General features: G+C 35.6%; 1 protein-coding gene across 1 annotated transcript; it reads left to right on the top strand.

Annotated features, from left to right (window-relative positions):
- Positions 1–39,711: 39,711 nt before the first annotated feature.
- LOC131049960 (uncharacterized) lies at positions 39,712–41,500 on the top strand. Its single transcript, XM_057984077.2, has 2 exons — positions 39,712–40,408; positions 40,937–41,500. The coding sequence occupies exons 1-2, from the start codon at positions 40,077–40,079 to the stop codon at positions 41,184–41,186; spliced, it is 582 nt and encodes a 193-aa protein (XP_057840060.1). The 5' UTR covers positions 39,712–40,076; the 3' UTR covers positions 41,187–41,500.
- Positions 41,501–72,089: the final 30,589 nt, after the last annotated feature.

Here is a 72,089-nt window from a genome sequence, read left to right as displayed (position 1 = left end):
ATATGCAATTGGGTTGCTTATTAGCTAACCCAGGTCACGTACTATTTATAAAACCTGTAATATTCCCTGTTGCTTTTGGACTTCCATCAATGTATACAGCTACTCATTTACTTTGATCATTATCTTTTTGTTATATATAATTTCATGACAGTTCATACCTATGCATACTTTTTTTATATCGAACAATTTGCATCCAATCTTTGTAATTGTAACAAGGTCTGACATACTCCATCAATTTAGAAACTTTGTTGTAACAAACCTTTATGTTGTCCATGGAAAATAAGCCCAAACCATGTAATGACAAAGGTGCTATGAGATATATCCTCTCGTTAACACAAAAATCAGTGTTTATTGGAGGAAGTTCCTTGAGTACCCATTATTTATGTAGATGTTTATACCTCAAGGGCACCTTGGTGTCACCTTTGGTCTCATCATCATAAGAACATGACCCCCCTTGAGCAAGGAAAAATTCCATGCGTTTATTGAGTTTTATTCTAATCTTTTGACCTCTAGTTGATCTCCCTATTTTAGATCTACTACATGTCTCACTTTCCTCTTCTATTCCTACATTTCCCTCACTTGAGGAAGACATGTTTGACAGATACCTATTTGGTGATACTTGTGCTCCATCAAATGAGAGAGTTAGTTGGTAATGAGAGATATTTTACAAATGAGGGTAATGTTGATGAAGAAGTTGGCCATAAAGTTGATGTTGAGATTAAAATTTGAATAAGTCCAACTGGGCCCTCAAGTGTTGATAACTGTATTAGATTTGTTGCTAATGTCGAGGTTTGAAAAACTGAGGATGTTTATTTTCCTAGTAATTTTTAAAAAATAAATTGTTTCTAAGAGTGTATTGACTTATACTTGTTGATCCAAGAGACTGTGTAGGATCCTCATCAAGGGTGTTTAGGTTCCTACATATGTAATTCAATTATCTTATGTTAGCTAAACATCACATGATACGTATACTAAAAATTACATAGTACACAACATGAACAATATGCAGTCATCATAATCATTGTATATTTTTTTATTCCTTACCTTTACTTTATGTAGATTGTGTAGGATCCTCAACTAAAGGGTTGACGATGTCTGTAGCCAATTACATGTTTCCACCAAGGGTGGCAACATCACACAAAATATATACATGAAATCAACACCAACAATTGAGCATCATAAACATTACATTTGTAATTTGATAAACAATAAATACATATGTATCATAAGCATCATACATGTATCATCATATATGTAATTGAGCATCATAAGCATCACATATGTATCACCATAAACATGTAATCCATCACATATGTATCATAAATCACCATCCATCACATAGATAATAAACATTCCACATTCCATTAATAAACACAAAGTTCAAAAATTGTCACATGTATCATCACAAACATGTAATCCATCACATATGTACTTTAAATCACCATCTATCACATAGCTAGAGGTGCATCATGAATTAATTATGTAATGGCATTAGAATTCAAAACATAATGAATTAATTATGTAACCATATAAGTCAAATAAATTTCTATCAAGAAATCAATATTAAATAGATAATATACTAATCGCGTATCTCATACATTTCATTCATGTCATTGATCTTCTTCTTCATCTAGCTCATCATCATGACCATCATGATCATCATCACCGCCATCATCATCGCCGCTATCATCATCATCATCATCATCATCATCATCATCATCATCATCATCATCATCATCATCATCATCATCATCATCGTTGTCGTTGTCATCATCACCATTATCACCATCACCATCACCATCACCATCACCATCACCATCACCATCACCATCACCATCACCATCACCATCACCATCACTTCCACCATCACCATCACCATCACCATCATCATCATCATCATCAACTTCTTCTTCTTCGTGAACATTTCTGTCAAGAACATCATCGACTAACTGTCGATCATGATCAGCATCTACATCATCTTCTACTTCTTTAGTATCTTCTTCTTCCATCACATTATACTTTATCAACCTTCCTCTTGGATCATGTCTAACAACAAATGACCAACCCAGTTTATGTGGAACCTCTGAGTAAAATACCTGCTCACATTGGCTTGGAAGAACATAGGGTTCATCCCCAACTAGCTCAAATGACCTTGTATTAACCATTGTAAATCCATTATCATGTTCAATAATAGTTCAATCAAGATCATTTTTATTCAGTCGTAGCCTGTACCATTTGATGACGAACAAAATTAATTTGAAGGAATTAAAGTCACACTCAAGTATATCATCCAAAATGCCATAGTATCAATTTTGAGACTCTTGAGGATGTATGTCGTTTCTAGATGAAATATTGACAACCTCAAAGACTGTAGTTATCCCATAATCACAAGTTTTCTTCGTGTCATCCAAATTTTTGATGCAAAATTTCTGACCATTAAAGCACATAGCATTGTGGTGTTTGACCTGCAATATGTCAAACATGTAAAAAATATTGCATCATGAGTTGATAAACATGTGGGTGATTAATAAATTTATATGTACCTGTTTATCTCTTAAACCATATGCTAAATCAATATCCCTTTGTGTAACATTGGAATCTCCATTATGATGAGCTTCTTTAACCAATGAAGCCACACCTTCCTATGTTAATGTGCGACCAGAATGTTGACATCATTCAATCCATACCCTCATCCAATCAAGATTGTTTGCAATATACAAATGTAGTGCATCCCACTCTCGACCAATTGTACAAAAAATAAATAGAGGGCTTACAACCGATTTATTTTGAAGATTAAGAATTAGTTAACTACAATAACATCTTATAATTACCTCTCACTTTCCTCGATCTACCTTCCCCATCAATTACTCCCCTTTGAATTTGTTAATGGGGTTGGGATCCCAAATATGATCTACGTGGATCTTTGTTGCAAAATTAGGAAGATATTCAGTAATGTACACCATAGTATGGTATACCATATATCCCTCCACCATAGAACCCTCAGGATGTGTTCTTTGTCGAACCAAAGCCTTCAAAAATTTCAAGTGCCTCTCAACCATCCACATTGACCTAGTGTGTACAGGTCCACACAATTCAATCTCCTCAACTTGGTGTATGAGGTAGTGTTCTTGTGCATTGAAAAAAGTTGAAGGTAGACACTTTTGCATTTCACACATTAGATGAGGAATTTTTCTCTTCCAATATTTTATATCTTCTTTATGGATTTCTTTAGATGACAACCACCTACAAGAAATCCAAGACGGAAAAATATATAAACGAAACTTTACAAAATAATATATAATATATTACATAACAAGTAAAATAAATCGCAAATATAATATCTATACAACAAATTGAACAAACATCACTACTTACCTCATGTATTTTCCAAGATTATATATCACTTGCTTGACATTATTGTCGAAGTGGTATGGGAGAGATAGAGGTAGAATGTACTGCAACAATTATAAAATGATCTTTTCATTGTTTTCTAACATAATACAATGAAAAGTACATGCGCAGTATACAAATATATAGTAAATACACAAGAACATGAATTACCTTAATTAAGGTATACCAATCATGCGTTTTCATCCCTGGACCAAATTCACTTTTCTTTGATATGAGATTGTTTATGTTCAGAGCAAATCCTATGGAAAATCAAATTTTTCGTATGACTTCTTTTATAGCATTGCTTTGTTGCTTCATTAATAACCAAGGGCACTTATATTAATCTGGTCTCCATTGCTATTTGATTGAATGACATTTTTCATTGCATGATTGGTTTCCTAAATGACATTTTGACATTTTTTTCTTTGTCACGCCTTCCATCCAATATTTTCCATAATGTCTCTGTTATATTCTTTCCAGTACGCATAGTATCAAACAAATGCAGAATTTGTAGCTGCTCATAGTAGGATAGCCTACTAAATTGTCTGGGATAACTTTTTAGTCCCTTTGGAAGGTGGTCATCCATGCCTTGGCAACCTTCATGATCACCAATTACATCATCAGTAAACAAAACACGATAGAAAAATACAAATTCCAAACATAAACCATTAGATGGAATGACATTACCTTGACGATTAATTATATCATATTCCAACTTCCATAGGTGAGGTGTCATTCTTCATGGCTTTGATTTTGTCTCTTCATTCCCATTGAAAAGATGATTTTCAGTATTCCAATACTTATGATTTTTGTGGAGGAAGTGCATATACTCATCAAACACCTGCTTTCCTAAAAATTTTGAATGACAAGATTTCATTGTTGGACCACAAACTGGACATGCAAATTTTCCCTTTGTTTGAAGACCTACAAGATAATGTATAATTTGATTAAATATGTAAATTTTTATAATTATAATTATCATGTGCAACTTGAACACTATAACGTACCACAAAAATGTGTTAGCCTAGGGCATCATGTATTGCCCATACAAGCATTGCATGGAATTGAAATTGTCTTTGTCCTATTGGTCTAGAGACGTCATACATGGTGACAACATTCCATAACTCCAACAACTTGTCGATAAGAGGCTCAATATATACATTCATATCTTTAACTTGGTACTTGCCTAGTTGAATGAACAAAAACATTACATAATTATTATGACCATTTTACTGCAATTTATAATTAAATGTATATGACTATTAAATGATAAAATACCTAGAACAATCATTGCCAACATTATGTGCTCCCTCTTTATTGACATTCATGGAGGAATGTTATTGTTGATAACAAAAACAGGCCACACCGAGTAAACAGATCTCAACTCTCCAAATGGATTGACACCGTTCGTTGCCAATGAAAACCTGAGATTACAAGGCTCTTCTTTAAAGTGTGGCCACTTTTCCTCTATGTCCATAAATGTTGAACCATCCGCAAGCATTCAAATAATGTCATCTTGACTTCTATTGTATGCATGGTAATCCATAAATTGTGCCAAGCTAGTGCACCCGAATAATCATTGCATGCGTGGAATAATGGGAATATAATGAAGAACCTTGCGAGGCACCTTTTTTGTTATTTGATCTGTTCGATATCTACTGATATGACATTCAGGGCATTATGTTCCAAATTCATGTTGTTTATCATATATAATATGATCATTGGGACAAACATCTATTGCTTGATACTCCATTCCAATATCTTTCATAATAGTAGATAATTCTCGGTATGAGCGAGGTACAATATTTGATGGTGGTAACAAAAACTCACCTATCAATCTACAACAAAAAATATAATTTGTTAATATAAAGAATATTAATGGTACATGATTCACCATTTATTAACTATAATGACATATATGACATACCTTAACATACGTGAGATTGTTATGTTGGACAAACCATTCATAACCTTCAAGTTCACCAACAACAATACAATGGAGAAAAGAGTTATTTGGGAGCCTTCATAAAGGGCCTCATATGCCTTCTCCAGTAGAGGTAAATCATGAACAACATCAAGGTCATCTTGATCATCATGACCAGTTGTGCCAGTACTAAATGTGTCATGGATCAATGTATTTGTACCATCATCTTCAATTGTGTTTTTTGGCGCATGATCGTCATCTTCCATGGGATCATTATCTTCAGCTTCGATATTCACACCTCCATGTTCCTCCACTTTGAAAACCATATTCTCCAGGTTGTGTTGGTCCATATCATGTGCCATGGGGTGCTTGACCTATATAAAAAATGATCAACATAAATAAACCATGATCATGATCTCATCATCAAGTGATTTCTTACGTATATAAATTGTTAAAATGATATAATGAACAACTTACCAATGTATGATAATCATGTCCCCCTTCAATGTGACCATGTTGCCTACAATGTTTCTTAGTTGTTTTGATTAGAAGTCTTCTAGTCTTTAAGCCCTTACAAATTTTGCAGGGACAATAACATTTTCCATCACCTTTTCTTTTCAAGTTAGACCACAATCTAGCAATTGTCTCCTTATTTTGTTCTTTGTTGATATTATCTGACATGGTCTTTCTTCATAGGCAAAAAAAATAGGTTGTGGAAACTTTGGTGCATAACCTTCACAAACAACGCAAAAGAATATCGCAAGAATGGAAGCCTTCTTATAACTAGTTATATAGAAGTTGAAATGTTAGTTATGAAATGATGTTTCAGTATAATATACCAAACTAAAATACTTAAACATAGAAAAATTGTAAATCAAAACAAAACCATTTAACTCTTCTTTTTCACCTTAAAACATTGAACTTAATAGAGAACGTATTTAATGTAGCTAGTGGTCACAAATTATTTTGAGATAGATGTTCAATCATTAGATATTCAACATAAATTCTTTTTCCTCTCCCACTGACTCTTCCTTCCCTCTTTCTCTCCCTCCCAACAAAAGATGTTGAGTGCAGATGCTAAATAGCATCAACATAACTGCCCTCATCATGGTGTCTAAAAAAATACTTAAGGAGGCAAATAGTTGGAGTGAGATGATACACTTCAATTGTATGAATAGATCATAATGAGCAGTTGAGAAATATGTTGAGGACTAAGAACTGTACAATAGACCACATACTCTTGTTGAAGAAGGAAATTGTCATAGGTATCCCTCTACCTTCTTTAATTCTTCATTCTACTCACTCTCTTCTACAATTTCATGTTCGTTGGATCCATTGTTTTCTATATGCTTCCCTTTCCATGTAGTAGTCTAGGTTATCCTTTGCTACACCTACAACACAAATGGTCATATTTGACCTTATTTACATTTTTGAAACTGCAAAAAACAAAACTTTCATATTTTGCCTCATAGAGGCTTGAAGGCCAACTAGGTGTTCCTGCACCAATTGACTATGAGAATGCTATGAAATGCTCCAACCATTGGTCCACTCTCATGTCTTTTGGTCATCTAAGACTCTTTTTTACTGTTAGGACAATCATTTATTCCCTTTTGGACTGTGGCATGTTTTTACAACTGACTTGTGAACTCCTTGACTATTAGGATAATCATTTTTATTTGTCCTTTACTATAGCTTTATGTTCTTTTCCATGATAGTGGTCATGCAATATTAATATGACTATCCTATGTGATTCCTAAGTGACTGCAACCTTACTATATTTGCACCTTTGACTCTTTTCATTTTCCATCTTGTGATTGATATGGCATTTTGAATGTCCAAAATAGAGGTATTTGCACATTTTGAATGTCTTGGAGGTATCAAAATACCCAAGCAAAGAACAAGCATTTAATTGGAGGTATGACAGTCAAATGGAGGTATTTGACTCTTTTCACATACCCGGCTCCTACCTCCATTTGCCTATTGGTGTGTGTGTGTGTGTGTGTGTGTGTGTGTGTGTGAAGAGTTTCCCTTTGGTCATGGCATCTTAAGCCCAATACTATTCCCATAAGGAAAAATTTATAGATCATTTAAATTTACAAGCAAAGAACATAGTTAAATATCACATGCATATGCAAATAAGCATGCTAGAGAAAGAAAATAATTGAAAGAAATGCATCTTGTGGAGCTACTTGATAGAAACTAGTTGAAGGAAATTCTATGTATAAGACAACACACCACACAACTAATATAGTATGTTCAGACAATTACTGTCCAAGTTAATGCCTCTCTACCCTTTCTATTTCTACTTGAGAGATTGACATAACAACATGCCCTAGAGTCCATCATGGCAGTTAAAAATGCAATATTCCCACTGTAATAGTGTAAATATACATTTACTGGATTATACACAAACAAACTAAATGATTCTGACATGGAAACCTACTCTCAACCACTTGAGTGCACTCTTCTTCAAGACAAATAGGAGATTATTAATGTGATAATTTCAAAACCTGATTGTTATTAAAAACACAAATTTGGCATATTAGCTTGTTGATGTTGTCATTTGTCTATGGATTTGACAACTTATTATAGGTTCTATTTTCTAGTAATATATTAGAAAATGTTGACGTGGAGTTATGGCTCGAGGAAAAGCCTATAGTTCAAGGAATTAAAGGCAAAGGCTCTTCCTTCATGGCTATACTGGGAGTAGATCAAATAAATGATGTTATTGAGTTATGAAGGGAAATTGGTGTTTAGCAAGCTTATTATGGAGACAGTGAGAAAGTGCTAGCCAGATTACATGGCCATAATCATCATGGGTTGTTGGAGGTTTGAAGTGACTTCACCATTCCAATTTTATGTGGTCCCTCTGTTCACATGTTACATCACCATTGGGAGTCATGTTATGGTGTTTGAATTCTTTCACTGGCAAGCCACCATATAGGTCATCCTATGCATGGAGATGATCAATATATGGAGGAGTTAGTTAAAAATGTGCCAACTTCTCCTACCCCAAGGAAATGTTGTGGGATGGTTTAATTTATCATTGATGATCAATTTTGCTAGCTACTGCATATTATTTGTTTTCAGGCAAATCTTCTTTTTTTTCGATCTTGGATGGTTATGCACAAATTTTTATGTTCATTTTTTTTGCATCAAAATTATGTATGTTATGATAATATAGCAAATAAACAGTGTATTCTAAGGAAACAATCTCATTTAATAGGCAAGCAATAGGAAGAGAAAGTAAATCCATATAGAATTTAAGGAAATTGACCTAAAGCCTCTTACAATTTCTTGTGTGTTGCTAGTATAATAACGATATTATTATGGGTCTCTTAAAGACACTGTCATAGAAGATCCATTTTTTTTGGTAATTAATTTTAATGGATGGTCTTTCCTTGAGAAGGGAATGCCAAAAAGTCATGCGTGAGTTGTTGGAGGTAGTAAGATGTTCACATCACCTAATCAATACAAATGCACATTTATTTCATTATAGGAGGAGGTCATAGATATTGTGTAGGAAGTAAATGGAAGAACAATCACTAAGTATAAAGCAAGAAAGTCCACTATGCAAGGTTTTTATAATCATCATCATGGCACCAATTCATAGGCTTAAAAAAATGGGGATGAGTAGATTTGGAGTACTGGATGTGAGGAACGGTGCCAAGAACAATAGTATCCCAGTGGACATGCAATAAGAAATCACCTTTTTTTTATAATATAAAAAAATAATAGTTGGGCAACATATATGCTAATAGTCCAAGTGCTAAAGTGAATTGTTGCATGTGATTGTTGAATGACCATATTCAACGAAGTGGGTAGGACATTGAAGAAATAATAAGTCAATGCCAAAATGACATGTGGGTAAGAGGTGGCCAATGGGAGATGTGAAAGCCCCACATGTGAGAATGCAATGATACATTAGAAAGGATATAATCAATGAAACATGCATCCTTATCATGATTGAAGCTTCAATCCTTCCCAACAACAAACATAATGTTTACACACACACACCACATAGCACAACTAATATTTTCAAGAAACTTTTTCTTCCTCCTTTAAGCAGTAAATAACTTACCAAAAATAAGCAATACTTAATAGTGGGTAGTTTTGAATATCTATAATATTAACCCTCAAGCAAAAAACACTAATCTATCTACATCCAAGAATTGTTTTAATCATATCATCTCCCTTCAAATGTGTGTGATTTATCATTGTTACCAAAAATTTGTATAGAAAATTTTGTATTCAAGTGGATTGTCCCAAACTTACACAAGTATGTTGGAACAAAAATAGATTCATAATGAAGTGGTATAGCATCCTTGCATGCCAGGTATAGCCATGGGAAGGTCCAAATTTTGAGTCATTTGTGGTCCATGGGAAATTACAAGGTATGCATACCTTACATCCCTGCATCAGGAGGATGGAGAACAACAAGCTTGAAATTTGTACATGTACCAAAATTGCAAGCATTGGGACGAAAATGTCTTGCAAAAACCTTGAATCCCTACATCTTGGAGGCAAGGGAAAAAATGCCAAAAAACTTCTACCACCTCTTACCCAAAATATAAGCAATGCCCCAAAGATGTCTTGGCATAAATTTAGAGTCATTGAGGTGATACTTCACTGGTAGACCGTCAAATACCATTAATCATATTATTGTCTCTATTAGTAGAAGAAAACAATCTCCTGGAAACTGTGACTACTATCACTTCATGCAAATACTTGAATTCCTCCTAAATAAAAGCCTCTTTTGCAGATTAAAGGGGTAAAATAGCACTATTAATGTTATGTTGGCTCATAACTAGAATAAGCATACCTTTGAAAGCAATTATCTATATGCCTTGATTAGATTATTTGACTAGGTTAATTAAATGACATGCTAATAGTTGTTGTAGGTTGCATATAACAACCCAAAACCCAACTGCTTTTTTTCTCAGCACGAATCCATTTACAACAAAACACATCACAATTTATCAAAGGGCTCTTTAGTGATTAACAGATCTATGACTGGTTCCATTCACCATGACCTTAACATTACATGTAGTTAGCGAGAACCATAGGAAATGGCAAATGTAAGAAAAATTGAAATAGGTTACCTACAAGTGTACATGAATATACAAGGAGGCTTTATTGCACTTAACTTATAATAGGGTCACAGAGTTCCTTCAAAGCATTTGTATACAATCAACACAGACCAAAATCAATTATTTCTTTCTGAAGCTTCAGCGGACCTTCAGATTCGTTAATTTTCAAGGAAAACTCTACATCAACTATGGATTCGATTTTGTATAAGGCATATTTTAGCAACATCAATTTAGTCTAAATGTATCAAAACAAATTTCTTTTTGAAACCCTAGAACAACAAACCGTCTTTTAATCTACTATGCATGGAATCAATCTTACCTGAGGAGCGCGCAGTTGTGGAGAGATTGCTCCGAGGGGGGAGGGAGGCAAGAGCAGCTTCATTGTCTTTGGCAGATGATGCTCCTGACCTATGCAGCTTCAACGTCTTTTAAAATGAAATCGCTTTTTTTTTTTTAATAATAAAGCAGGTTCGTCGGAATTCCGATGAACGCAAGCACTTTTTTTCAAAAAAATCAAATTGCATTAGTAATGCCTTCTCCGTCGAAACCAAATGTGAAATTATCGTCAAAATTTCGACGAATTCGGGCATTTTTTCAAAAAAAATCAAATTTGGTCACAATATACCTTCTCCGTCGGAATTTTAGGCCAAATGTATTAGTGACTTATTCTATTAATTAAATAAATTATTTATTTATTTACTTTATTATCCTTTTCTACCCATGACACATGTCATTCATCTCTTAATTCTTCTCTTACCTACCTCCTTTATCATTTAATTATTTCCTCTACCTACCCTTTAATCTTAGCCGACCATTTATCTTTACACCTTGTAATCTTATCCCTCCATTTCTTAGAGTGTTCTCTATATAAGAGGATACTCTTCTTCATTATCAACCCTAATGGTCTAATCATCAAATCTCTTATGCAATCAAGCCTTCTTGTAATCACACTATCAACCACATTTTTGTTCTATGTTGAGCTCTTGTGCACACATAAAATATGAGAGAAAATATATCAAACAAGATCAATGGAGATAGGAATAAATGGAGATTGAAACCCTACTAGACATGTGAATGGTATATCTTGGTTTATTTTGTTTATTTGCATGGTCTTAGGTATTGTGTATGGTGGATCATTTTCATTGTTAGGTTAGGGTTTTGTGGTTGATCCTTATTAGTCTTTCAATATTGTTGTTTCTATTATTCACTTTTCACCCCATATAATTACAACTCTGCACATGTTTGACTTGTGACCAAAATTATTGCATATGAAACACTGACTGGTAAAGGTAGGACCATTGTTCATATTATTTATTCTATTATTCATCTTACTTCTGCATTGATTCACCATATGACCAAATTTGTTGCAAGTAGAACATCTACCATTAAATTTATGAGCATTAGGTTGTCTTCCTAGAGGATTATTTGTCTTTTTGTGATTAGGTTTTCTATTGCCTTGTTTAGATCCAGAGGATTATCCCTTCTCAAATCCAAGTCCTCACATGTCCTTTCCATGTCTCTGACTTTCCAGCATCTCATCAAGCCTTGTTGAGCTAGCATTGAATTTGTCTTTGTATTCATTTGTAGTAGCAAGTTCATCTCTTAGAGCAATAATTTGTCTCTCAAGTTCTTATCCACCATTCCTTGATTGTGTCAACTCAAGCTTCAACTGGTCATTCTCATAGGTAAGCCTGAAGCACTCATCTGATCTGTCTTTCAGTGATTGAGTCAAACTTTCTTCATTCTTCTTCTGGTCTTGAATCTCCTTAGTCATCTTCATCACAATGGATTGCATCTCATTCTTCAATACAACATTCTCTCTAGCAAGATTGTCACATTCATCAACTTTATCTTGATTCTCCATGCATTGATCTTCTTTCTCTTTCATCTTGTCCATCAACTCTATCCTCTTATCTCTTGAAGTGTTGACCTGATCTTTCAAATCATTAATGAAGTCTTCTACTGCATTTAGGTTTCTCTTTAAGGGGATTATCTCATTACTTGTTGCATCAAGGTCCTCAAGTGTTACACAAAGATGTCTATGAAAACCAAAATCCATTGATTCAATCTCCTGGACCTTCCTCAAGCGGTTAGTCTTCCTCAGAGGAACTACGCTCTGATACCAATTGTTGGAGTCAAGGATCACTGAGAGGGGGGTTGAATCAGTGATCTACCGACAAACAAATTTTTTACTTATTCTGAAACCACCAGAAGCATATGCAAGAAAGTAAAATGCAGAAACATAAGATGATCAACCACAAAATCATAACACCAAGATTTTTACATGGAAACCCAAATGGGAAAAACCACGGTGGGATTTGAACCCAAAATATTATTCCACTATGGCCAATAGAAAAAAATATTACATGAGGGGAATGCACTAGCATTCAGGAACATTGCCTAGAGTTCACTACTCAAGTTACAAAATAGGGCTACAACCCCAAAGGAAGGCTCACTACCTTACAAGAGATTACAAACTGATTACAATAAGTGAAGAACTGGAAAGTATCATTTGACTATGCCAAATATCAGTTCTGGTTAGGCACAAAATGATCTACTGCATTGTTCTACTTATCTGCTTTGTTCTACTCTGCAACTTCTCACTGGATCAACCAAGATTGAAATGCACATGTGAAACTGCACTCAATCTCCAGATTACCGGTTAACCAAAACTTCATACCGGGTCAAATCAATAGGTTTGAGCTACCATCAATGACAACTCCTAAGAATCTGCAATCATCAGAGACTATCAATCTTCACTGGAACATCAAATGCCAACAGTACCTGTTTCTACTATTGAGTCAGAGCCTCCTGTGGTCACTTGTATTTATCCTTGGAATGTTGTTCATGTCTCTTTTGCTAGTTCTAATCAATTTGCCTTTGATACCGCCCATGATAACATTGAGAATATTTTCTTTGCTTTTCCCAACTTATCTGAGGTATTTGCCTCTATGTTAGACGAATTTGATAAGTTTATGATAGAGAGTGCTCCTAAGTCAAATGATTCATCCCTTGAAAATCCTACCAATGTTGTTACTATAACATCACTTATTGTAACTATCATTGTTCAGAGAAGATTGTGCAGAGAAGAAGAAGGAGATTGATTGACTCTTGAACAATGATAGTTACAATAAGTGATGTTATAGTAACAACATTGGTGAACCCTTACTACATGCATCCATAGGCTTATATAGAATATTTTATTTTAATTGAATATGGATGCTACAACCAAATAGGCTTCTTCATATTTTTCGTATGTCCATAGCCATCATGGTGGCTATTATTACCTCTCACAAATGATGATTCTTGTTCCTTCCTACATGTGGTGGTATCTTTAGTTGATTTGCCTTCAATTTTTGTTGCAATTGCTTAGACACATGAGTCTTTCATTTTGTTTTCTTTCACGTGCTTTAAATTTTCCACGCGACGTCTCCTGATGCTTCTCCTACTTTCAAAACAACCAATATCGCACCTAATTCATCATCGAGCTCAAAACATCCCTAGGATTTTGCTTTGTTGCCAATTAGCATTCTCTATGCACATTGTGAGCTTCCTTTGCTTTTGCTTTTAGCTTGTTCGTGCGTTAGACACACGACACACTAATGGAGCTTTTAGAGCCTTCTTTCTCTTTTGCCTTTGAAAATATTGTGGTGCCAACATGTGACACTTTACATCATGAGTGCTCCTTGAAACATAAAGCCTTTATTGATATTGTGTGCAACCACCATGTGGTGCACTCGCACATCTTTGTGAAAATGATAAGTTGTTGTTTTGCTAGAAACCACGTTGTGCCACCACATGTCTCTCTATGATGAGTTGGAACTCCTAAAGAATTAAGGCTCACAAATTGCAAAAAAGAATGTTGAATTAAAAGTATGAACCATGAAGCATTCCAAGAATTCAAAATGAGAAAAATGAGCTTGGCCTTCGACCACTATGATGAAATCTACAATACTGTTGACTACCATGAAAGGCTATAAAATGTTGTGAAGAAGACCCAAACATAACCAAATCCTAGAAAGGCTCAACCTAAACTCACTAAATTTCAATCTCTTTTCACATGAGACTTCTTTCCTATTGTATGCAAACGTTGTTTTGGACACTTTTGATAAGTTTAAGGTATTTTAAATCTTATTAGATGTCAAGACTCCTTTCCAAATTCCTTTCCAAATGTGAAAACATGACTTATAACCTTGAATATGGACAAAACAACTTAATAAACTTTCTCTTTTGAAAATATTTAATCTCTTCCAAGTCCTAAGACAAGACCAAGACTCTTTTAAGCAACTTGAGCAACTTCTTAGTGGCTATTTAGGTTTGGAAGTGAAAACTTGCTAAAAACTACCTACACTTCTCAATTATTTGCTAAATGAAGTCAAATATATTCTATCGGAGAGCATCTTTATTAGATCGAGCTAAACAAATCAATTCTCTTATCTCATTATCACAAAATTTTCAGTTCTATTATCAATTTCAACTCTTATCATCTTAATTAATTATTTGTTAATTGATTGAATTTATTTAGTTTACCTAAATAGTTTAGCTAAAGCATTTATCAAGGAATTTTAAGCCAAAATATTTCAAAAAGTTTTTGTACAAGAACATAACAAATAATAATATAATAATAAGTCATGTTGCGGTCAACATATCAAAGAACATGTACAATTTCACATTAAAATCGAATGATGTGTAATGTAATGACTAAACTGTAATTTAAACAACTAGATGATGCCGAATTTGATTCCTCAATATTTAAAATATAAAAAAAATCACATTAAAAATTACTTCATTATAAACAACAAACATAATAGGATAATAAAGAGGGACCAATAAATACCCCAATTAAGAAAAACTAATAGTTAATACTTTAGATGACTTTGCCTAAAAAAGGTTATACATACCTTTAAAGAAAATATTATTTTCTAGACAATAAAGTGAAAATCCACGTGAAAGTTGCAAATGAAATGCTCAAATAACTTTTCTTCTCGGTGTGGGGGTAATTATATCTATCTAAAAATGCTCACGAGGGCGTTATATATAATATATAAAACCTAGGACCCAAAAAGCACATGATGGTATTGTTAATATAATATTTTATTTGTTGCTCTCTTATTTTATGTATAAGCTGATTTAAAATTTATCATTTATCACTTTTTCTTCGTTTTAAATGGTTTAGATTAATTTTTTTCATAGTTATTTTTATGTTTTGGATTTGATTATAAGTATAGATTTTAATTTTTTTGGTTACTTTCACAATCTTGTTTTCTTAAATCATTTTTTCAAAATGGTTCTTTTAAATAGTTTGATCGTTTCATTGTCAACATCCTTCATCTATTTACATTATTTAAAAATGGTATTTGTTTTATTTATCTATTCATTTTTCAAACCTAATCTATCTTTGTGCATTTATCTAGGGTTTATTCCTTCATTGATTTCCACCTTGTGGGTCCATCTTTGTGTGTCCTTCATTACTAGATCTATGAAATTCCAAAAAAACCCACTACCTTTGCTAATATGAAAAAAGATGATGTGACTTCTTTCATGACATATGATAATAATTTAGATCTTAGTACATTGCTCTATTTTTTGGATATATCTAAGGGTAATGATTCATGGGATTATGCTCCATCTCTTTCAACAACTCATGGTTTCACTATACCTAATCAATCCATTTGGATATAGAAAAAATGTTATTTGATAGGATAAAGTTTTCCTAAAATTTATAGGTTATGAAACTCATCTTGGTGGGAACTAGTAGAGTGAAGCCAACCCTCCCCGAGTTACTACAACCCAAAAACTATTATGCAACCCTTCTTTGTGCCACTTGTGGAAAATGGGTTGAGGTGGTTTTTGGGAATAAGAAGGGGGTTTGAGCCATAGACTTGTAGTATTCATCTATGGATTTTATTACATGGCTTCCTTAGGTGCAAGGGAGGGATTACTTTCTCCAAGCTTGTCCATACATCAAGTACCTATCTTCACATGGCTTCAACAATAGTAAAAATCATTGTTGACATTATTAGCAATATGTCCTTTCATCTTTGACATCAATGGCAACATTTCCAACAGTAATCCCTCCCTTGCACGTAAGGAAGCCATGTAATAAAATCTCACTTAAGGATAATTTTTATTAAGTTGATTTTACAACATGTTTACAAAATTCTCTTATGTTGAAGTCTTGATGTTAGAAACAAATTTTGAATAATTCATATGACCTTGTCTCTTCCCTTTTTAGATAAGAAGACCTTTTAGTGCATGATTAAGATCTTCCATTACCTAGATAAGAAGACATGGATAGGAAAACTAACATCATTGAAATATTGTATGAGTATTCTAGTGACCAAATTAAGGAGAGATCAATTGTATGTAGGATTAACAACTTGACAATGAGCATAAGAAAACCTAATTATTATATCTACTCTATATAGTTTTGCTTGGGATCTAATAAGATAAATAGATGGGTAATTATTGCTTTCAACTAGTTTTTTCCCATCCGAAAATTTTCCAAGAAAAAAAAATGATAATTTTGAGTTGAATTTTCCCTTTTTTTCTCATATTTTAATATTTTATTTAGATAATATTCAATCCTTTTGAACTATTATTTATTTAACTCAAGCATCTAAATAATAATTTAATTGTGTGGTTTGATAATTTCTAAAGTAATTTGAGGAAATCATAAATCATTAATGTTGATGACATCCTTAAGCATTTCATGATAGTTCTCTTTCTACACCCTTTGAAACTTTCATCCATATGCATAGTGTTCCATTATTTCTTCATGATTTATCTATTTGGAAGCTTCATGCATTTGTTTGCTTAATTAAGAAATATGATTTGTCTTCTCTTTCACATGATATTGACATGCTTAATGATGATGACACTTCTCAAGTAAATTATGAGATATGAACATCATTGATGACTATGCTCTTCCTAATGCACACATTATTAAAGAATAATGATTGATGGATTTAGAAAAAATAAAAATACATTTTTACATGTCAAATATTTGTATTTGTAGATTATGATTGAATGTATGATGATACTTTTATAATGAATACATTTAGAGCTATTTTAATTGGCAATGCTTTGAAATGGTCATATACTTCATTCATCACTCTTTACATTATTTCTTTTATTACTTTAATATTTTTCTAGAGTTTGTTTGCATAATGATCCTAATATTTTAACCTCTAGTGGTAATTCCTTAGGAGATATTATGGATCCATCTAGTGTCCCTAACATTCAATATAATTTATTTAGATTCCTACAATAAGTTTATTGTATAACACTATATACCTTCTCGCAATGCATCATTTTTCGAGGACCATGACATACATGATTATCATGTTGTCACACACAAATACCCCATTCTCTAACATGAAAATAAATGAACTTTGTTGTGATATCTTGCAATCTCCAATTGGATCATTTGATGATGGATTTCAAGCCACTGATGATTGATTTCTTACATCAGTATCAAAATTCCTATATCCTTATTCATAATACAATGTCTAATACTACTTATCATAGTCCTTCACAAGTTTGCTCGATATTATTCAATGTACATGCCCATTAATGATCTCAATCCCAAATGATTTAGAACAATTTTCTATATAGTAATTCATATGTTGTAGATTTAACCATGGATACTGATCTATTTCTTACAAAAGAAGGTTTACATAGCATTTTACTCCTAATTCATATCCCTTTCCTATTTTATTAAATCAGATCTTTTAAATAATCTTACCATAACCCATTCACTTGTACATAAAATAATTCAAATTTATCACAAAGGATCTTGTAATTAAGAACATTCCCTAGGTCATTAGTATATAGGTATATGTATTTTGATATTAAATATAGTTAAAATTATATGGAGATTCCTAACTTGCATCACATATACTACACCTCAAATCATCATATAGGCTTCTTACATATTTTCTTAGCACGTCTTTCCATCTTATATATTGGAAATATTTTTATATTGTTTTTTATTAATAAAGTAGAAAAACAAAAGTATTGACCTTATATAAAGACAAGCCAAAAAGGCTACATACAACTAGTAAGAACAAAACTCTGACAACAAAGGCCAAAACAACACACTTACAACACACTAGCGAAGCAGCTAGTAACCCACATCAAGGGTGTTAGAAGTTTCACCCACAACTCGAGGAAGAGTTTGGGAAGAAGAGGAAGATAGATCTTTTCTCTGTCGATGAACAACAAATCCACACAATACTATCATTTGGAACACCAAAACAAGGGGGAGCAAGAGGAATTCCCTTAGTGGGATTGTCAGCACCAAGAGTAGGATATTAACTAAGCGACAAACCACCATTGAAGGTTGGAGCAAAATAGGAGCAATATGCGGAGAATGGTCCATAGATCTAGATGAGAACACACTAGTAGCATGAGGTGAAATAGGATCCATGGGGCCTGAGGAGGCCACATCAGCAGCAAGAGGCACAACATCATGCAGTGAAGAATCATTACCATCCCATAAAAAGTCATCAAACGAAGAATCAAAAGCCAGGATAGTCGGGTGATCACTATGATCGTCTTTACTAGGCCCTCAAGGCGCTTCTCAACATCACTAATTTTTAAAATAGATAAAAGTGCAATCACATAGATTTATAAAGCCAATATCTTAAAGGACAAAAAACACCACCAAGACTAAACTATGCCAGGATGACTAGATCATGTGTTTCTCCATATATTTTTTATATCTAAGAGGGGGTAGGGAGATAATCATTTAAGATTTCAAGAGAACTAATATTTTTTAGGTAGATCATTTAATGGTGTTAAGGTCCATTATTATTATATTTTGATATAGGAGGTTGGTTGCTTAGAGATGCTTAGTGTCTTTGCCACTGTTTATTGATTCATACATATTATGATTTCCATCATGATGCATTTTAGGTTGAGAGCGGGAAGGAGGGTTCAGATAGTTGAGGAGATTAAGTTCTTGCTATTCCACAATTTGAGCAAGCTAAATCTATGAAAAAATTATTCATTTTGTAGCACTCGTCCTCTAAGAATGCATATCAAGGCATTTCTTAATTGCTCTCTGTATAGTCTGATTCCTCAAAAATTATTTCGATTAGGTTGCTCATTTGTCTTTTGAAAAATTGCTAGAAGTCAATATTTATGAGTTAGTTTAAATTATCTTTCCCATGCAAATCGGGCTTTAAAACCGGAAATGGATCTTCCTAGTGCAAATTAGGTTTTAAAACCCAAAATGCACCTTCCAATGCAAATCAAGTTTTAAAACCTAAAATGAATCTTTCTAATGCAAATTGGGTTTTAAAACCTGAAATGAATCCCAATATGCAAAATAGTAGAATTTTTCCAACATTGCATGAAACCTACATTTTTTCTAACACTAGAGAATTTTCAAAATCAATATTGCACCTTCATTCTAGATGATGGAACCTTCACCAAGCAAGAGGGATATGATCTATGTGATATCATGAGAACTAGGAAATTCTTCTTGTGAATAATTTGATGGTCATTCTTAGTAAACATAAAAAAAGGCCTTTGACATCATAAAATATTTCATCACATGAGTCCAAGCTATTTTTAGTTATACCTTGGGACCTGATGAATTAGAGATGCAAACCACCTTCCATAAGTTTGAAGAGTTATTGGAAAAGAACAAAGATGATGGAGATGTGTCTCCAGACACTTAGCCATTTTTCATACTTTCAATTTATGTAGTTTGTAGTTTGTTATTGACATTTTACATGTCTTTTTGTACATATGAAATTACATGTAAAGACACCACAAGTCCTGAATCAAATAGGAATTTGTTGTTGAATAAGTCAAAGTAGTTTTAGATCCTATCTTTGCTCAATGCTTTCCTCTATATAAAGGAGGAAGCCTCATTCCAAATAATCATCTTTAATTTATGCATTGAAACTCTATTGGTTTGAGGGGCAATTTGAGACTTTGAGCTTAAACTGTAAACTAGAATTTTTTATCAATATATAAAGCAGATTGGCATCCAACCTTTGTTTTGGGATTCAGTGTGTGGATGAAGTGAGATTATTTTTATGTCATTCTTGTTTCATCATCTTATTTTGGTTGAAGTGTGCATTTTCATGAAGGTATTTATTAAAGAGAATCAAATCTAATATTGTAGACTTTGAGCCACTCTATTCAGATTAAAAATATTGTTATGCAATTGATGATAGTTGAAGACTTTGTGCTATTTTCTATTATCAAATTAGAGTGTTTAAATTGAGTTGTGTGTAAGTCTTTGTGTTGCACGTACAACACAATATTGTTAAATTTAATCAAGTGGTAGAAACAACGAAAGACTTGCGCTAGTTTCTTGTTCTAGTTATTTAGGATTTGGTAGTACACATTTCAATTGTTCTTACATCTAACTATTTTGGATAATGGTTATTGTGGCTCAAATTAGTATCAAGTTGTAACAAGGGGAAAGTCTATTATGAAATAGGAGAATAGAAAGAACCTCTATCTTGAAGAAAGAGGGTAAGGTGAATGTAACATCCATTGAATAGGTTAGAGAATATAGCATAGTCTAGATACTAGTTGTTGAAATACCACAAGAAGGCAACCTCCCCTTTGTGAGGAGAGATATAACCTCACCATAGCTGTGGCTAAAAGGCACATTTTGTAATCATTTTTTGATTACAAAATTTTCAACCAATAGTGCTAATAAATTTTTTCAACTAAAATAGTTGCCATAGATAAGTTAGAAAATGATTAACATGTTCGTAACACAAATTTATTTTGAATGATTGAAAAAATATGTTCCATAAAATAAGCTAGGACCTAGTGATCAATAAGTGTAGAATACATTTTAACAAACACTGGCTGAAAATGAAATGTATAATGTTTAAAATGTTCGTTGGTGTTTTGCATGCATTATACCATATAATATAAAACTTAGGGTCAAGGTTGAATTGAAAATGATACACAAATTCTTTCACTAAGTTTGAAAAAGTATGTATTGAACTATTAGCTAAGCTATGAAATGTATACAAGGCACAATTTAAGAGACATGATATTTCCATAGTCAATGATAGTGAATGAAAAATGCTTCCATACTTAATTATGTATTTATTTTTATCATAAAAAATACATAATTAAATATACAAGTATTTTCTTTCAAGGCACAATTTATTAAAGTTGTAAGAAATATCATGGTCAATAGTTTACCATCACATATATGAGTTAAGCATATAGTACAAAATTGACACAAGAGATCATCTCTACCATTAAACTATGTCAAAACATAATATCCCAAGGCTCATATATAAAGGATGGTCTAGGATGTCAAAAAATAAATGGATGTAATATTTATGGTGCATATTGAGGTGTAGGTGAGTGAGTGAAGTTTTCCAATTGTACTTCCACCTTTAGTTTTTGACCTATACAATATTTTACCATCACACATATGAGTTAAGTATATAATATAAAATTGACACAAGAGATCATCTCTAACATTAAATTATGTCAAAGCATAACATATAAGAGCCTACATGATTAGGATGGATTATGATATCATAATATTGTAGGTTGTAATAATTATTGTGCATATTGAGGTGTAGGAGAGTGAGTGAAGTTATCAAATTGTACTTCTAACTTATTTAGTTTTTGACCTACTAATTCTAATTAGTAAATGAATATGGAGGGGATATGAGATGCCAATTGGAAGGTGTAATAATGGGTGCAAAAATGTGTGGAAAAGGATCCACATTCAAAAGTTGACATAGTGGGAAAGATGTTTTGTATTGGTGTAGCTCATGTAAGGTTATGTTTAAGAAATAACCTATGATAGCGTCATGGTCAACATTTCCCTTATGTCTATCCACCTCAAGAAAAGTAGGGAGTTCAATAGAGGGGCATCAATAAGGTATGGTATGGTTGTTGGCATATGCACACTCCAATGAGACATTGAAGGTGATTGAAGGTTTTGCCATTGATGGAAACCTTACAATCTGTAGCGTCCTAAAATTGCGACACTTGCAATTTCGACTGCATTTCGGTCTTCACGATGGCGACGCAACACGCAACCTGAATGGAGACCCCAAAACTTGCTCACGACACTGAAAACTGCATTTTTCAAGCACCCGGGCCTGAACCTCCTTGCACCCTAATGTCCCGGGAGGTGGGACCAGAGCGCCCAGCGCCCTGGTCCCTGGGTCCTATTTTGGGCCCGGTTTCCTAAGTGATATCGGGTCTTTTTGATTGCAATTTGGAAATATACTTCCCTGGTCGGCCTAAGGTCGGGAAAATCAGTCTATCAACCCTAAATGACAAGTATATAAACTACATTTTCCTCTTTCATTCGATATGATGGAAAAGGCGTGGAAACTATACTCAAGCATTCAAACACTCAAGCATTCAAGCATTCAAGCATTCAAGCAATTGATCATTTCAAGTCTCCATTCAAGGCTAAGTGTTGCATTCAAGTCAAGGATTCAACCATTGAAGAGGAGATCACTTATTACATGCTACATACTACAACATACAACATCTAAACCTTTGCACATAAGGATACAAACATCCTTAGAACAAGGTATTAGTACTTGTTTTACATTACAGTCATTTACATTTACAGCTCTTGCTCATTTCTTGGTTAATTCCAAAACCGGGGTTTGACCTAAAGGCAAACCCCTAATCCCTAACCCCCCAATCGTCTTCGCTTTTATGTGTGTAGGTTGCAGGTACGCGGCTGAAATTGAAGATCTGGAATCCTTGTGCAGAGACGAACAGATCCCCCTTCGTTTCGCGGATTTTTCGGAGGACCGTGGCGCCGGGCGCCATCGTCCCGACAACTTTTGCTCAAATTTGCAGGACAGCGCCGTATCGACATTTTACTGCTAATTCCAGGTCCGCAGCTTCATCCTATAACCCGAACTCAGTTTATAAGCGAATCTTTATGACTTTCTATGCATCCTTAGCTTAATTTCCTTAATCAACATTCTTTACAAAAGAGGGTAGCCTTGCTTTCCTAACCCTTGAAATTCATTTAGCATCCAATCTTACATCGTGTGGAATTGGATCTTATGAGTTTCAACCCCTCTTTTGAATGTAAAGTCTTTCCCCTAAGTGAAAACCCATCGAATCCTAGCGAACCTCCCTTCTCTCTCCTTGGAGTTAGAAGAGGGAGACCAACTAGGGTTCGACCGCGATTTTCCGCTTTACATTTTGGTGAACCCGACGTGAACATCCTTTCTGATTTTTCATGCTTAGATCTGAAAAAAATTGATTACATTTCCATGTTTGATCTTTTGCAAAGTTTTAGAGGTGATTGCATTAAAACCCTAAAATTTCTTTTTAGTAATTAAACTTGCGAAATGTCTAAATGTTAATGCTTGTTTTAGATCTGTCCTTCTATTACAAATTATCAATTCATATTTGTGCTTTAATTCTGAAAATTAAGTGGTTAAAAGTCAAAACCCTAATTTTTGAAATCCTCTTGATTCAACCTTTGTCCGACAATTTGACCGATCAAAACATCTCCAAATCAGCTGTAACTTTGGATTCCGCAATAAAATCACAATATCTTTCATCCCTGAAAATTTGGAAAAAAGTTGCGAGGACCGTGTTGCACTCCGAGCGCCATCGTCCCCGACATTTTTTCCAAAATTTCGGGAGCGAGATCTTGCTGTATTTTCCTGCTAAAATCCAGAATTTTGGCTGATTTTGTCAATTATAACACTTTCAAAATTACAGTCAAAGTTGGTCTTGTGATTACGTGGTCTAAGGCTCCTAATCATTCAAAAATTATCGAAACTGAAATTTTGTGTCAAAATTGTGTTCTTACTGTCTTAGATCTGAAAATTGTATTTGCATTCATTCGAAATTTCAGTGCTTTATTCAAATATTTGCATTTTGTGACTTTTGAAATTAAGTGCCTAATTACAACAACTTTGATTTCCGCTTTCAAAATTGAATTTTGCGTGAAATTGAGTCAATTTTCAAATTTCAAAATCTGCATTGCTCTTGACATTCCCTCTAAAATCATAAAATTCAAAATTTCAGTTTCCCTCTCTTTTTCAAAATTCAAATTTTGCATTTTTCGACAATCTTGATAGGGTTCAATTTTGAATTTGCAACTTTAATTTGGCCTATCTACAGATCGTAAAATCCCTCAATTTTTTCAGATTAGCTCTAAAATCATCATACCTTTCATCCCTGCAAATTTCGAAAAAAGTTGCAAGGACCGTGTTGCACTCCGAGCGCCACGGTCCCGAACATTTTTTCTGAAATTTCGGGAGACTGTTGTGATTGCATTTAACAACTTAAATCTGGAAGATTGGCTGGTTTTACTGAAAATTGCTACCTCTAAGATCAAAATCTTTTCTCTCTCTCTAGTGCATGAGTTTTACAACAATAAGCCCTACTTACACTATTCCCGTTAGACGAAGCCGTAGAATTAAGTCTTTCCGAGGTTTAACTACTGAGGAGATGGAACCTAATTTGAGTAGCCTTTTTAACGAGGACATGGGTAATTCCTCTAATCCTCCGAATAATGAAGAAGCTCCCCATGAAGTTTCTGTTGAACAACTTTCCAAATTGGATAACCAATTTGACGATTTTCACCAATGGATGTCTCATGAGTATCCCGATAGTCAAGCTCTTCCTTTAATTGAGGGTCTAAAACGTATGCTTCAAAGTGATAAGAATGGAATTGATGTTTTACGTGGTATCGCACACATTGTGGATTCGAATGTGATGCCTATGAAGAGTTGTGCTGAATCTTTAGGTTATACACAACCTCCTACACAAGTCAATCATTCTATTCCTTTGACCACTTCTATTGCTAGTTTACCTACCTTTACATCAAACATCATGACTACTTCTATACAAGACATTCCTCCTGTGATCACTAGTCATGGGGGCAATCCTCCTTCTTCAATTAACCCTATTCCTTCATTCAATCCGACTTCTTCATTCATTCCTTCAATAAGTGTTCCTATTACATCTTCACAAATGAACATGACACAAGGGGGTAATTCATTTAACCATTCCATTCCTCCTTGTAGTGTTCCTCCTATCCAATCATCCCCTATGGTTGACTATCATAGGGTCCCACCACCTTACTCTTTACCATCTTTCAATAACATCACACCTCCATCTCAATCTAACACACCTAATATGAACTCTTCGACTGAAGCTACCATTAATAATCTTGCACAAACTGTCTCTTCTTTACAGCAACAAATTGCCTCTATGAATCAATCTAAGTTTAGTGTGCCCACATTTGATGTTGCGAGTCCACTTTCTCTTGACATTGTTCGAGCTATTCCTCCTAAGCATGTTGAAATCCCACATTTGGAACTTTATAATGGTAAAGGAGATCCTCTAACACATGTTAAGACTTTTCAAACAATATGTACTGATTTTGCTTATGACCAAAGGTTGCTTGCAAAACTATTTACTAGAACATTAAGAGACAAAGCCCTACAATGGTATTGCTCGTTGCCTTCTTATTCTATTACTTCTTTCGAACAACTTGCAAATGCTTTCATTCAACAATTTCAAAATAATATAAGTCCTAAAGTTACTTTGATTGATTTGATGCATTGTAAACAAGGTGTTAAAGAAAAAGTGACTGATTTCATTGGTAGATATAAGCATTTGTATGCTCAAATTTCTTTTCCAGTGCCTGATAATGATATTCAAAGAATCTTTATTTCTAATTTGCAAAAAGATATTCGAGACAAACTTCTGTTTTCTGAGTTTACTTCTTTCCAACAGTTGTGCGCCACTCTTCACAATTATCAATTGACTGTGAGTCAAATGGAACAATCACATCCTATGGCTCCGAGTGATAAGGGTGATAGCAGTCAACAACCATTTGGGAAGTTTAAACCGAACAGAGATTCCATCAAATTCAATGAAAACATCATCAACAACAATGTGAATGCAGCATCAGGTGTGCCTCCTATTTCTAAATTTTTCAAGAAAGAAAGAAAGTATACTCCTTTGAATGAATCATTGCATGATATTATGAATAAGTTATTGGGACAAAATGTGCTTACCCTTCCTCCTATAAGACAAATTGATCCTGCAAAGATTACTTCACCTTATTTTGATCACAAAGCTTTTTGTCACTTTCATCGTCAGCCTGGGCATGATACTGAAAAATGTTTTTCTCTAAAGGGTAAAATTCAAGATTTGATTGATAATAATACTATTTCTGTTTCTGGAGTGAATGATAAAGGCAACACATCTGTAGCTCCTCCTAACCAAAATCTTCAGATTTTTACGGATCCATTACCTTCTCATACTTCTCATACTTCTAATGTGATTGAGGCTAATGATTCCTCTTTCTCATCTGATGGTCTTGTGTCTATGACTCCAAATGTGATTAACTTTGTAGAGCAGCAAGAAAACCCTAAAGAACCTTCCATCACATTTGATTCTAGCGAAACCATTAGGGCACCTGATGGTCCTTTATACATAGTTGCAAAAGTCAAGAATATGCCTTGCCGTGGAGTGCTTATTGATCCTTCGTGCATGGTTAATGTTATTACTGAAGAATTTCTTTTTACTTTGCAATTGAATCAAGTGATCTATGACAAAACAAATGTGATTGTGAAATTATTTGATGCATTTTCTTCTCCTGCAATTGGTTCTATTACATTGCCTATTGAGGTCCATAATAAATCTCTTGATGTGAACTTTGCTATTATTCCTTCTTCCAAACAATTTCGTGTGAAGCTTGGCTATCCTTGGCTATCTTCCATGAAAGCTATTGCTTCTCCTATTCATAAGTGTTTGAAATTTCCCCATAATGGTGAAGTTGTTACTGTCAATCATAGTCTCTTTAAACCAGCTGAAAGAACCTCTAGTGTTCCTATTGATTACTTTTGGCCTAAACAATTCCAATCTCTTCCTCCGCGAAGTGATCATCTTTTCAAATCTTATCAAAAGTGGAAAACAGATATGATCCTATCTCTAAGTGAACCTAGAGCACCTAAACTTGACATTCCTATCATTCTTGAGAAGGAAATTCTTCCTTTGAAAGACAAAACTAATGTCTTTCCCCAAGAAGATTCCCAACCCGTCCCCATGGATGTGACTATGTCTATGCCTAATAAATCTTCTAAAAATAGACCTATACCTCCTCGTCATGATGGACTTGGTCTTCTTCCTAAACCAAAAACTCCTCCTTTATATGGAGCAGTTCCTCCTCCTGCCTTCTATAGAGAGAAGAGACCTTCTTCTTCTCCTATTATCCAGCCTAAGAGACCACAACCTAAACATCCAAGTGATAGGGATGAGAACATTCCTCCTCCTCTATCTTCTACACTTCCTACTAAGACTAGACGTAATCGTTCTGTACGGGAACGTCGATGAAAGCATCATCTTAGGGCTCAAGCAGCTGCTTCTCAAACTTTACAATCTCCAAAAACACCTTCAACAAACATTATTCCATTTTCCCCTCAGCCGGATATTGAGCCTAAATCTCCTAAACATAAGATGCATGATGGTCTTGATCCTGTGCGAGTTAAAGATCCTATTTTTATAAATCTTGATGATGATATAGATGAAAATATTACTCCTCTTGCTTCTGATAGTGAATATGAACTTGTTGACGTTGATAACCATTTATCTAATGAATTTTCTAAAGCACTTATCCTAGCTCCTAGACAAGAACAATGTGGCTTGGAACATGAACATAGCCCTTGTTTGGATCTTGTGATAGCTCCATCTGCTGTGTTGGATGTTCCTCCTCTAGCGTGTTCCCTGCCTTCCCGAAACATTGATCAGCAAGATCGGGGGGTAGATGACATGCTAGACTAGTTACATTAGCATAGCAGACTCTCTCCCCCTCTCTTTTTTTACTTCTTCTATATGTTATTCTCATTCTTCTATTTGTCGTCCTTAGTGTTGTCTACTTGAGGATGATGCAAAGCATTGAGATCTCTCGATCTCTCTCATGTTGACTCAAAAGACACATGTGTTCCCTTCTTCTAGGTGACCTTCCTTGATTGGGGAATGAAGAACAATTATGCATACATACATATGATATATATACATGACTTATCATACAGCATACTGACCCCAAGGAAAGCGAAGTCACCTCGTGCTTTGTGTTTGTGTCTATTATCCTTGGGTTTATCTCACACTTGGGGGCTAAATCCTTGCGATAACGTGCTCCTTTTTCCTTTCTCATTTCTTATGTGTATCACTACGTTAAAACAATCACCCCCGTTGAGGCGTGTGCGATCGCTTTAACGTAGGGGGGCATACACCCTGTCTATCCTTTCAAAGATACTTGAAAATTTCTTGGCAAACTTAGCTTTGTCTTGAAGATTTTTGGTATTTCTTTTGCATGACTCATAGTGAGGGAACCTTACTACTGACAGTCATGGTTCTTCCTCGTGATCTTCCCTTTTACTTTGTCAATCGAAGTCGTAAGATCCTTAGTCCACTGGGGGCTTGGTGTATCTTGCCTCCTTGACGTGGTGAAAGTCTTTCAACGTTGTTTCCTTGTACTTTACCGGAAGTATGAGCATACATACTCCCGCTAAAGTGGGGGCTAAATGTAGCGTCCTAAAATTGCGACACTTGCAATTTCGACTGCATTTCGGTCTTCACGATGGCGACGCAACACGCAACCTGAATGGAGACCCCAAAACTTGCTCACGACACTGAAAACTGCATTTTTCAAGCACCCTGGCCTGAACCTCCTTGCACCCTGATGTCCCGGGAGGTGGGACCAGAGCGCCCAGCGCCCTGGCCCCTGGGTCCTATTTTGGGCCCGGTTTCCTAAGTGATATCGGGTCTTTTTGATTGCAATTTGGAAATATACTTCCCTGGTCGGCCTAAGGTCGGGAAAATCAGTCTATCAGCCCTAAATGACAAGTATATAAATTACATTTTCCTCTTTCATTCGATATGATGGAAAAGGCGTGGAAACTATACTCAAGCATTCAAACACTCAAGCATTCAAGCATTCAAGCATTCAAGCAATTGATCATTTCAAGTCTCCATTCAAGGCTAAGTGTTGCATTCAAGTCAAGGATTCAACCATTGAAGAGGAGATCACTTATTACATGCTACATACTACAACATACAACATCTAAACCTTTGCACATAAGGATACAAACATCCTTAGAACAAGGTATTAGTACTTGTTTTACATTACAGTCATTTACATTTACAGCTCTTGCTCATTTCTTGGTTAATTCCAAAACCGGGGTTTGACCTAAAGGCAAACCCCTAATCCCTAACCCCCCAATCGTCTTCGCTTTTCTGTGTGTAGGTTGCAGGTACGCGGCTGAAATTGAAGATCTGGAATCCTTGTGTAGAGACGAACAGATCCCCCTTCGTTTCGCGGATTTTTCGGAGGACCGTGGCGCCGGGCGCCATCGTCCCGACAACTTTTGCTCAAATTTGCAGGACAGCGCCGTATCGACATTTTACTGCTAATTCCAGGTCCGCAGCTTCATCCTATAACCCGAACTCAGTTTATAAGCGAATCTTTATGACTTTCTATGCATCCTTAGCTTAATTTCCTTAATCAACATTCTTTACAAAAGAGGGTAGCCTTGCTTTCCTAACCCTTGAAATTCATTTAGCATCCAATCTTACATCGTGTGGGATTGGATCTTATGAGTTTCAACTCCTCTTTTGAATGTAAAGTCTTTCCCCTAAGTGAAAACCCATCGAATCCTAGCGAACCTCCCTTCTCTCTCCTTGGAGTTAGAAGAGGGGAGACCAACTAGGGTTCGACCGCAATTTTCCACTTTACACAATCCTATGGCACCGGCAAGGCATGATACTGGCAAGACATTACACTACATCAGCACTAGCAAGATCAGACTCTACACCGACACTCAGACCACTGGCACCGGCACAGAAAAAGGAATATACCGGCACAGAGGCCAACAGGATTTTTGATATATTATATTTTGTTTATTATTGTAAAAACTTTGTAAGCCGACTTGGCATGTTGTAAAATGACTCTCATTTATAAGAGAGATCATTGTAGACATTTTATATGCATGGAGAAAAATTAGGAAGTAGACCTATTGTGCGAAATATAGGTTAAAGGGTATATGTAAAGAACAGAGCAGAAACTGGTATTGAATCTGGCATTGAAGATGCTATTGTAAAGCAATACAAGACATTGGATTTGCATAATCCACATTGTAAGTCAGTGAGACTTCCCATTGAGCAGTGAGCTCTAGGCACTTGGCCTTCCTGCATGTGCAGGCCCCCTATTGTAAGTAATATTCCCTTATTGGCCAGTAAGTGAATATTGTGGGTCACAAATCCCACCGAGGTTTTTCCTACACCGGGTTTCCTCGTTAAAATCCTGTGTTATGGTGTGTTTCTTATGTGGTTACTTTCATTTCTGTTTATTGCATTATTTCTTACATACCGGTATACTGTTATAATATGTTATGCATGTTTTAAGTCAAGAAATTCAAGAAACCGGTTAGAGGGGCATCAATAAGGTATGGTATGGCATCTATTAAAGCTTAGGTTCAGGATAATACATTCATCATAGGAAACACAAACCTCATTATTACTTTGGGAGAAATCAGTAGAGACGTGAAAAGATAAATTATCAATCAAGCATAAGATCTTTTGGAGAGAAAGTATCATAAGTTGAAAAAAATATGAAACACCATTATTACCCTTAGAGAAATCCAAATAATAGAGGAATATGGTGATGCTTAATTTACTAACATTTTCTCAAAAAGAAGCATCAACATTATGAATTTGATGGGTATATTTATTGAGTGTGTTTAAAATGAAGGGAAATACATCTATTAATAGATTTGGGTGAATAAAACACACAAGGATTGTAGACAATGAAAGCATAAGATTTAGATTGCAAGAAACACAATAGGGTGGGTTTTAGAAAGTCAAGTTCACTAAAATTTAAAGATAAAATTGGGTGAAGACAATACACAAGGATAGTAGATAATGAAATCATTAGATTTAGATTGCAAGAAACATAATAAAAGGGGTTTTAGAAAGTCAAGTTCACTAAAATGTAAAGATAAATTAAAATAAACCTTTGAAGTTCATTTCCATTTTTTATTTTTATGTAGTTTCTAATATAAAATTTAAAGTACACAACAATAAGACATTTAAATGCACATTTATTAATCTAAATTAGAGAAAAGAGAAGAGATTTCTCATAGTTTGTAAAAGATAACAAGAAGAGAAGAGGTTTATGATGAATTAGCCTATTTGACACTCAATCAATCTTTGCCACTTTATTTTGGACTAGTTTAGATTAGGAGGAGGTTTCTAAGAGCTATGTCAAAGTCTTAGCTTCTCTAATCTTAGCCTTTTTCTTTGGGATTCCATTGTGTATGAGATCATCCATATAATTATGGTCCTATCCTTTAATTACAGAAGTTTCATTTACATTCATTGTCCCATCCTTTAAAAATCTATAACCTATACCTATAATGAAAATAATTTGTGTAGACGAGGTGGAGCCTAGACACCTTTTAGGACTTGCCTTAAGAAGGTTGAATAATCCTGATAGTGGCCAAGTCCTACAAATACACTTGTAAGATTAGATATTGGGACCTTGGAATGAATACGCAATTCCTAAGATATTGGGTTGTCGTATCTTTGTGTGAGTATAATAATGGAGAGTTTCGAGGACTTATAACTTTGAGAATCTAAACTTATTTTTTCTCTTGTTGTTTATAGTGTATGTTGTGTTGCATTTTTCTTTTGCACTCATCAAGGAATTTTTAAATGCTACCATTTTTTTGTTTTTGACATTTCTATCCCTCATATTTGGTGCAAGAGGACCTAATAGGCCTTCATGCCTTAATGAGGCCATGATGCAATATCCTAATGATTTTGAGTTAATTTTATGTAATAAGGTCAATCATGACCATTCTTGATGTAATAAGTGTCTTTGAGGTCATTAGATAGGGTTTTGAGTCATAATGAGGTCATGTTGACAAGATTGTCAAAAGTTGTCATTTCTTCAAAATTGATGTTTAATGGCATTTAAGGGTTTTTTGGATCTATTTGGACTTATCTAAGTGAGTTTGAGTCATGGTCTGGTCTAGGATCAAGTTTTAGACAAAAGTTGCTCATATTGTCAAAAATTGTCAAAGGCAACCTTTTGTGTTTAAGAAGGTAATTAGGTGTTTGTTAGTCATGTTGGTTCTAAAGGTAGTTATAAATGTTGGGAAGGCTTAGAAACCTTTATAAAGACCTATCTTTTTTTACTAAAAGTTTGGAAGACATGTACCAAGGAAGAAAATCAATAAACAACATTGAGTTCTCTGCAAATACTTGTGTTTCAGACGTAGCAGTATGTTCTTAAGCATTTTTCTTTATTAAATCTGATTCATTTGTCTTGAGAAGTCATTGGATATGGCCAGTGGATGAATCCTCTTCAATTTTCCTTTTGTCTCACTTGATTTCATTCATTTCTGGAAAAGATATACTGATTTTGTGAAGACTGTCTAAACCCTCATCTAGGGTAAACCGAGACTGCACAACAATGGGTTTTGTTTTATTTACAAGTTAAATGACCCCACCAATGGCTTGAAAAGTCTTTTTAAATATGTATTTTCATTCCATATGCTTTGTTTGGATCCATGCTCAATTTTGCACATGCAAATTGGTGTCAAAAATGTTGATTGACAGTGCCACAGTCTAAAAATACAGTAATCTCTTGGAGTTTTGGGTGGTGTACTTTTTTTGATGGACTTGAGTGCTCTTGTGGAGGAAGTGAGGGGTTTTTAAAAGGGTTACCAACATGTTTCAAGTGTCTAATAACCAAAATAATCACTGCAAACAAACAAATGTTTGACTGTCCACAAAATCGCATTGACTGTCCCAGTTTTGACAGTGCTTTGAATCACTGCACTTTACATGTTTAGGAGTGGATTTGGGGATGATTTGGATGTCAGAGGTGTAGTAGTGTGGATCCCCATCATCATTCTTGCATTTGAAGGTTTATGAGCAAATAATAGTCCATTCAAAGATGACTATCCCTGTCCTTTACATGACTATCCTAAAGCATGTTTTGACTGTCCTAACATAGTGAATCCTCAATAGTCATTGTTATGTCATTTTGGGTGGTTGGGGGCAGAGAGGCATGTGTAGGAATGTTGTGAATCCCTTGAAGGGATGTCCAAGAGTATATGTGTTGTGAGTATCCATTGTATGATGTGGACGGAGAGTGGAAGTCTTAATTGAAGAAGGCATTGAGTGAGTGGTTACCAAAGAGTTATTGGTGGTGAGTGAGTGTTGGAAGACTTGGATTTGGGTTCAAACATGTTGGAGAGAACTATTTGAGTATGTTCCAATGTTTGGATGAGGGCTAGGAAGCATGAGTGTGTTTTTGATGTATTGCAACCTTGTGAGTACTAATGACCTTGTGAGGGGTCCTGTGAGGTTTTAGAGGGTTATTATCTAATTGGATAGGTGAGTTGGGAGAAAGATCTCCCTTTAGTAGTTGAGTGTGTGGATGCTCTGCATCAATATTTGACTAGTTCTAGGTACTTTAGAAGTGTCCAATTTGTCCATGTTTGATAGTTTTCTCTACTCACAAAACAAAATCATCTCAAATTAATGTTCCCTCTTAAGACAGATACATATTATGTTAGTGTATATAATTTTTTGGGGTCTTAATCTCCCAAGTTTATTAGGGATTATTATATGTTTCTATACTCACTTATTTCACATATTCATTTAAAGATCATGCATTGGTAGAAAATTCATACATTGGATTACCTTAAATTTCCTCCATTGATAATAAAAATTAATCACCAAGAAAAAATATTGCCATCCACTCCAAAATTTGATTTCTAATATGAAAAACAATCATCTAGGATATTGTGCTTCATTGTAGTGGATTTGATAGGGTATTTTAGATTTTTCAAGAGATAGTTTCTTAATGGATACCTTAAACATTCATTTAATTGATGCCTTATTTAATGATCATAAAATAACTATTTATGACCATTTTAATTTGAGAGAGGATATTCATATATAAGATAAAGAAGAAAGGTTGAAATTAAATCAAGAAAATCAACTTTATATTGTTGCAAGTTTCATCTAAAGAATAAAATTATGAGCAAACGAATGTTTAGAATAAAAAAATAAAAAATAAAATTGATTAAAATATTTATAACATGAAATATATATGTAAAAACAATTAAACAATTAATATATCAAATTATTATAAATAATGATCATCACATTTATTAAACAAATTCTAAACACTAATAGAACAAAATAAATATCTGGACAGATGGCTAATAGAACCAAGAGTTTTATCTACTTCATTAATACTCCTGAGCAACGTCAAATGAAGATTGCTAACATTCTTGGTTGCATCATAGGTAAGCTCCCCTCAACTTACCTGGGTCTCCCTTTGGGATCTAAACCTTTTGATTCCTTTTGGCTCTCTTTAATTGATCGATTTAATAGGAAGTTGGCTGGGTGGAAAGGCACCCTTTTGAGTCAGGCTGGTAAAATTCAGTTGTTGAAAGCTACACTTCATAACCTCCCAGTGTATGCTCTCAGTTTGTTCAAGATCCCTTAAAATTTGCTGAAATTATTGAAAAAATTAAGAAAAGATTCCTTTGGTCCAGGGTTGAGGAAAAGAAAAAAATCCCTCTGGTTGCCTGGGAAAATGTCTGTAAGCCAAGGAGATATGGTGGACTGGGAATTAGAAGCATTAAAACTTTTAACAATGCTCTTTTGGCTAAGCAGGCCTGGAGATCTTATGATTGTAGAAGGGAATGAAACACCTTATGGCACAATAAATACCTCTCTAATGTTCATTCTTTGTTGGATTTTTTGAGTTCTTCTCATATCCCCGCTGGGTCTCATCTCTAGAACAATATCCTCAAGGCTAGGGAAGTGGCTAGCTGGGGAGCCTATTGGAAGCTGGGGAATGGCAGAAGTATCCGGTTTTGGGATGATTGTTGGATCAGGAATCACTCACTTGCTTCTGATCCAACATTGGGATCTTTAAGGGATCTTTGTGCTGCATCTTTTGGCTTAATGGTGGCTGACTATTAGAAGTAGGGTAAGTGGGTGAATCTTTTTGTTGTTAATCCTTCTCTAACTCATTTTTAGCTTTCCCTAAATTCTTTTGGTCTAGAGGATGGTGTGAAAGATGAGCTTATTTGGAAATTCACTCCTAATGGGAAGTTTTATGTTGATTTTGTGGATTGTTGTAAGGAACCCCATGTCTCTTGGTGTTCTAAGGTGTGGATCAAGGACCTCTCCCCTAAGGTCAATATGTTTTTTTGGCTCCCCTTTCTTAATTAAAATCTTAACAACAGATAATCTTTTTAAGAGAGGATTTTCTATCCCAAATAGATGCTACTTGTGCATGAGGGATGTTGAATCTGTTGATCATCTATTTTTACACTGCTATTACACTTCTGAGATTTGGGGACTGGTGCTTTAGAAATGGGGTCTTTGCTGGACTCTTTCGGGGTCCATAAAGGAGTTCGTTCACCAATGGAACTCGCCCTCAAGAAATCTTCTCTTGAAGAAGCTATGGTCCTTTGTGTTTCCTCACATGGCATGGGGTTTATGGAAAGAACGTAATAATCATATCTTCAAGAATATCCATCTCCCTCCTGATATTGTTTTCAAGAAAATATCTAGAGCCATCTTTGATAATCTCTCGACTATTAGCTCCAATGTTCTTTATCAAAGTAGAATCCTTAAGGAGTATGAAGCCAATGTAGTCAAGGATTGGGATTTTGGTCATCTTCTTCAAATGGTCAAACCTAAGGTCGATCCTAGGGACAACATTTGTTGGAATTTTCCACCCCAAGGATGGGTGAAAAATCAATTTTGATGGTGCGGCTAGAGGGAACCCTGGTCAAGTCGGTTGTGGGGGGGTGCTAAGGGATCACTATGGCAACTTCATTTCTGCTATTGCTCTCCCTCTTGGAAAATAGACTAATAATATCGTTGAATCTATAGGAGCCTATCACAGCTTAAAACTTGCTAAACAGTACAACTTTAAGCTTGTTTGGGTTGAGGGGGACTCAAAGAATATTATCAGCTACCTAAAGGGCAAATCTACTCTAGCTTGGAATGTTGATATATGGATGAAGAAGGCAACAAATATTATTAAAACCTTTGATAGATGCATTATTGTTCATGTATACAGACAAGCCAATGTGGCGGTCGACTTCCTTGCCAACAAAGGAGTAACGTGTAAGGAACAACTTAGTTGGACCCGAGGTGACATGCTGGATTCTGAATTTGCTATGCATTTGTTCCACGAGTGAAGTCAGGGGAGTAAATTTAATGATAACTCGTGCTATAATGACTCCGAGTGTTTCTAGAGTTATTGATACTTTCCTAATTGAGACAGGTCGCCAAAGAGGACATAAGAATCGATGCGAACTTATTTTGCATGCTTTGTGGGCGATTTTAAACATTTTCTACAGTCTAACTTTCACTTTGAAAATTCTTTGCAGTGAGTTTTACAGAGAGCAAGTTAGAATGGGTGGTGTGAGAAAAATAATTGAGCTGCCTAACTATGTGCAACTGAAGAATGAAAAGAAGCTATGGTGGATTTTGGAGAAAGGGGAGTTTACTCCCTACATTGAGAGGCTACAAGGGCGTAATCAGGATGCCATGAACTATTCTGCTCAAAACTGGAAGGATGGAACAATTATTCTTCATGGTTGGAAGGTCCTGGTTGATGAAGCCCTTATTGCACAAGTCACAGGGTTATCTATGGAGGGTATACAGAGACAGAGTGTATACTGAGCAAGTTGTGCAAAATTTCCCCAAGGAGGCAGAGTGGGCCAAAATTGTTAAAAAGACGGTTAATTACTATGACATTGCGATCATTAAGTCTTTTTGGCAGAAGCTCCTTAAGGTAATCATGAATTACCTTACTTTGGATGGTTGTTATACTAGGGTGTATTGTCATCACTTTGCTATATTAAATCATTTTCGTCATGGTGTGAAGATGTCTTTCCCTTTCTATCTTATGTCTGCTCTAAGGGTTAATTTTAGTGACCACCGCAAGAACCCTTCCAAGTTTCCTATCTTGCATGAAGGCCTGTTGGTCCTTATTGATGCCCATTTTCGTGCTCTTCCTCTCCTTGATGTTTATATCCACATTGCTTATGAGAATGAAGATACTAGTGCGGGTGAGTCTGACAATGAAGCTTCTGGGTCTGGGTCTGAAGGGAATTCCCCCCCCCCCCTGAAAAAAGCTAAAATAGAAAAACCCTCGAGCTCAAAACCTAAGGTGAGGAAGGGTATAAAAGGGAAAAAGAACATTGTTATGTCCTCCTCTACTTTTGTTGAGAATGGCTCCCCCTCTTCTAGCGAGAAGGCAAAAGATGGTAAGGACCTTGAGTGCCCTTATGTCACGACCTCTCCTTCATCCAATAAGGAGACTAGTAATGTGGGTGCGGTTGGAATTGAAGACCTTCATCTCAAGAGTGTCGAGCTTAATGATAAGAGGGAGGATTTTGATAATGTGTTGGGCATGGCTCCTGAATATGCTATTGACACTTTCAGCATGTACAAATGGTTGCTCCATGAACTAAAGGAGATAAGAATCAACCAAAGAGCCCAGGGAAGCAAAATGGAAGCGATCCCTGCTGGTTCTTCTCAAGGTAATCAGAACAATGTGGGGAATTGGACAGAGGATGAGAAGAAGTCAGTTATAGACTACATCAAGAAGATGGGTGAAGGGGTTGATCAGTTGAAGAAAAGGCTGGAGGATCACATTACTCGTGTTGAGGAAGATTATAACAAGATCTAGGACACCCTCAAAACTATAATGGCAAGAAGTCACAAAATTGTCAAACAGTCTGCGGTTGTTATGAACACTATGGTGAATAGTCTGGAGCAGCAGGATAGGGTTGTTGTCATGATTAGGGCTGATGCTGAGGCGGATCAGGGTGGAGAAGGACCCTGCAAAATGACCCGTGGGAATATGAAGAAAAAGACGACTATTCAGAATGTGGATTCCAAAGCTATGAAGGCTGATGCTGATACAATGAATGTCCTTGAGGCTAAGGTCACTGAGACCATCAAAAGCCTTATGTAACTGGGTCTGTGTTGTTTTCTGGTTGTTGGTTCTGTCTGTGTCTGGGTTAGGTATCCTTGCTGTCTTTTTATGCCCGACTGGACTTTTGTTGTATCTTTGGTTGTTGTTTCTAATGCTTATCCATGCAGCCCGTTTTGTTTTGAATGTTAATCTTGATTCTATTCCTCTTAGAATCATTTTGTAAAGGGTTTTGAGGTCCCTTCAAAACCTGTTTTTGCCTTAATCCAAAATAGAACAAAATAAATACTTTTCATTTTGATAATTAAACTAATCCAACCTATACAATTCTTAGTACTCCTATTAGGGTTTTCATGATGATAAATTATGAAATATGATCCAAATAATGATATAAAAAAATACACAGCTATATCTAATAACATTCATCATCTAATATGGAAAATTTTAGAAATTTGACATCTTTAATAATTTTAAAATATAAGAATTTTTTATTAAATTTATTTAAAATTATATATAATAATTACTAAATTAAATGATAATTACTATTTTAGTTCTCAGTATTTTGGAGATCCAGATATGACAGCCCTTCATTTTATTTTTTTGATGGAGTTCCAGACCAGCCTAGCAAGGGCACAAAGCTCGTGAGCACATGGTGCACGATCTGGGCCTCATCTCTTATGATGTCGAAGCCTTGCACTCAGCAAGACTTACCCCTTGATGGACTCAATTGAAACTATTCAACTCCATTGACAACTATAAATATTTTGAAACATAATACTAAAAGAAAAGTCAGTGAAGAAAACAGGTGACCTTCATGTTAAAAACTTGCATAAAGGCTTGCCCTAAATTTGAAAAGGAAAAGACAGATTAGTTAGAATCTGACTACAAAAGTTTATAAAACAAAAGCATTGGTGAAAGAGAAACTTGTCAGAGAAGAGCCGTTTGTCATTTAAAGAATAGTTTGATGGGTTTATTTCATAATAGGTGACAGAGTTAGATGATGATCCATTTGAGATTTAGTACTTATTTATGTAAGAAAATAGACAAGGAGAATCAATGTTCAGACCAGTAAGTAGGTAGTGTGCTGAACTTCCCGTGTAATTAATTGCAAGGGGGGGGAAAAGCTGAGGAAGGAAAAAATCAAAGCATGAGCTATTGCCAGTTGGTGTAAGAGAATCTGAGGAAATAAATGGGGCCATAATTTACTGTATCCTCTCTCTTTATGAGTGGAGTTGAATATGACAGGAGACAGAGGAACCCAATATAACATTATATATATATATATATATATAGTTAAAAAGAGAGATGTGGATATGGTGATAAGAATGATGCGTGTTCAAATGTTTTAGGATGTAGAGTGCTAAATTGTACACCATTTGTCCTCCTCTGGAAGGGTGCATTCATGAGTTGAATTTATTTCCTGCACCCACCTTTACAGGACAAGCGGAAATATAATATATTGATGACAGAGAAAAAAAATTCCTTATATCTCTTCAGTAGTCTGCATGGCTACAATTCCCTGCTCAGCTGTTTTGACCCCCAACTTATGAGTTCCAAGTGCCTATAACCTGGCCTACAAGTAACAGTTGTAAGATAGAAAACTATGGTTAACAAAAACACCCCAAAAAGGGAAAAAGCAGCATCAAAAGGGTGTTGAAAGATGAGATTTTGATGAGAAATGGAGGTGAATGAGGAGATAGCAGTGGGAATAGCCAGAAAGCTGGCTCTATGGCACACAAAGACCTTCAGGCCTATTATGTGCCATGAGGATTTGGAGCCGATCATGGGCAGTCTAGGCTTTGTGGGCTTGCCTCCCACCATGGACAGCTGGAGGGAATATAGATTTGAAGGCAAGACAACAACTAAAACCACCATGGGTGGTGGGGAACCCCTGGTTAGGCTTCCTTATCCTAGAATTGATGGTCTACATGTCTTGACCTACAGAGCCTTTTGTGATGCTGTTGCTATGTATCTTGGCTCAGGAGACATTGCTGATCATTTTCATGTCCGGTGTGTGTGCTTCTTCATATCCAAATCACTTTGTAGTCACACTTTTCCTTGAATTGTCATACTGTTTTTGGTCATTCCCTCATGTAGGTATTTTTTTGGGTTTTGAAAGTAGTGGAAATGGTTATCCAGTTCTTAAGATGCATCAATGTATAGATTAATACATCATAAATTTCATACATCATAAATTATGTATTGATGCACCTCAGAAGCTGGATAGTCATTTCTTTCTTAGTCTTTTATTTGAGGCATATAATGTTTTAAATAAAGAATAACGGTGTCACCTGTTTAAGCTCTTTCTATTGAAGAATATACACAGTAAGCAGTGGAAATCGTTATCCCAACTCTTAAAATGCACATTTTCATAGATTATCCTAATACACAATAACTTATGTATTGATGCATCCTAAGAACTGTCACTTTTGATATCCATCATTAGAATAAGCTCTTTCGGGTCTGAGCTCTTCTTGGGTTCTTTTTATATAATGATTCTGATGATAGGGTTGGTATTATTTCATATTTTTTTTGCAGAGGGGTGCCTCTTCATCCTGTTAAAGACAGGCCACTGGAGCAGTTTAGGAGGCTGTATGAGGACGAAGGGCTGTATGTTTACAGAGATGGAACCACAGACCCCTGTGTGGCCTGGATAACAGGAGTTGCTCTTCACAAAGCTTTGGAGGGGAATGTGAGAGAACCTGCACTTGCAGGTAACTACAGCATAACTTCTTCCACCAGCTTCCAGGTCCTGCTCAAAGATATTGTTGTAGATAGCTTTCTATAACCCTCTGTCACTGCTTAACATGTTTCAGAAGACTCTTTCTGTTTGCAATGACTGAACCATCACAGACCTCAAGGGTCAAACCATATCTTTTCTTGGCCCTGCTGATTTGTCGCTGTTCTCAATACTGACAAAGGTATCACGGGCCAATTTCATTAAACATCTTCGGTAATGGCACATGGTTTAATACTCTTTAGTTGTGAGTAATCCTGTTTTCCTTATAAATCAATTGTTTCAATGGTTTAAGTGAAAAAAAAAATGTTAAAACTATGAGTAAGATCATTTGTAAAATGGAAGTATACAAATTTTCTACTTTATTTAAATTGCATTATAAATGATGCGATTGATGGAATGGTATTATTATTATAATTTTTAAATTGTAGTTGTGGGTGTAAATTTTGATTTTAAAAAGTCAAAAACTTAAAATCAAGTGGTTGATCTTTCAATATAGCTCAAAGTATATAGTGAGTTGATTTGTACATTAAGTTTTTAAATGGTCAAAAAATTAAATTCAATTGGTTAGCAATGGATTAATACAATGCAAATTGTGCTTATTAGTTCTTACACTTTTGGACTGGACTTTTTTGGGTTATGCATATGTAGTCATGGAGATCAAACCTTTTTAATATATATGTTTTGCCAAAAAAATTGAAGTTTAATGAGGGCAACAAAGCATATACAAGAAGGTAAGAGATATAGAATCCAACCATCTCATTAATACAAACAAAAGTCTATTTAGCCAAGTTAGCTACTATCTACAGGTTGCCTCATGAGCCCTCACCTCCTCCACCATCATTGTCACTTCATGTAATATCTTCTACCCAAACTCCAACTTGTTATAGGTACAAAGAGCCATATTGTGCTTGGGCTTGACATTTTTGGATTAGAAATTTTTTTGGGCGATGTAAATGTAGTCATGGAGATCAAAACATTTTTAATATATATGTTTTGCAAAATACTTCAAAGTTTAAAGAGGTCCATAAAGTAATATAAGAAGGTAAGATATAGAACCCAACCATCTCACTAATAAGAGTAAAAAGTCTATTTAGTAGAGTTAGTGGCCATCTACATGTTGTAACATGAGCTCTCATCTCCTCCACCATTATTGTCACCTTATGTGATACCTTCTACCTAGACTTTAACTTGCCATGGGTACAAAGAGCCATATTGCGCTCGAGTTTGTCCATCTTTCAAGAAGAGGATTTCTCCTCCTTAACAATGATCCAATTCCCATCATATTTTTCCTCATAAATATTGATATTACGCAAAATTCGCTTAAGGAGTAGCCAATATCAGGGGGGAAGATATCAAAGTAGTGGGTTTGAGTTGAGAGCAAGGAAGGATGTCATCCTTCATAGGTACTGGAGAAGGGCATTAGGGGAAGGAAGGGGGCTTAGGTAAGGACTCAAGATCTAGATATATTCAATCAAAAGAAGGTTATATAATGCAAGTGGCTTGGATATACCCCACCCCTCTACTAAATAATTGTAATATCCCCTTCCTAATTTGCGCTAGAATCACAATTGCAACAAATTAGGGTTGGGATCTCTTTAAATAATATGATTTTGAATTTGAATCCTGCAATTACAACATGACAATATTTGCATATACATACATACATACATACATACATACATACATATGTATGCATGTATACACACACACACACACACACACACACACACACACACACACACACACACACACACACACACACACACACACACACACACACACACACACATGTATGTAGTGTCATAAAATTGCGACCCTAGCAATTTTTGTCTGCATTAGGGTCCTCACGCATGCGAACTCGAATCCTCTACCCTGATCAGAGACCGGAGATTGCTCGACTTGTAGAAACAACTTCTTCCTTGGCCTCCGCATCACTCTGTCTGCACTCTGCCTTGGAGAAAGGGGTAGGATAGGGGCATGTCACCCCTGTCCCTACCCTATTTTGGGGTAGGACCTTCCTATAGCATGCATTGTGGGTTTTGAAGTGAGCGGGAAAACTCCCCTAATGTCAGTCCGTGACGAAATTCAAATCCACTATCATGTATTTAACGGGCATTTGTCCTCTCATTTACAAAATAAGTGAAGGTTGGATGAGAGGGAAATTCACAAGCGAACAAGCATTCAAGAGCATTCAAGCATTCTTTTCCAACATTTAACATTCTCAAGTCTCCCTCCAAGGCTAGGTGTTACATTCAAGTCAAGGATTCAACCATTGAAGAGGAGATTGATTTCAACATTCAATTCCACACAAGCATTTCTATCAACATTGCTACTACAACCTCCCTTGAGGTGATTTACAATTCAATCTTTCATTTACATCTATTTGCAAGTACTTTCTTTCATTACTTGATTAACTCCAAAACTGGGGTTTGACCTAAAGGCAAACCCCCAATCCCAACCCATTTTCCTCTCCTTTCTGTGTGTAGGTTGCAGGTGCGCAGCTTTACTTTTGGATTCAAGCTTCATTTGCAGAGGCGGAAAAACCCTTTTCATTTTGCGGATTTTTCGGAGGACCGTGTACATTCCTGCCACGGTCCGGACAACTTTTCCTCAAATTCGCAAGATGACTTTGTCTCGACATTTTATTGCCAGATCCAGGTGCACAACTTCATCCCATATTCCGATCTCAAGTTATAATCGATTCTTTGTCACTTTTGCAATACATAATTCAATCAATTTCCTTTCCAAATCAAACAAGGAAGAGGGGATCAACTTAGCATTCTCAATTCATTCAGAATTCAATCTACCATCTTTGTGTGGAGAGATTGAATCTAGTGAATTATCATCTCCTTCTTCCTAATGTAATGGTGAAAAGTGTTTGAAGGATAATCAATAATGAAACTTTCATCTCCCTTTGAGGGAAAGGGTAGTTTTCCTCTTGATCTATCATTCACCATTTTCCCACCATTATATTTTGGTGAACCCAACATCTTACATGCTTTCCTTTGAACAAAATTGCATATTTTTCATTTACAAGTTTCAAATTTCTGCAAACTTAGTGGTTAATTCATTAAAAACCCTACTTTTTCAAATTCATATTGAACTTGTGATTTGTAAAAATTGGTTGTGGTTATCTTAGATTTGAAAATTGTCTTGATTGTCAAATTCAATTTCCTCATTGTCTTGTTCAATTTACAATTAAAATTTACAAAATTAAGAGGTTACTTGTTAAAACCCTAATTTTCAAAAATCACCTTGAACCTGTGCAAAAATTGGATTTCCATTTAATTTTCAGATTTCTAATTGTTCTCAGATTTGTCTTCAATCCTACAATTCAAATTTTCAATTTCCTCCCTTTTTCCCAAAATTCATTTTTTTTAAAATTAAGTGGTTAGGTCATCAAACCCTAATTTTTAAAATTAATTGGATTTTGTGTGAATTTCAAATCAATTTCAGTTACATTCAGATTTCTAAACATTTTCCAAGGTGTCCATATCCATTAGGTTTGACCATTTTCAAAATTGTAATTCAATTCCTCTTTTTCTTCAAAACCCTAATAGGGTCCTATTTTTACATTTGTGTCTTCATTTCGCCCATCTAGAAATCATAAAATTCACCAATTTTTTGGGTTAGCTTTAAAATCATTGTAATATCCATCACTGAAAATTTTGAAAAAAGTTGGTCGGACCATGTGCGTTTCCACCATGGTCCTCGACTTTTTTCTCGAAATTTCGAGAGACTATTATGATTGTATTTAATAGCCTAAATCTGGAAGATTGGCTGATTTTATCGAGTTTTGATCCCTCTAGAATCAGAAATACCTTCAAAATTCAACATTGCAACTTTCAAGAATATTTTTAAAATTAAGAGGTTAATTATAGTTTGCCCTGATTTTAAAAATTCTAATTTTAAAATTAAGTGGTATTCCCTTGGTCCTAATTTTAAAATTCCAATTTTCTTTCATTTTAGAAATTGTGTCATCCTCTTCCCCCAACAAAGTTCAAATCAATAATCATTCTTTTCTTGAATTTTGCATTACTCAATTTTGTAAGCTTTGTTCTACAATTCAAAATTCAAAATTTCCCTCTAGTGCATGAGTTTTACCACTATTAGTCCTACCTATCATATCCCCATTAGACGAAGCATTAGAATTAAGGCTTCCCAAGGTTTAATTACCGAGGAGATGGAGCCTAATTTGGGTGACTTCTTTAATGAGGATCATGCTAATTCTTCTCATCCTAATCATGTGCCTATTCACCCCATTGATGGATCCCATGATGAAGAAGAAGCTTTAACTAGGGTTTCTTTAGATCAACTTTCTACATTAGACAATCAATTTGATAGCTTTCAACAATGGATGTCCCAAGAATACCCTAATAGTGAAGCTCTTCCATTAATTGAAGGTCTTAAGTGCATGCTTCAATGTGATAAAAATGGAATTGATATATTGCGTGGCATTGCACATATTGTTGATTCTAATGTCATGCCTATCAAGAGTTGTGCCGAAATCCTAGGCTAATCACAATCTTCAACACAAGTCAATCCCTCTATTCCTTTGACTAATCCTATGACTAGTATTCCTACTTTCACATCTAGCATCATGGCTACTTCAACTCAAAATGTCATTCCTACAACCATAGGTCATGGGGGAAATACCTCTTCTTCATTTAATCCTCTATCGTTACCTATGTCTTCCATGAGTGTCCCTATTATCCCTCAACCAATTAGTGTGACACAAGGGTGAAATTCCTTCAATAACTTTATTCCTCCTTTAAGTGTCCCTTTTCCTACCCAATCATCACCAATGCCTACTTATCATAATGTCTCACCACCTTATTCTCAATCCATGCCTTTTTTCAATAATGTCACACCACCTTCTCAATCACCCATGTCTAACATAAATTCTTTCACCGAAATGACAATCAACAATCTTGCTCAAATCGTGTCTTCCTTGCAACAACAAATTGCTTCCATGAGTCAATCCAAGTTTAGTGTGCCCACCTTTGATGTTGCAAGCCCACTTTCTCTTGATATTGTTAAAGTCGTGCCTGTAATACCCTAAAATTGGTCATCTAAACCATGGGCCCCCAATCTTGACAACATCACCAGGGTCCTAACCAAAGGCAATTAAATCAATCTTGAGCACATTTATTAATTCTTTAATCATCAAATATTGCATGGCAAGTCAATTACTCAATATTAATTAAATATTTATTTAATTAATTGAATCATTCCAAGTAAATCATTTTGATCAATTATCCTATTTTAATTTATTAAATATCCTAGCATATTTAATTAATTAATAAATTTGCCATTTAATCATGCAAAAAAGGAATTAATTTATTACAAAAGAGAAATTAATCACAAAGCAAGAGTTAAATTGAAAATAGAATAAAAGAATTGAGAGAGAAATCAAACTTGAGATATTATTTCTTTTTCTAAATTGAGAACTTGAAATCAGAAAAGCAATTAAATTGAATTATTCTCTAAAATTGGAACTCAAAGCTTTTGAGAAAAAGAAGTTCAGTTGCATTAAAAGACTCTTTTCTTGAATAAATCAAAGAATTATCTTTTTTATCAAAAGTGCATGGAATTAATTAATTATTATTTCTAACGCAACTTGAACTTCTTATCTGAATACATTTCAATTAAACTATAATTGGAATCTATCTCAAGGTTAACTGAACCTGGTTTCTCAATTATTTCAATTAATTCTAAATTGTGTTTTTTCTTGATCTCTCTTGTGAATTCTCTATAAATTCAGCCTTCAGCTCTCATTCAAAGGACCCCAGAGATATTTGAGAAACATCTTGGAGATTATTATTATGCTGATTTTGCTCCGGAGTCATTGAAGATCTTGTGCTTGCTTTTTTGAGATTATTGCGTCTTAGTTTAGCTTTTTGCATATTTAGTTTAATCCATATTGCTTGAATTCATTATTGCTTGAATCCATATTGCTTGAATTCTGATTACTTGAATTAATCATCCATCTTGCATCCATATAGTTTAATATCATGCTCATATAGATTAAATCCTTCATCTTGGTGTAGTCTAGTCACTGATATTGCTTATAAAAATCTGAGAGAAATCTTATACTCGCATCTTTTAGAAGGAAATTAGTCGCTTTGTTATGGTTTATTATTTATTGATAATTGATTTACTAACCATACATGTAATGACTTAATTGAAGTGTTGTGCCTGCAGTTATCAAACTCTTTTCACTTTTTCACACACACATTTCTGGCGTCCACCGTGGGTCGGAGACTACTTTTTTTCAGCCTTCAAGAATGACTGCTTATTTTTATTTTTTTTCAGATTTTTTGACTTTTCAGATTTTCGTCTGTACAGTTTCTGTGTTTTGTCATACGACATTTCCCATATGACCAAACGACAAACTGCAAGTGTCGTACGATTTGGTAAGAATTGTTGTACGATTATGTATTTTTCTGGTTAAAAAGCAGATTTCATTCTTCAAATTTCTCATTCAATTTTTTATTATATTGACGACTGACCCTGTCTGTTTATTTGTCTATTTGAGAATTTTTCACAGCCTAATCAGTTTTTGCAGAATGCTTGTTGATGAATATGCTTATCGCACAAAGACATTACGACTACTAATTCATTGTCTTTGCAGGTTGCCTGAGAAGAATCGACCAAACATCGTGCATTCTTTAAATTCATTTTTAGGAACCTAAATTGCTATCTGGTTAAAGAACAAATCTGTATTTTGTGTTTTAAGTAAATTCTAAGAGGTAGGAGAGTATGCTCTTGTCTACATAGACAATCAGAAATCCAGACCCTTGAGGCATTTTCTTTAAGTTTGAGATTTGTACATCTTTAGCGGGCCTGCTCTCCCAAGGAGCTAATAACTCTTAAAGCCATTACGACCAGTGTGAGGGGAACAACCCAAGTGGGAATGGCTAAACACCAAGTACTCCAACCCACTATAAAATAAACGTGATTTGATCAAAATCAAGTCAATGACAGTGCTCGGGAATAGCTCTCCTTTGTACCTCTGGGTATATTAAACCTTGGTTTTCAAGGCTGGGAGACCTCTTAATTGTTTGTTTATACCTCAACGCGCTGAACGAACCCCTTACTAGTTCCAATTCAAATTAGAAGCTACCTAGTTCACCTCCAAAAGGGGGGATAATCTTTGTGCAAGAGAGATAGTAACTCTCCCAAGATACTTGTCATTTCGTGCCCCCATTAGCGTTTGGAGTCACCTAATACGGTGTTGAGAATCCATTGTGTGAGACTCAGTGGTTGTATTCTGATTAGCTATTGGGTGTGTACCGGAGTCTATAAGCAAAGGTTTTCTTCTCTCACCAATTTTCGTAGGGTTTGCATGCTGTGATTGGAGTTATTATTCATATTACGTGTTTTCTGTGTTTTCATCCCTAAAACTGAAACTGAAATACCAAAACTGGAGGAAACAAGAAACAACTCAGTGATCAAAACTCTGTCAGTGTCCAAAACTAGTCTATCCCAGTCGAAACTTTGTCCAAAACTAGTCTATCCCAGTCGAGACTCTATCCAAAACTAGTATATCCCAGTTCAAACTCTGTCCAAAACTAGTCTATCATAGTCAAAACTCTGTTCGTGTCACAAACTAGTATACCTTAGCTGTCAAGAACTCAGTCCACCTCTAAACTGCTTATCATTAGTCATCGATCAAAACCCAGTCCATCTCAAATTTGGTTATACTCAGTCATTGAAAACTCAGAAATTTGCCTCTGTCCAGCAAACAGTCGTACGATTCCTCTAATTTATTGTCTAGTTTCCTATCCTATGTCGTACGAGATTCCATCAATCCTAACAGTTTGTCGTTCTATCTTCAATCCTGTGTTGTACGAATCCTGATTGTCAGTCATCCAGTTCTGAGAGTTTTTGTTTCACCTTACATCCTGTGTCATACGATAAAACATTATATTGATCAATATGTCATTCTAGACATACCCATCTGTCATACGATACAAGGCAACAACTCGTACGAAGCACTGTTGTTGTCATCCTGAAGCTTTTGAATTGTCATGATCTGGTCCTGAGAAACCTGTCATACGAATCTCTGATTTTGTCAGTCCATAACAGTCAAACTTGCCTAAAATAGTCTACAACGAGCATAAAACTGGTTATCATCATCTTGAGCATAAACAGATCAAAACAGTGTACCTTTGGCATTTGTGTTGCACGATTTTGTCGATCATCTTTCAGTTAGTTCAATCAACTACATATCAAACCTAAGTCACTTAGATAAACATCTTATACAGGATAGATCTTTCCTGAAACCAGACTGAGTCTTAATCACTTCTTTCAGATCAACTTAGATAAACGTCTTATATAGGATAGATCATTCTTGAAACCAGACTAAATCTTAGTTGCTTCTCTTAAACAATACGTTAACTGAACAACTAGCTTTGAATTTGATCTTGACTTCTGCATCACAAACAACTTTAGGTCACACCAATCAATAAAAATTCCTACTCAAACCAAGAGTTTCGTAAGAAATATGTCAAAGGCAAAGGACAACCCTTTTCATATAAAGATAATCCATTTTTAGAAGAGGATCCCCTGACTGATAAACCTTCATCATCAAAGATACCAATTTATGATGAACCTGTATCTCCCACTATACCTAGAACAAAACGAAATGACGAAGACAACCTCAGTATTCATGAAACTGATAATGATTCCTCATCAAGTGAAGTTGAAGATTCTGAGCCTCCAGAAAAAGATATTCATAAATGTCAAAAGGATAAATATTTTCAAAAAATGATGAAAGCTATCATGGCTAGGGAAAAAGAAGACTATTTTCTAGAACTAGCAAAACAAGGCACCAAACTTCCTATTGGATATGACGTTCATAATCTCGTTACTAAAAAGGAAGAATCACCTATAATAATGGTCCACAGACAATTACTAGCTTTACGGATTGAGATCACAGAACTGAAAAACAAGGATAAATTCCCAAAACAATATTCTCTGGAGACAATATGCCCATTTCCATTTGACAAAAACCTATACATGCCTCCATTCCCTTCATGAGTTGAGATTCCAAAATTTGACAAAGATGATGGTACCTTAGATCCTCAAGATCATGTTAGAGAATTTTATGTTGCCTGCATGGAATTCATGCACGATCAAACGTATCTCATGCACCTTTTTCCAAGGAGTTTGGGAGGACAAGCTATGGAATGGTTCTCAAGTCTACCTAAGGGGATAAATTTTTTTGAAGAACTAATCCAACTATTTTTACAATAATACTCCTACAACATTTGACATCCTGTTACTGTGATCGAACTTTGCAATACCAAACAGAAAACAAGGGAGCCTTTTCTCACTTCCCTCCGACGTTGGAGAAAGATGTTCTCTAGGTATTCACAGCCTATCCTAGATGCTGAGAAAAAGGATATATTCATCAATAATCTGGTCCCTGAATTGAAATATAGTATCCAAATGCAAGTACACCCATCATTTAACAAAATGGTAGATAATGCTATCCGAATGGAAGATGTGCTTATAAAGAAAGGAGATATCACGCCTTGGAAAGAAACACAACTAGGATCTAGCTCTAAATAGAAGAACAAGTATTGGAAGTATGGAAAAGACAACAATAAGAAAGTTGTTAATGATAGAGTAGTAGATATTGTTAAAACCAAATCAAAGCCCACGATATTCAACTTGGCTAGTGGCACACAAGCACTCAAAGCAGTTGGAACCGTAGCAAAAAATCCTCCGAAAAAAGAAAAAGAGTGGTTCAAAGAGAAACCTTGGCTTTCGAAACCTAGATGCGAATTCACTCCTCTGGAAGAATCATACGAATCCACTTTCAAAAATTTATTAGCAAACAACCTGATAACGTTACTAGATAATTCTAGGCCATATGATCCAGAAGTCAAACCAAAATGGTGGAGAGAAAATGAATACTGCAACTACCATCAGAATAAAGGTCATAACACAAACAACTGCATGAAGCTCAAACATGAGATTCAAGATCTCATAGACGCTGGTAAAATTGTTGTCGGGAATCACCCAACAAATGCTAATCATAAAGCTTTTAAGGATCCCTTACTTGTTTACGAACAAGGTGATTCTTCAAAGACCAAAGGAGGTGCCAAAGTAAATTATACTTATACCAGCAATGACAACGTCATCAACATGATTGAGCCTTCCCAATCTGAATATTGCAATGTGATCATAATCCAAGATAAACAAAATGAATCATGATATGCAAAGGCTATCACCCATTCTCAAAAGAAAGTCACTCTCTAAGGAGCTAGTTCTTCAACTTCTGCTCAAACAATGTCAAACCTACCAGCCTCGTCAAACAAACAAAAAGAATCAAGATTTGATAAATTTAAAAGGCTAACTTCATCATCATCCTCTGGATATAGCATTGTTGAACAGTTGAAAAAGACAAACGCTCAAATTTCCATCTTTGAATTACTAAAAATCTCTTCTGCTCACAAAGAGATCTTGGACAATGCCTTGCTCACCACTAATGTTCCAAAAGATTTAGACATTGATTAGTTTCAATCCATGGTGGGTCATCTGACTTCACCTCACTATCTGACCTTCTCTAAAGAAGATGACAACTCGCTAAATCATCCACATAACCAACCATTGCACATTGAAGCCATGATCCATAAACATAGAGTCAAACATGTTTTGATAGATGGAGGTGCGGGGTTGAATATCTGTACTTACACTCTACTTACACAACTAGAATTTTATGAAAATGTCATTGATCCGGTCAAGAAAATAACAATTAAAGTCTGTAATGAAGAGGAAAGGACCTCTAAAGGTCTGGTATCATTACCAATCACAGTGGGACCTATAGAAAGAGATGTCATTTTCCAGGTACTTGATCTTCCTCTGTCATACAATATCTTACTGGGTAGGCCATGGATTCATGAAATGAAGGCAGTTCCATCTACATACCATCAATGCTTAAAATTTCCTTTTAACGGAGTTGAGGTCAGTATTCCTGCTGATACAAATGTCCCCTGTAATGCATTGACAAAAGGTGCTGATACCTTTGTGCCTCATAATAGAGCAGCCTCTACAAATGAAAGTTCAAAAGCCCTAATGAAAGACTTGGAAAATAAATTAAAAATTACCAATACTAGCATGGATGGATACAAGATAGAACCAGTACTTTCATTAGTCTCTCTTCGTCCATCACCGAAACAGTTGGGTAAACCATCAGAGGCTATGAAAACACAGACTTCAACTCCAAATATTATATATGATGATCTTTTTGTACAATCTTCTACTTCCCTAGCAGATGAAATAGAAGAGGATGTTGTTCTAAAATGGCTTTTTAGGGAAGATAGTGAAAACAAAGAAGTACGACATTGTGAGATTTCCTCAACACAATATGGTCCAGGCTATAAAATGATTCAACGCAAGGGATATTTAGGTACTAGTCCCCTAGGCAAACATTAAGAGGGTATTATTGAACCGATTCAACAGCAAAGAAAATCAACAAATTATAAGGCTGTACTGGGGTATAATCCAAAAAAGACATCAAACCAAAAACAGGCTTCTAAGTCTAAGTGGCAGAAAAGGATATTGCCTTCAACATTATAGAAAACAAACACTCAACAAACTCAAGCAAAGTTTGTAAAAGAAAAAGAGGAACCAATAATCGAGAAAGAAGAAACAGTCAGCACTCAAACTCCGATGGTGTTAGCTACAACAATACAAGGAGTTGAAGTCCCAGAGGATATAAGAGACGAAGTAGAAAGAATTAGAGAATTGTTTGCACTACTGAAAGTTCCAGTCACATACACTAGTAGGCAACAAGTAGATGATTCAGAGACTGACTCAAATGAGTATGAATGGGGTCCAGACCACCTCTCAGATACATCCAGTACAAAAACTCCAAAAGAGTCTAGTGGTATCATAGATGATACTCAAGAGCTAATGTGCTTAAAGCTAGAAAAGGAGATACAAGAAATCAGACTAAAAAGACAAGCAGACTATGAACCAGGGCTGAAGGAAGGAAGAATACCATAAAGTTTTTCATCTATTATATACCCCTCTAAAAAGATAGATCAAATTAAATATGGGATTACACAAGAAGAATTGGAAGCTACAGAAGTAGAACTGGTCATCAGTCCAGAGGAAGCTGAATGGAGTAGATGATAGGGAGTCACAGAACCATCAAGATCATGTCCACAGGTGTGTCAGATACAAATGCTAAACACGACAAATCTTGAAGGAACTTGCAACATTAAAGATGTTGGTGTTGATACCATACATACATTCACTCAACCACTTGAAGAAGACTCAAAAAATTCATCCTATGACTCTGAGGACTATGACAATAGTCCTGTTTATGACAATATCTACTCAACATCAAACTCTGAATCCTCTGAAATAAATGGCAAGAATCTGTCTACTGATCTTGTTACTGTTGAACCTCGATATGAAGTCCAACCTAGCGTACAGAACGATGCCACAAGTCTGTCTATTGGATTAGGTCGACTAAATATTAACGTGCACTTTAATAATCATGTTCTAACTTTTCCTGGTCTTGAGACATTTACGCAAGGTATCCTTCTGGAACTCAACTTTTCGATCCGCAGTTGTGATGACAATACCGTGAACTCCCTTGTACTTGTCCACACTCTATCCTTGGTACATCCTGAATTAATTGACTGTAGTCTACAAGACCAACCCATGAATGTACCTACTTTTGCCAATGACTACACACTAGCCTATTACCTAAACCCAGTTGAACCCATGTACTCTTTTTCCAGCGAACAAAGTGAAAACATGACTGAAACAGATATCAAGTATCTTAGTCACAAAAATCAAAAAAATAAAAATAAAAGATCTGATGGCGAAAACCACATTGTGGCAGTATCAGAATCTAAAAAAGAGAAAATAAAGGACGTACCTAAGGGTGAAAACCTCTCTGAGGTGCTTGAAGGTGAGATACTTGATATAATGCCAAGTCACTTCTAGGAGACGTCTTCTATATTGATCGAGCCAACTCAGCCAGTGAACATTAGGAGTCAAGAGACACCACACATCATTCATGTAGCTCAATCATTATCAATGGAAGAATTGAAAGATTTCACTCAACTCTTTTTAGAAAAGAAGATCAATTTTGCATGGACATACTCTGATATGCCAGGCCTAGATCCTGATCTTATCATGCATCATCTTTCTATCACACTAGGAATTAAACCAGTAAAGCAAAAACTTTGTAAGATGTACCCTCACGTGGCACTACTAGTCAAAGCTGAGTTAGAAAAACTGCTAAAAGTTGGATTTATCGGAGCTATAGACTATGTGGAATGGATTTCAAGCATAGTACCTGTGTCAAAGGCAGACAAATCTATTAGGTTTTGCACATACTTCAGAGATATCAACAAAGCTTGTCTAAAGGATGACTTTACATTACCAAACATTGATATGATAGTCGATATGACTGTTAAGTATGAGATGTACTCACTAATGGATGGATTCTTCGGTTATAATTAGATCAAAATAGCTCCTGGAGATCAAGAAAAGACAACTTTCACCTATGCATGGGGAACCTTTTGCTAGAATGTCATGCCATTCGGGTTGAAGAACGTAGGAGCAACTTATTAAAGAGCGATAACAACTATATTTCATGATATGATGCATAAGAATATGGAAGACTATGTTGATGACACTTTAGTAAAGACTATGAAGAGATCCACACATATTCAAGAGCTAGGCCCAAAGAACATCAGTCAAATGAGAAGTTTACAAGGACGTCTCCAATCAATCAGACGCTTCATTTCTCAGCTGGCAGACAAAGCTCAACCTTTCACAAAAGTATTAAGGAAAGGAGTAATATACAACTGGGATCGAGAATGTGAACAACACCTTCAGCAGATCAAAGAGTACCTATCCAATCCACCAATACTGATGCTACCAATTCAAGGAAAACCATTGATCTTATACATATCAACCACTGATTCATCATTGGGGGCACTTTTGGCACAATAGGATGAAAATAAAAAGAGAGAGCTATATATTACATCAGCAGAACATTGGTGTCTTATGAAATGAACTACACTATAATAGAAAAAGCATGCTGGGCATTAGTCTTTGCATCACAAAAAGTGAGACACTACATGTTGGCACATTACATCAAGCTAGTAGCTAAGATTGATCTACTTAAGTATCTTCTCAACAAAGCAACACTCACCGGAAGATTGGAAAAATGGGTCATGGTACTTACAGAGTTTGATATTGAATATGTGGAACACAAAGCCATCAAAGGACAGGTAATTGCAGATCAACTCATTGAAGCTCCACTTGAAGACACTCAACTGCTGCATATAGAGTTTCCAGATGAATCAATATTGCACCTTACTCAACAATCATGGAAGATGTTCTTTGATGGATCTTTCACCCAAAATGGTTCCGGTGTTGGAATACTATTTATCACTCCTTAGAAATATTCAATCTTGAAGGCTTACAAGATTGTTTTCCTTTGCACAAACAATATTGTAGAATATGAAGCTTTGGTAAATGAGATCAAGCTAGCTATTTAATGGAAGGTTCTGGAGTTACATATCTATGGAGATTCTCAACTAATTATCAATCAAATCAATGATACATATTAGACTCAAGATGAGAAACCAATGCCTTATAAGAGAATGGTTGATGATCTCAAGAAGTATTTTACTTTTGTATCATTTCAACAGATTCCCAGATCAACAAACAAAGCAACAGATGCTGTGGCCACCTTGGCATCTATACCTGAGTTACAGGAATCTAATTTTTGCTTTGAATTTCTGGTGGAAGAGTTACATTATCCTGCCTATGATTCTCCCGAGTCCTAGATAGTCTATTCTATTATAGGACATGACTCATCTCGATATAACCACATTTACTCTTATCTGCGTGACCAAATTATTCTAGAAAATCTTACCCGTAATGAGAAAAGAAACCTAACCCGAAACGCTTCACGGTACGTCATCATTGCTAGCGATTTGTTTAGACAAAGTTTGGATGGCACATTGCTTAGGTATCTAGAAACTGAAGAGTCTAAATGTGCATTATCGGAAGTCCATGAAGGTATTTGTGGATCTCATTCGAATGGTCTTACTTTAGCTTGGAAACTAATAAGGGTTGGCTACTACTGGCTAGACATGGAGAAGGACACTATAAAGTTTTCTAAAACTTGTGAAAAATGTCAGCTACATGGAAATCTCATACATGCTCCAGCAAGGGATCTCATACCCGTCATCACACATTGGCCTTTCCAACAATGGGCCTTTGATCTATTGGTTAGATCTATCCTGCATCATCCAACAGACACAAGTTTATCATAACTGTCACTGAGTACTTCACTAAGTGGGTAGAAGCGGTTCCGCTCATCAAAGCAACCGGTAAACAAGTAGCTCTGTTCATTCTAAATCATATCATTTGCAGGTATGGGATACCTTCGTCCATCATGATTGGCAATGGAGGAAAATTCAAGAATAAAGATCTAGACGAGCTTTGTGAGAAATTCAAAATTAGACAACACTGGTCATCTGTATATTACCCTCAAAATAATGGACAAGCTAAGGCATCTAACAAAAACTTGTTGATTATCTTACACATAACAATAAACAAATCTGGGAAGGATTGGCATTTGCAACTCAATCCTGCTTTATGGGCTTACAAAAGAAGTATCAGAACACCTACTGGGGCTACACCTTTCTCTTTGGTGTATGGGTCCGAAGCAGTATTACCTATTGAAGTAGAAATACCATCTCTAAGAGTTTCTTTGCAAGGTCTTGTTACTGATGAAGACTATAGGATATCTAGATTGCAAGAACTCGAATTGTTGGATGAACATCGGTAAGTGGCGTTTGATCATCTCAGAGTGTATCAAAAGAGAATGTCCAAAGGATATAACAAGAAGGTTCGACAAAGAGAATTTTAGGTTGGTGACCTAGTCCCAAGAGAAAATCCTAAAAATCAACAGTTTCAAGACAACAAAGGGAAGTTTGAACCCAACTAGCTGGGTCACTACATCGTTACTGCAGTATTTGGCTCTGGTGCCTATCAGCTCTCAACATCAGAAGGAGAACAGCTCCATGAACCGATTAACACCATCCATTTGAAGAAATTACTCACTTAGCATTCTCTGCTCCAACAACCTGTCAACTGAAAAAGTCCTAAAAAAAAAACTCATAAAAATCATAAAAAGTCCTGAAAAAAGAAAAAAAAAAGGAAAAGAAAAAAAAATGCCCTGGTGAAAACCTGGTAAACAAGCACCTTGGTAAAAAAAAATGAATCTCTTCCAAGTAGGTGAAACCTTAGCAAACAGGTGCCTCTTTTACTTAACACTCCAACTATGAATGCAACGTTGGCATTTCTCGCTTTCATGCATCTTTATCATCGCTTGTACATATATTTCAGTCACTTTTGTGACATCTTGGTTCATTGGAACCCCCATGGCTTGAAACTGATTAATGTCCTAGTCTTAGGTTAATCGATCGAGCAATTTACATGTCCTAAGCAATATCAACCAAGTCATCTTTCTGTCAGTGAAACCTGGTCGTCCACTCTGAGTCAGTCACCTATCTCCTAACTACCAAAGAGTTTTATCACGGAGTACACAAGCAAAACAACATTACTGAAAACAATCACTAAACAATTTGAGCTATGAATGAAAATTTTCTTTATATACTGTCTTTTATATTGGTTTTTGATTATTATCCCTCTAAGTAACTCAAGGAAGTCTATCTTGACTAAGAGAAGCAAGGATTAGGGGCATAATATTTTCTTTGTTTTATTCTTGTAGGAATGATTCCGATAATCTGGAAACATCTAATAAGTTGGCTGTCTGTGATAAGAGCCTTCACATCAAGGTGAAATCGCCACACATACCTTGACTCTGCTTATTTGTATGCTACAGGGAGGTTCACATCATTTCTTTGTCTGTTTTGAGGGAATTTCTTTATCACGCAATCCGAGTCCTTGTGAAATCTGTTGAAGGATATGAATGAAAAAAGGGTCATTGCAGACAAGATAATTAATATTGCACATGAAAAGAAAGGAACTCTAATTTGTCGGTTATGTTTGTTATGTTCGGTGATGAAACTTAAGCATTTTAAATCCAGTGACTAGGTTTAGGTTGCATCTCATTTTGCATCTCATTTTGCATTTCATTCTGTATTTTGTGAATTTAGAGTGATTTTGGTATGGTAATAATCTCTTTATCTTCTGAATGAGAGTTGGATGTATCATCATTTCTTAGCTAAGCGGTCTCTTTTTCATCATTTCTCCGATTGCGTACTTGTGTTTTGAGATGTTAGCTGCATACATAAGCATCTTATATAGACTCATACATTTCATTACCACTCATTCACATTCATCTTATTGCATAAAAAGATTTTTCTTTTTTGCATTACTCATTACTCATTTTCATCATTTATTTGCATATGAAAAGAAACAAAAACAAACATTCATATTCATTTGCACATACATCCATACTGAAAAAATAAATTTATGCATACATATAGAATAAAGCATATAGAAGACATCTCATAATCGATCAACGCAAGTACTATGAAGTCCAATCAGATCTCGTATATATATAATCATCAATGTCTCTGGTTACAAAATAATGTCAACTGACATGTACAAACTCCCATTGGAGAAAGAATCGTAAGGGCTACAAAAAATGGGTATGTCTACAAAAAAATCTCAGAGCTACAAAAAGAATATCTAGCTCTTAGCCTCTCCCTCATCGCCTAGTGGAGGAGGTGGAGCCTGCTGACCTGGATCCTGATGAGGTGCTTGAGATTCCTCTGATCGAGCCATATACTGGGAATACAGTACAACCTGTTGCGCTACTGGAAATGCTACGCTATAAGCCGCACCATAATAGGCTATCTGACTCGTCTGATGGAGAACCTCCTGCTGAAGAGTGTCTCGCTCTGCCCTCATCGCTGGGACTTGACAATCTCTCTCCGCTCTAAGATTTGCTAGTTGTCAATCTTGCTCTGCTAGCTGAGTCTGTGCCACTGTCAACTGTGACTACAAACCCGCTAGGCGTACTCTCATTGACCATGTTGTGCTAGCCCCCTGATCCCTTGCAGGCTCTCCGCGTCCATCACCTCCTCCATCTCCACCTTCGGCTCCCTCTGCTCCTCTCTCCTATGCCTGACATGTCTCGACGCTTCTCTCTCCTCCTCTCCTCCACCCTCTGACACTCTCACTCTGCTAAGTCTCACTCCAACCGTCCTTAGGGATCTGCCCTCTCCTCTCTACTGTCTACCACTAGTTGGTACCCCACTGTTGCTAGCACCAGGATCACCACCTGCCCACCTCAGAGCCTCGGCTCTCTGTCCCTATCCCTACACAAGGGCATCATCCTCTATCTCCTCTATGCGAGGTACTTGCTCAGTCGGATCCGTAAATCTCGGGAATGGATGCTGCTGGAACCAATCCCTATACTGGGGCAATACCCCTGCATCTACAATATCATCCATATAGTCTCATCTGAGACGTTGTAATCCAGTCAGCTTCTGCATACTCAAGGAATAAGATAATCTTGGTGCCCATCCCTGCCTCTCCTCATCTGCATAACGTGCATATGCAGTGCTCCTACAAGATCCCTTAAGGTCTACCATACTGCCTCATCACTCAAGAAACAATGAATCGCTCGATTAATATCTGTGATCTACTGATGAGTGGGCGAGTCACGAACAAATCCTTGCGTACAACTCTCCAATCATCCCACAACTCTAGACCTCTGTATGGTCTCCATGACACAACTATCAAATCATCCAGCTACCGTCTCCAAAAATCTGTCTTGCCCAAATGGGGTTGAGTAACATATCCTGAATATATATATATATATATATATATATATATATATATATATATATATATATATATATATATACAATGGGCTGGACATGATCTCTGTCGTCATTTACAATCGGCTTGCAAACTGGGAGGTGCTCCCAGGCCCATACCTGTAATATCAAAACACCTACAACCATACTCTTTCCCTCCCTAAATACAACCTCATGCATCTCGCGATACATGTGTGCTAATATACAAGAGCCCCAACCTAATCTCTGAGGGGTCTCAATAAGCCTCTCTAACATCCTGCCCCATCCACACAAAAAACCCTGCTGTCCCCTGTCCGACATCAAAAAACAGCCGATAAAACCTGCCAAGACGCAAGCAAGTGGAAAGTCCTCACTGTACCTGCTCAACATAACGTCCCAACTGATAGAATGTGTCAAAATATCAGGATCCCTGAAAAACATGTCTAACAACAAGTAACCCAGCAAGCTGTGCTGCATCATAATCAACCTTACCCCCAACAAAAGGGAAAGAATCCTGTATACATCCTCAGGAGTGATGGTCATCTCCCCAACTGGCAAGTGGAATGTGTTATGCTCATAATGGAATCTCTCTACAAGCACAGTCAACATTTTGTGATTCACACATATATCAGGTAAATCAAGAAGGTGGGTCAATGCACACAAATCAATATGTGCCCGGTCAACCTCTGACAATTGACCCACTAATGTCATCGTCGGTGGATATACACATTTGAAAATAACGGGAGGCAATCGAATATGCAAAAATCAAACAACGGAGCATTAGGAAACATTTCAAGTAAGCATATAAGAGAAGCAAAACATCACGCAAATTCAACTACATCAACTGCAAAGTCAAAATTTCAAGTTTGCACCTTTAAAAATGCTCACTGTTTTTCAAACGACAAAACATAGTAGAGGCAGCAACTCGTACGAGTCAGAAATAGACCTAGTATGACAAAAGACTCCCATACGACAAAAGACTAGCCCTAGGACAACAAAAGGGGCTCTTTTCAATGTTCTTGTATGATATAAGGGTAGGCTTAGAACGACAAAGCTGATGGACTAAAATGAAAAAAGAGACTTAATCAGTTTGTTGTACGAGACATGATCCTATCTCACACAACAAAATGAGAAAGCTCGACTTCAACGTGCCAAAAATTAAAAAATTCAAAACAAAAAATTCAAAATTGAAATGAATAACAAGCTTAAGATAGATCACTTACCGTTGGCTTGTAGTTTCGCGGTCAATTATGTCATCTCTGGCACTCAAATTGATGCATATGAGTGGGAACCACCATTTTTCTTCACATAAGGCTTTTTGAATTTTCAAACTTGGAGGGTTAAAATGAATTGAAAAAGACACTTTTACCCCATATATAGCCAAAAACCTAATTTTTCAACTTGCTTCGATGGACATGAAAATCATACCCTTAGATAATTTGCCCATCCCGATTCCATTTTCGGGATCGAAATCAAAATTTGAGATCATTCTGCTAGTCAATTTCACAATCTAGACCACTTAGCGCTTTTTCATCAGATGCTCATTTTCGCTTCAATTTGCTCTTATCAATCAATGTTGAATCTCAATTTCAATTCTACATATCAATTTGTGCTCAATTTCTCATCAATCAATGCCAAATTTTCAAAAATTGCTCTGAATCAATTTGTGCTCAAATTATTATCATTGCCAAAAATTGCCTATAATCATGTACCCTCGCTATCTTTTGATTTCGCTCCCAAAGGGGCATACTGATGACCTCATGACCTCACATCTTCAAAGTCGAGAAAATTTTCAAATCTTCATCAAAAGTCGAGCAAAAAAAAAAAAATCTTTTTCAACTAAAGAAAATCAAATTCTTATTGCTAAGGGGCATCTCAGCTTCATCACTTCACATCAAGTTGAGATCTCTCGATCAACTGAATCGAATCAATCGTTAGGGGCATACCAGTTTCATCGCTTCAAATCAAGCTAATATTGTCTTCATCTGAATCAGTCTCTTAACGTTAATTAGTTTCATCGCTTTTCATCAAGCTGATTACTCGTTTAAACTCAATCAAGAGTTTAAAGAGTATCTTCGATCACACGCTCAATCTAAGTAGGTGTTCAGTTTCATCCCATCAAATCAAGCTAGACAGTTCGCTCATCGTACCTTGATCCATCAAGTTCAAGATTGATTTTATCTTCGCTCGCTGTGTCTAGATCAATCAAGTTCTAGATCAGTAAGATCCACTTCTTGATCAATCAAGTTCAAGTTCGGTATCTTTGCTCTCTATCGTTCATAGTTCAATCAAGTTCGGGATCGGTTTCGCTTTAATCAACTTTGTTTGGCTTCATTGCTTCAAATCAAGCTAAACACCTTCCTCTTCATCTGGTTCATGATCAATCAAGTTCAGAACTGGCATCTCCTAGACATCAACTATTCTTTGAACCAACATGTTGCTCGCACATTAATTCAAAGGGGCAAATGTAATACCCTAAAATTGGTCATCTAAACCATGGGCCCCTAATCTCGACAACATCACCAAGGTCCTAACCAAAGGCAATTAAATCAATCTTGAGGACATTAATTAATTATTTAATCATCAAATATTGCATGGCAAGTCAATTACTCAATATTAATTAAATATTTATTTAATTAATTGAATCATTCCAAGTAAATCATTTTGATCAATTATCCTATTTTAATTTATTAAATATCCTAGAATATTTAATTAATTAATAAATTTGCCCTTTAATCATGCAAAAAAGGAATTAATTTATTACAAAAGAGAAATTAATCACAAAGCAAGAGTTAAATTGAAAATAGAATAAAAGAATTAAGAGAGAAATCAAACTTGAGATATTATTTCTTTTTCTAAATTGAGAACTTGAAATCAGAAAAGGAATTAAATTGAATTATTTATTTAAAATTGGAGCTCAAAGCTTTTGAGAAAAAGAAGTTCAGTTGCATTAAAAGAGTCTTTTCTTGCATAAATCAAAGAATTATCTATTTTTACCACAAGTGCATGGAATTAATTAATTCTTATTTCTAATGCAACTTGAACTTCTTATTTGAATGCATTTCAATGAAACTATAATTTGAATCTATCTCAAGGTTAACTGAACCTAGTTTCTCAATTATTTCAATTCATTCTAAATTGTGTTTTTTCTTGATCTCTCTTGTGAATTCTCTATAAATTCAGCCTTCATCTCTCATTCAAAGGAGCCTAGAGATATTTGAGAAACACCTTGGAGATTATTATTATGCTGATTTTGCTTTGGAGTCATTGAAGACCTTGTGCTTGCTTTTTTGAGATTATTGCATCTTAGTTTAGCTTTTTGCATATTTAGTTTAATCCATATTGTTTGAATTCATTATTGCTTGAATCCATATTGCTTGAATTTTGATTGCTTGAATTAATCAGCCATCTTGCATCCATATAGTTTAATATCATGCTCATATAGATTAAATCCTTCGTCTTGGTGTAGTCTAGTCACTGGTATTGCTTATAAAAATCTGAGAGTAATCTTATACTCGCATCTTTTAGAAGGCAATTAGCCGCTTTGTTATGGTTTATTATTTATTGATTATTGATTTACTAACCATACATGTAATGACTTAATTGAAGTGTTGTGTCTGTAGCTATCAGACTCTTTTCACTTTTTCACACACACAATGCCACCTAAACATGTTGAGATCCCTCAATTGGAACTCTAAAATGGAAAAGCTGATCCTCTTACGTATGTCAAAAAATTTCAAACCTTGTGTACTGATTTTGCTTATGATCAACAACTGCTTGCAAAATTGTTTACAAGAACACTAGGAGATAAGGCCTTACAATGGTATTGCTCTCTGACTTCTTATTCTATCACTTCTTTTCAACAACTAGGAAATTCTTTCATCCAACAATTTCAAAATAACATTGGTCCAAAAATCACTTTGACTGATTTAATGCATTGTAAACAAGGTGTTAAAGAAAAAGTGACTGATTTCATTGGTAGATATAAGCATTTGTGTGCTCAAATTTCTTTTCATGTACCTGATAATGATATTCAAAGAATTTTCATTTCTAATTTGCAAAAAGGTATTAGGGAAAATCTTCTTTTGTCAGAGTTTACTTCCTTTCTGCAGTTGTGCGCAACACTCCTCAATTATCGACTGGTTGTGAGTCAAATGGAGCAATCCACTCCTATGGCTCTGAGTGATAAGGGGGAGAGTGTTCAACAACTATTTGCGAAGTTCAAACCAACGAAAAGCTTCATCAAATTCAATGATCCAATCAACAACAACCATGTGGATGCTACAACAGGTGTGCCTTCTATTTCTAAAATTTTCCAAAGACAAAGACAATTTACTCCTTTGAATGAATCTTTATATAGTATTATGTCTCAGTTGTTGCAAAGAAATGTTAACAAACTTCCTCCTATAAAACAAATTGATCCTTCTAAACTTGCATCCCCTTATTTTGATAACAATTCTTTTTGCCAATTTCATCGTTAGCCTGGTCATGATACTGAGAAATATTTTGCATTGAAAAATAAGGTTCGGGACTTGATTGATAATAATACTATATATGTGGCAGGTGTGAATGATAAAGGGAATATATCAGTTACTCCTCCTATTCAAAATCTTAAGATTTTTATTGATCCCTTGCCATCTCATACCTCTAACGTTATTGAGATTGTGCCTAATTCTCTCTTTTGAAGAATTCACCTCTATGGCTCCAAACTTGGTTAATATGGTAGAAACACAAGATATGCCTAAGGATCCTTGTATTAAATTTTACCCTAGCGAGACCATTAGAGCACTCGATGGCCCTTTATACATAGTTGCGAAGGTTAAGGATATCCCTTGTCGTGGTGCCCTGATTGATCCTTCTTGCATGGTTAATGTCATAACTGAAGAGTATCTTTTCACTTTATGATTGCATAAGCCAATCTATGATGCTTCTAATGTGGTTGTGAAGCTATTTGATGGCTTCTCTTGTCCTACCATTGGCTCTATCACCCTTCCCGTTGAAGTTCATACTAAATTCATGGATGTTGACTTTGTTATCATACCTTCTTTTGAGCAATTCTGTGTGAAGTTGGGCTATCCTTGGCTATCTTCCATGAAGGCTATTGTTTCTCTAATCCACAAGTGTCTAAAATTTCCTCACAATGGAGAAATCATAACCGTGAACCATAGCTTATTTCGCCCATCTAAAAGAAGCCCCGGTGTTCCTATTGATCTCTTTTGGCCTAAACAATTTCAATCCCTTCCATCAAGGAGTGATGCTCTTCTTCAGTCTTATAAAAAATGGAAGAATGATATGATCTTATCCTTAAGTCAACCTAGATTGCCAACAATTGACATTCCTATTATTCTTCAAGATGAGGTTCTTCCCCTTTCGAATAGAACTAATCTCCCTCCTAAGGAAAATTGTCCACCTACTCCTATGGATGTGACTTTACCTTCTCTTAAGGAGAGCAACAATATTCCTCCTAAGGTTAGACCTATACCTCCTCCTCATGATGGACCTCGTCTCCTTCCTACACCTAATATTCCTTCTTTCTATGGCGCAGTTCCACCTCCTTCCTCTTATCGAAAGAAGGAGTCTGCTTCTCCTCTGGTTCAACCAAAAAGACCTCAACCTAAACCTTACACTATCAAGGAGAGAACCATTCCTACTTCTTCAAATGTTCCTCCTCCTTCTCAACTTTCTGCTAAGACTCGATGAAATCGTTGTACGAGAGAACACTGACGAAGACATCGTGTTCGAGCTCATGAAGCTATCCCTCAAAATACTCAATCTCCTCAAACTCCAACAGTTGACATGAGTCCCTTTTCTCTTAAGCAAGATGTTCAACCAACATCTCCAAAGCATAAGTTGCATAAAACATGTGATGGTTTTACTTCTATTCCTGTTCTTGCTCCTCTTTCTCTAAAATTCGATGAAGAAATGGGTGAAAATGTTATTCATAATGGTAATACAAGTCCTAATGCTTCTGATAGTGAGTATGAGTATGTTGATGTGGACAAACATTTACCATACGAGTTTTCACAAACCCTAATCCTAGGTCCTAGAATCGAACAAAGTTACTTACAACATGAGCATAGTCCTTGTTTGGATCTTGTGATAGCTCCATCTGCTGTGCTCGATATCGCTACTCTAGTGTGCTCGATATCACTACTCTGGCATGTTTCTCGCCTTCCCAAAATAGTGACTAGCAAGATTGGGAGGCAGATGTCATGCTCGATTAGCAATATTAGCATTGCAGATCTTTCTCCCTCTCCTTTCTTTATCTTTTGTGACCATTCTTCTATGTGTATCCCTGTTCTTCCATTGTTCCCTTCATATCTACTTGGGGATGATGCAAAGCATTGAGATCTTCTCTTGGTCTCATTCATGTTGACTCAAAATACATCCTCTCTTCCCTTTCTTCTAAGGTAGTGTCCTGCTTTGGGGAATGAAGATTATTTTATGCATATACATACATGATATACATGAGTTATCATACAACATACTGACCCCGAGGAAAGTGAGACTACCTCGTGTTTTATGTTCATTATCCTTGGGTTTATACCTCGATTGGGGGCTAAATCTGTGATATAGAATGATCCCTCCTTCTCTTTCTTTTGGGTGTATCCTAGCTTAAAGAAATCACTCCCGATAAGGCGCGTGCGATCTCCTTAATGTGGGGGCATACACTTCGCTCATACTTTCCTTCTTGTGATACTTAGAATTACTTGGTGAGCTTTGTTTTTCTTTGTAATCTTTAGTATCCTTGCTTTCATGACTCATAGTGAAGGGAAGTTTTCTACTTGCAATCATGGTTCTCCCCTTCTCGATCTCCCTTTTTACTTTGTCAATCGAAGTCGTAAGATCCTAAGTCCACTGGGGGCTTGGCGCATCTTGCCTCCTTGACGTGGTAAAATTTTTTCAATCTTGTGTCCTTGTAATTTACTAACAATATTGGCGTACTCTTGTACTCCCGCTAAAGTGGGGGCTAAATGTAGTATCATAAAATTGCGACCCTAGCAATTTCTGACTACATTAGGGTCCTCACACATGCAAACTCGAATCATCTAGCCTGATCAGAGACCAGAGATTGCTCGGCTTTCAGAAACAACTTGTTCCTTGGCCTCCGCATCACTCTATCTACACTCTTCCCTGGAGAAAGGGGTAGGACATAAGTATGGCACCCTTGTCCCCCTAGGACAGGGCAAGACCTTCCTAGAGCATGCATTGTGGGTTGTGCAGTGAGTGGGAAAAATCCCCTGATGTCAGTCCATGACAAAATTCAAATCCACTATCATGTATTTAAGGGGCATTTGTCCTCTCATTTGCAAAATAAGTGAAGGTTGGATGAGAGGAAAATTCACAAGTGATCAAGCATTCAAGAGCATTCAAGCATTCTTTTCTAGTATTGAACATTCTCAAGTCTCCGTTCAAGGCTAGGTCTTGCATTCAATTCAAGGATTCAACCATTGAAGAGGAGATTGATTTCAACATTCAATTCCACATAAGAATTTCTGTCAACATTGCTACTACAACCTCCCTTGAGGTGATTTACAATCTAGTATTTCATTTACATCTACTTTCAATTACTTTCTTTCATTACTTGGTTAATTCCAAAATTGGGGTTTGACCTAAAGGCAAACCCCCAATCCCAACCCATTTCCCTCTCTTTTCTATGTGTAGGTTGCAGGAGCCCAACTGTACTTTTGGATTCGGGCTTCATTTGTAGATGCAGAAAAACCCTTTTCATTTCGGAGATTTTTCAGAGGACCGTGTGCATTCCCACCATGGTCCGGGCAACTTTTCCTCAAATTCGCAAGGCGACTTCATCTCAACATTTTATTGCCAGATCCGGGTGCACAACTTCATCCCATATTCTGATCTCAAGTTATAATCGATTCTTTGACACTTTTGCACTACATAATTCAATCAATTTCCTTTCCAAATCAAACAAGGAAGAGGGGATCAACTTAGCATTCCCAATTCATTCAAAATTGAATCTACCATCTTTGTGTGGAGAGATTGAATCTAGTGAATTATCATCTCCTTCTTCCTAATGTAATGGTGGAAAGTGCTTGAAGGATAATCAATAGTGAAACTCTCATCTCTCTTTGAGGGAAAGGGTAGTTTTCCTCTTGATCCATCATTCACCATTTTCCCACCATTACAATATATATATATATGTGTGTGTGTGTGTATATACATACATATATACATATATCTATCTATGTACATATACACATATATGTATATACATATGCATATATATATATATTTATACATATGTATATACATATACATATATACATGTACACACACAAACACACACACACACATACATATACATATACATATACATATACATGTATATACATGTATATATATATATATATACATATGTACGTACGTACGTATGTATGTATGTATGTATATGTATATTTGATTATACATACATACATACATACATACATACACATATATATATATGTATGTATGTATGTACATGTACATGTACATGTACATGTACATGTACATGCATATGTATATGTGTATATGTATATGTATATATGTATATATGTGTGTGTATACACACACACACACACACACTTAATCATCAAGGTTAGGAAAATCAATCATAATCATAGATTACCAAGCATATTTAGAGTTTTGAGGAAGAGACATGATGGGCTTGCTTGAAGCCATTTCTACACCAAGCCCAAGGGGATGTCAATCACAACCCTCTTACTTGCTTGGCGGCTTGCACTTTCTTTCCCCATTCATATCTCTTCCTGAAGACACATGCCCTCTTGTAGGATTGAGGGGAGGTTGTAAGGGGGTTAGTTGACTTTGTAAGTACCCTCTTTGTCCTAGGATGCAATGGTCCTACTAGGATGACCTCCTTACAAACCCGCTAGCCACCCATCTCTTACTCCTCAGGCCTTCTCCCACAAGAAGGATTTCAGACTAGTATATCCACCCTATATTTTTTCATAGGAATATATACATAAACATTATTGATTAATCAAAGCAATGTGTATAGCATATATATATATAACTAATTGACAAATATATATAAAAGTCATTTATACCCATGAATATAGGGAGATAATGATAATCTAATGGAGTTAGATGACTGTTGCAATCTAGTTCAATCTAAAATTCCTTCCTTTCAAAGGTTGTTTACTAATATGTTGTTTCGCAATCTTCCTCTTGTTCAATTTGATGCTATTGTTTGATTTTATATTGCTAATACTATGAAATTATTATTTATTGATGCTTCCTTGATGATGTATCTTTATCAATGCTTGATGTTTCTCCCCCCTATATATATCAAAGAGTCATGCCCTTTGAGAATTGATGAGACATATCTTCTTATTGCATCCCTTTACTTTTAACTTAAACTACACCTTATAAAGTAACATTACTAATTATAATTAAATAACAACTATTGATAAATACACTAATATCACATCATTTGGTGACTATAATACATCGCTCCTAGTAAGATTACACTTCATCTTAATAGTCAAAGGTTGTATCAGAGTCATTGCATAGCATTTTATCTAATGAAGTCAAATGTTGCATTACAATCACTGCCTTAAAATGATCTCTATCATTTCTTCTTTAAACATGATTGTTGCCTACATTTGACTCATCAATAATAATTGTTGTGTATTCATAAGACTTTCACACTATTATCATGGGCGATTAATATGTATATGTATCAACATTAATCTTCACTAGTTATCTTGCATAGTAAGAAAGGGGGTCAACAAAGATAGGAGTAATTCGTTTTTCCTGTAGATGATTAAAAGCAATGCTTTTCTTCTTAAAATATTCCATCAACTATCTTATTTTTCTGATAGTTTTTGGCTTCCTACAAAAAATCATAAAGTCTTACAAATAAGATGATTTTCTTGATTATTGATATCTTCTCTGGGGTGGCACATAACAATAAATTGTTGAAGGAAACTTCTTTTTAGTAATGTCCCCACATTGAAGTTAGGCATCTGCCATGCATTTAGTAACATAGAAATCTTGACATCACAAGGTGATCCCCTCACAAGACAAAAGTTGATTTTACATTATGTCCCAAAATTTTGAATCAATTTTGGCTAACAACTATTGGAGGTATGTAACTCCACCAAAATGTGAGCAAAGGTGAACTAAGAAAAAATATTTGAATGTCTAGGAGAAGAAATTAATTTCCCAATGGAGGATATGTTGGATTGTCCTTATAAATGTAGAGAGGGATTTGGGATGTACACCTATGTAGACAAACATCTTGTAAGAAGGTTGAAGTTTGGGTACCATAATTTAATATACAATTTAAGATTCTATGTAGGAAAACACATATCAAAAGGATTAAACCATGCGTACATGGGTAGATAGTAATCTCACCCTCTAGTAGGGGTTACCATATTTCTTTTATCAATTTTTTTAATTGCACCAATCTTGGCAAATAATTATAAAAATGGCATAGTAGAACTCATATATTGTAAAAAAAATCCACCTTTAAAACCTCATCTTTGAATTCCACTCTCTATATTTATCTTGCTAAATCCTTGCAAAAATTTTATTTTGGTTCTAAAATTTCAACATGTTGTAAAAGAGAGGGAATAATTAACAACTAAGTATGAATTAAGGGAACCCACAAGAAAGGAGCCCACATGGACGAGCAAGGAAGAACTACTAGAGGAGGGGTCAAGGTTTGAAACTACCTTCCTATCCAAGGAAATTAAAAACCTAGTAGCTTTTTGATATAGTATGCTAGATATAAAATGTTTCATTTACAAATTATAATTTCTTTATGGAAAGTTCTAAGGTGAAACTCTAGGTTTTGCACATGTAACATTGTAAATGGTATACCCTATACAATTTCACATTATGTTTAGCCCCCATTTTGGAGATGGTGTTTGATATAAGTGAAAATAGGCTCAAGATGGTTTCATATATGCAATATTGGTCTCACCCCCTTGTGTTAAATATCTGAGCAATTGAGAGGGGGGATGACAACTTAAACTTTTTCTTCAATATATTCGTACATTTGGAATAACAAATAGAATTAATTAAGGTAGATATAACATGAAAGCACATGCACAAAATAGATCACACAATGAACACCAGATATGATGTGGAAAACCCAAGAAGGGAAAAACCACGAAGAATGTTAGTTCTCAATATATAACACCGGTTAAGGTGATTTTTACAAAGGGTGTCTCACTGCCAGAATGCTCACTAAAGGTGGGCTCATTGCCCCAAAAAAGGTTTATCACCGGAGGAAGAAAGAAAGAAAGAAATATAATCCACCACTGTAACACAATTTGCGATACTGAAACTACTTCTAATGCCTTATCAGGAACAACACACTTCACACATCATCAACAATCTGATTTTTCTTTTTAGTCTTGCACATCTTCCATACAAATTGCCGCACTAACTCATTCAGATCATCCTCATATTTATATTATCTCTGGGAAACATAATCTTCTAAGTCGACCGTGAGTTAGCCAAGATAGAGATCTAAAATAGGTCAACACTAAACATTTCAATGGTGGGAAGGATTAATGAAAAGTAGACCATACCACAACACACATCATCTATTAGATCAACATTGTTACGTCCATCACAAATTTCAGACCCAAATCATGACTCATACACTACACAAATACCATTACTCATCCTCTAATTCTGAACCTAATCCCAACCCAAAATAGCACTACCCAATACAACAAAAATAAGAATGGAACCAAGATACTCATGAATACAAACAATCAACACCATATCCGGTAAACAGGTAAATACAGATCACAAATCAACTAAATCAATCTGCATTGAATATTAACCGAAATAGATCTTTTGGAGCACCAAAGATTCTTGAAACACAACTTACAGATCACCAATTTCAAAACCATATGTTGACATCAATGAAAACCATTATGTTAACATCAGTCACAACCAACACAATCATCAACACCACATTTGCAACAATCTCCCCCTTTGTCATTGATGACAACATCCATCAACAACAAACACAAAACTCTCACTCTCTCTGCATCACCAGATCAACAAATTTGTACATCTCTCCCCCTTTGACATCAAGGACAAACATGGGCATAACTCTCCCTATGAAACTTAC

Source organism: Cryptomeria japonica, chromosome 8 (genome assembly GCF_030272615.1).
Source record: "Cryptomeria japonica chromosome 8, Sugi_1.0, whole genome shotgun sequence".
NCBI lineage: Eukaryota > Viridiplantae > Streptophyta > Pinopsida > Cupressales > Cupressaceae > Cryptomeria > Cryptomeria japonica.
Note: the sequence above shows the minus strand (reverse complement) of the source record. Positions and strands in the feature narration are given on the sequence as shown.

Bases quoted from the DNA above. Each gene is read 5' to 3' on its own strand.
- LOC131049960 (XM_057984077.2), top strand. From the start codon at position 40,077: ATGGAGGTGAATGAGGAGATAGCAGTGGGAATAGCCAGAAAGCTGGCT. The intron at 40,409-40,936 runs GTGTGTGTGCTT...TTTTTTTTGCAG, and splicing joins GCTGATCATTTTCATGTCCG to AGGGGTGCCTCTTCATCCTG.